The 71,172-nt window shown below is 38.6% G+C and overlaps 5 protein-coding genes across 13 annotated transcripts; 4 read left to right on the forward strand and 1 right to left on the reverse strand.

The window, feature by feature from the left end:
* The first annotated feature begins 639 nt into the window (after positions 1–639).
* fads6 (fatty acid desaturase 6) lies at positions 640–6,965 on the forward strand. The gene is made up of 6 exons (XM_041067416.1): positions 640–1,103; positions 2,665–2,831; positions 3,486–3,666; positions 3,866–4,053; positions 4,861–5,040; positions 5,184–6,965. The coding sequence occupies exons 1-6, from the start codon at positions 842–844 to the stop codon at positions 5,331–5,333; spliced, it is 1,128 nt and encodes a 375-aa protein (XP_040923350.1). The 5' UTR covers positions 640–841; the 3' UTR covers positions 5,334–6,965.
* Positions 6,966–7,413: 448 nt separating this feature from the next.
* On the forward strand, positions 7,414–13,800 carry trim16 (tripartite motif containing 16). 3 transcript variants are annotated; one of them, XM_041067207.1, is made up of 8 exons: positions 7,414–7,743; positions 8,036–8,737; positions 8,819–8,855; positions 11,035–11,130; positions 11,519–11,752; positions 11,917–12,088; positions 12,456–12,551; positions 12,655–13,800. In XM_041067207.1, exons 1-8 carry the CDS (start codon positions 7,643–7,645, stop codon positions 13,251–13,253), a joined length of 2,037 nt encoding a protein of 678 aa, XP_040923141.1. In that variant the 5' UTR covers positions 7,414–7,642; the 3' UTR covers positions 13,254–13,800. The 3 variants fall into 3 exon arrangements, with proteins under 3 accessions (XP_040923141.1, XP_040923140.1, XP_040923142.1); XM_041067206.1 differs by having other exon boundaries at positions 7,416–7,743; positions 8,036–8,855; positions 12,655–13,799; XM_041067208.1 differs by having other exon boundaries at positions 7,419–7,760; positions 8,036–8,855; positions 12,655–13,797.
* A 277-nt stretch (positions 13,801–14,077) lies between these two features.
* On the forward strand, positions 14,078–17,769 carry tvp23b (trans-golgi network vesicle protein 23 homolog B (S. cerevisiae)). Its single transcript, XM_041067209.1, has 7 exons — positions 14,078–14,158; positions 15,346–15,422; positions 15,638–15,782; positions 16,084–16,173; positions 16,368–16,493; positions 16,997–17,125; positions 17,215–17,769. Exons 1-7 carry the CDS (start codon positions 14,147–14,149, stop codon positions 17,239–17,241), a joined length of 606 nt encoding a protein of 201 aa, XP_040923143.1. The 5' UTR covers positions 14,078–14,146; the 3' UTR covers positions 17,242–17,769.
* A 1,439-nt stretch (positions 17,770–19,208) lies between these two features.
* Positions 19,209–29,524, forward strand: exoc7 (exocyst complex component 7). 7 transcript variants are annotated; one of them, XM_041067188.1, is made up of 21 exons: positions 19,209–19,402; positions 19,574–19,639; positions 19,900–20,084; positions 20,203–20,308; positions 20,697–20,919; positions 21,085–21,252; positions 21,606–21,617; positions 23,388–23,480; positions 24,338–24,406; positions 24,677–24,822; positions 25,462–25,614; positions 25,737–25,835; positions 25,924–25,986; positions 26,208–26,274; positions 27,525–27,590; positions 27,694–27,814; positions 28,016–28,111; positions 28,194–28,257; positions 28,701–28,742; positions 28,841–28,974; positions 29,207–29,524. In XM_041067188.1, the coding sequence occupies exons 1-21, from the start codon at positions 19,325–19,327 to the stop codon at positions 29,307–29,309; spliced, it is 2,154 nt and encodes a 717-aa protein (XP_040923122.1). In that variant the 5' UTR covers positions 19,209–19,324; the 3' UTR covers positions 29,310–29,524. The 7 variants fall into 7 exon arrangements, with proteins under 7 accessions (XP_040923122.1, XP_040923117.1, XP_040923119.1 ...); XM_041067183.1 differs by lacking the exon at positions 24,338–24,406; XM_041067185.1 differs by lacking the exon at positions 23,388–23,480.
* Positions 29,525–52,642: 23,118 nt separating this feature from the next.
* Positions 52,643–55,801, reverse strand: LOC121200974 (galanin receptor 2a). The gene is made up of 2 exons (XM_041066498.1): positions 55,107–55,801; positions 52,643–54,270 (listed from the first exon to the last, which is right to left on the reverse strand). Exons 1-2 carry the CDS (start codon positions 55,466–55,468, stop codon positions 53,631–53,633), a joined length of 1,002 nt encoding a protein of 333 aa, XP_040922432.1. The 5' UTR covers positions 55,469–55,801; the 3' UTR covers positions 52,643–53,630.
* Positions 55,802–71,172: the final 15,371 nt, after the last annotated feature.

The raw sequence follows: 71,172 nt of genomic DNA on the forward strand, positions 1-71,172 counted from the left end.
TAAGCGGAGCTGTCAGACAGCCTGCTCGTCTTATGTTCCCTTCTCTGTGCTATCTGCTGTCGTTTGGAGTGAAAAATACACACACTGTATATTTTAAAGAGCACGCTGCAGTCAGCATGGCCTCAGGCCCAGAACACTGGCCTCTCCCCAGAAAAAAAAGCAGCACTGACACCAGATATATGCACACAACTCATGTGTGCACTCACCTACACCAACACATGAACATACCCCATCTATCAGGGCACGTTCCTGCACACCAGCATCTTTTTTCATTCCAAACCGTTCCCCAGTGCAGAAACAACTGAACAGCCACTGTTAATCCACTCCTCAGCCCTCCTTTCTCCCTCTCCTTTCCCAGGACATTTGCCAAGGTTACAGAGATGGGAGGGGGAGAGGAGCTGACACAAAGAAACACGGGGGTGGGGGGGGTGGGGGTGAACGACATGCAGAATGTATGAGACACTGAGCTGAGCAGCTGCAGTTTTCTGTGGCTGCCTGTGTGAGGATTTTGGATCCATCACATCGCAGGGCAACCTTACATCTTCGGGCCGTGGGACATTAAATTCCTCTGCTGCCGGACTGCATCAGGAGTCAGCTGATGGGGGGTGGGGGGGATGAAGAGGAGGGAGGAGAGGGAGGAGGGTCCACGAGGCTCTTGAAGTAACAGGAAGGGGGCTGGGCTTCTCTGACAATGCTTCAAGCCAATAAAGACTTTCGCAATGCTAACTTTGACCTGCAGACTTTACACTCTGAGTGCAGGGTTTAGCACCGGCTGCTTGCAAGAGGACACAAAGCACATGGTGACTTTATTCTGAGCCGGTTCATCAGCAGAGGAACTGACATGAAGAATGTACCGGAGGAGTGGAGGGAAAGACGGGAGGAGAAGATGGGGGAGATGTTAGTCCAGAGGAGAGGTGACTCAGAGTGCAGCGGTGAAGAGATGAAGGGAGAGAAGAGGATGAATGCAGGGCCGGGTGGTGAAGAGACGCTGATGATGGAGCTGACGAGGCTGGTGCAGAAGATGGTGAGAGAGAGCAGCTGGTGGGAGAGGAGGGGGATCGATTGCAGCATCCTGGCAGCAGCATTCCTCTGCCTGCCTCCCGGTAATACTCTGCTCACTGCAAACTCCACACAGCTGCTGGGATCAGGGTTACTGCTCTTTATAGAAGAAAATTCCCACATCTTGAATGAAGTTAAAATGTAAAAGTATACGTATTGTTTCTGTTTATCTTTAACAACTGTTTTCATTATTAATTAATATACTGAATATTTTCTCTACAAATGTTGATTATAATGACATCTTTACAGTGCCTGGATTTATTATTTTTCTTTAATATTTAATGATTATCAAACTCGTGGAGCTGCAGCTCTTTCTCACCGTCACCCGTCCGTCCAACACTGCTGTCACAACTGGTTTCCACATTCACCGTATCCCATGGTTCCCATGTATCTGGGTCACTGGTGGTCAGCGACCGACCTCAATTAGGACTGGTGTCCATTGTGCCTCATGTCACTCGATCATTGGAACTGACAGCTTTTAGCAGCACCACAGGGCACCTGCTTCAAGCCTGAGTTGTAGTCTAGACTTGTAGATGTGTCTGCACTTAATACTGCTTACTACTGCATTCTTAATGCCGGGGCAGCAGCAGCAGCTCTTTGATAATTGCTTGCCTGTGAGTTTTCCTCAGATGAATCTGTTCCTGGTGAAGAGATGTCCACTTCTGAGTTGAATTTAGTTGCAGAGTGAGGCTGTGGTGGCATCTGTCACTGTGTATCACCGAGCTTGTGACTTATCACCTTGAAATAGAAGGTGCAGTTTATTAGCACCATTTTATTTGGTTTGGAAGAGAACATGTCACCTAAAACCTGCTGTGAAAGCCAGCCAGAGGCGTCACTGCAAGCCGGCGCTGCAGAGTTATTTAAGTTAAAAAGCCAGTAACGGGGAAACCTTCCTGAACAACAGATACGTGTAAATAATAATAATAAATAAAACTGTAAATATAACAGTGCACAGTGATGCAATCACACGAGGATCCCCATATCTGCTGAAATGGTGTCAGACACAAAGCAGCACAGTCACCTCCAGAGGAGGATAAAGTTTCCTTCTTTCACCTGATCTTCCTGCACGTCATGGCTGAAGTCACGCTGCTGCTGCTGCACACAGCACCGTGTGTTTATAGCCACACAGCAGCGTTACTGTGGGGACGGCAAAGTCGGTCAGTCGGTCTGTTAGGTCCAACACTTTGGCCCAGATTCAGATCCATTTCTCAGCAACTGCTGGGCCCATGTGCTCAGAGAAGCCAGGGGACCCGTGGGCCAGAGCATCAAAGACAAAGATGACCAAAAACAGACGGAGACGTCCAGTCCTGTCGGCCTCGGCTGTACACTGTACGCTGACTGCCTGGAATGAGATACTGTCACGCTAGATATTCACTTTAACATGCACGCATACGTTTGCAAAAGAAAACTGAGGAAGTGAAAAGAAAATGTGAAAATACAAGTGATGCAAACATAAGCAACAAAAGACTGATTATTATGTGTATGAATATTCTTTATCAGTGATAATGCACTGAGTCCTTTGCCGAGGTCAAGGCACCAGTGGCTCATATTTTAGGATGTAGATGCAGGCCAGGCGCTGTTGTTAACTCGAACCCTGTCCTGCAGCCTTCCTGCTGCTGTCCTCCTCTCAGATCCTGTGGTTTTCAGCGGGTCTGCTGCTGATGGGCGTAGCTCACGCTGTCATCACCGTCAAAGGGACACATCTGGCCAGCCACGGGGCGCTGAGCGAGTCGCAGGCCTGGGGCAAGTTCTGGGCCATCTTCTTCATCGAGGTGAGATGTTCAGAAATAAACTGAAGATTAACATTAAACACCTCAGGAAAGGCTTATTTTTGAGCTGGTAGACGTGAGAGTGGCATCAATCTTCCCATCGAACTTTCAGCAAGAAGACAAGATAAGTGTAAACTATTCCTTTAACTTCAAGCCGTCAGTGGAGCCGCTCAGGGTGAGGCAGGGTGAGGCAGGGTGAGGCCTGGAGCTCAGTGAACCTACCCTGAGTAAATAAAGATGAAAACTAAATAAAATAACGTTATCATTTACTGCTAACCCATGTATGACTGTGGAAAGAGCAATATTTACAAGAGTGAGTTCTCATCCTGTAAATCAGGATATTAAACCTGTGTTTAATAACCTTTCACAACGTCAGGACCAGAATAATCAATTGAGTCAACTTTTGAACCCGTGATGGCTGAAGATGTGGATGTTTACTGAACGTTCAGTGGCTCCTCAGGTAAACAACAAGTCATTAGCTTCGCTGTTCTTTGCCTCCGGCCTGTTATTAGCTGTTTACCAAAGCAAATGGAAAAAACAGAAAACTGTGATGAAGTCAGTCAATACCAATGTTGACTTTTCTGCTTGATTTTTTTATTGATTGTTGCATCAGTGATGGTTTTCATAAACGTGTGTGTGTGTGTCTCATCCCCTCAGATCTGCGGCTCGTTCTCAGCGCGAGCCGGCGTGCAGGGTCACATCAAGATGCATCATGCTCACACTAATGTCATTGGCCTTGGTGACTCCAGCGTGTGGAAGGTCCCCTGCCTGCCTCGTACCATCTACCTGTTCCTCGCTCCCCTGGCTGTGCCGATCATCACTCCACTTGTTGCACTCGGTAAGAGTGGACCAAACGCAGGCACATGGTTCAGGTGTTTACTCAGATATTTCAGCATCAGATGTGATTATCAGAGTAAAGTTGAGACAGACCTTTTACCTTCTGATCCCGCTCACGTTCCCGTGTTATCTCGCCTCTGTCACTCAGGCGTGGGTTTATTCTCACACGTGTGTTGGTTTCTGATTCTCTGGTTTTGCAGCTCAGCTCAAAGGACACTCTTTGGTCCACATCCTCAGGACCATGCTGATGGTTACACTGGGCCTGTATTCACAGTACTGGCTGCTGATCCACGTCTCCGGCTTCACGTCGCCTCTCAGCGCTTTGCTCTGTATGCTCGTCTGCAGAGCAATGTTCTCTGTGCCATATATCCACGTCAACATTTTCCAGGTGAGAATACCTGCTGTACTGCACATGCTCAGTACGTGTTCTTTAAACAAGACAAGAATCTGCAGCCATGCAAGCAGCTCTGTGGGGCTGAGCTGAGGCATTTGCTTTAGGAAGGTTGTTTGTTGGGAAAAAATAAAATAAATTCACAGAAAATTCACTCAGCTATAACCAAGCACACACGTTCACCTCTCAGTTTCAGTAAAGACCCCTGTCAGTGTCCTTTCATGAGGGAGCCTCTTGTTCGGAGCCTTTTGAGAAAGTCTTGTTGAATGCAGCTTTGTGTTCTCATAGATCAGACCAGTCAGTGAACTAAAGGGATAAAAAGGAACAATTCATGCATGATTTTCCCAGATGGAGCCTGAGTCCTGCAGGTCATTGTGCATTGTTCTGATCAAAGTGTGTGAAGGTGGATTAGAAAACCCAGGTTCTTGATGTGGAGTCGAGGATCTAACAGGGGGAAATGTTTGTTCACTGTGGGGGGGTCAGGCTGAGAACCTGCTCTCTCCTGTCTCCTGGTGCTGTTGTTGGCTTCTGTCCTGTCTTTTTTCCCCCTGAACTTTCTGTTCCCCTGTGCTTTCTAACCGAGGATAACCTTTGGTTTGGCTGACTCTGGCGTCTCATTTGAAAGCAGTTTGTGCTAAAACTCTTCATAAAGCATACAGTATTTTTTTTTATTTTGTATTTATGCAAGCAGTAGCCTAAAACCTCATCATCTGCTGAGGAAGGTTGTGTGATATGATCAAAAGCTTCTCTCCAGTGTTCAGCTTACCGGGACTGTGTGTAACTGTATGCTGCTGTAATTCGCAGCACATCGGCCTCCCCATGTTCTCTCCGACCCGTCGTCCAAAGAGGATCTACCAGATGACCCACGGAGTCCTGAACCTGCCCCGTAACCCTCTGCTGGACTGGACCTTTGGACACTCGCTTATCAACTGTCACGTGGAGCACCATCTCTTCCCCTTCCTGTCTGATAACATGTGTCTGAAGGTAGGAAAACAAAAAGCAGGGTTAAAGAGTTCAGATGTTCACACGTGTTCATGTTGGTGGGACAGAGAGGAAGCTGCTTCACTGTCCAGTACAGATTTCTTTTTCACTAAACTCTCTGTGTCTCTCCTCTCACGACTGTCCAGGTGAAGCCTGTTGTGTCCAAGTATCTGACTGAAAAACAGCTTCCATACCAGGAGGACAGCTACCTCTCTCGCCTGGACCTCTTCTTCCACAAGTACCAGGAACTGATGGTATTTGCCCCCCCGATCACAGAGCTGGTTGGGGTGCAGTGACGAGGATGAGCCGTTCAGACTAATAACTGCTGCTGTTCACAAGCACAAGCTTCAGTGTTTAGGTGCATTTCTGTGCTGACATGCTACGACCTCCACAGTCCAGGTTTGATCAGCCTCTATCATACATGTCAGACTTTGAATCAATACACTGACACACTAAAGATTCCTGTAGTTTGCTTTGACAGTAGGAGTTAAATTAACTTCATGATTAATTTTATTATATCAACCAAACAGATAAGCACAAAGATAAACAATCGATCGCAGCTCTAATTACAGCTCTTTAAACTGACCTGAGGTCTGTCTCATGAAGCGTGTTCAACTTTAACCTCTGTCTGTGGTTCCTGGCAGTTACAAACTGGCTCCTGTAACTCTGTGTTTAACAGTAACACACAACATCAACAGATTCAGAGGATCAGATTCAGTGAGATACAGAGAAAGAGCTGGTTCCCACTCAGGACAGTTTCTGGACGTCTTGGAGCCTCAGACTGAGACGGATCTTTTCATTCTAACATGTTTTAACCATGACAATAATTTTATAGTGTTTTGTTTAAACTAAGCTTTGTTCAGCTTTGTCTCAGTCTATCAACTGAAGTATCTCTGCATGAACACCGGCCTCAGCTGTGACTTATCCTGGTTTTTGATCACATTCAGATACAGATGGAGCATAAATAACATCAGGTTTCAGCTCATCTGTCCGGCCTGTCAGGCTCTCACAGTCTACGGCATCGTTTACGGCTCCTGACCACATGTGATCCAAAATTCATTTTAGTTCTATTACTGATTATTTCTGTGCCACATGGTACAACGTGCAGTCCTCTCTGTGTGGATGTTATACGTCCGTACAGAGAGGATGTCAGTGTGGATCTGCTGCACGAAGGATTCATACAGACACTCATTAACCTGGTTCACCTGCTGAACTGTCTCTGCTGTTAAATGAAACTACTGATCAATTTAACTACTCACTGATGTTCATTTATGATATTTACTTTGTGGCTCTGCTGTCACTTGTTCACAGCGCTGTGCCTTCGGTCTGTAACAGTATCTGGGGAAAACCTGCTCTCTGCGGGTCTGGCCTGCAGCAGTAGTTGCCTTGGTAACCGGTAACTAACGCTGCGGCTGGTTAATCCACACAACCTGCTTTGTGAGACGGGCCCCTGTTTTCCTGTAGTGACAGATGGACACAGTGTTGAATCTGACGTGTCCTCACTCAAAAGCACGTCCTTGGCTGCACTGTAGTCACAGTTCATCAGGGCAAAGGTTTTTTAATGATAATAATTGTAACATTCATTTTCATCAGCATTGTTTTATTGCCTTTATGGACACACTGTCTCATATAACCCAGTCTCCAAACATCTGTCCACAGTCAGCTGGCCTTTGAGTGACATTGTGATTGAATAAATTGTGTAGTTATACACATTAATTTAAACTATCTGTAATTTAATTGAAACCTGTCGATGGTTATGATTGAAACTGACTTAATCACACAAAGTAAAATTTACAAACTCCTGCTCACATATTTAAGAATTAAAACAATTTATCATATTTGTTTTTTTGACATAAAAACATGTACAAATGTTCTATAAATATAAAAGCTGTAATGGTGCTACATTATTTTTAGCCACTTGGGGGCAGCAGCACAAGCTATGAACTCTGCATTGAAATGGTGAAGGTGTCAGCAAACAGTCTTTACTCCTCCAGAAGAGCAACAGCATTATTCTCATTTAGAGTCTGTTTCTTGACACACAACCAATATTAGTTGTTCACTTTCCTTTTAATCTGGTTTGATTTCCAAGAAAGCAGAATGTCAAGTGAATTCAGTTTATTTACAGACAACATTTTTTAAAAAAGCTGATCTAAATGTTTTACAGAGAGTTGGGATTAGGAGATTATTTGGTTGATGATTACAATCAAATTGATAAATGATAAATAGAATCACAGCCAAAATCAGGAAAACTGAATAGGAAGGATAATTTAAAAAAAACAAAAACAAAAACAGAACAACAGTGGGACGGTGGACATCAAATCCATGCCTCTGATTGGCTGAGCAAACATGTGATTACTCACATGACCACATGAGAGCTGCTCTGAATGTTACTGCCACATGTAGCTGTGAGTAAATGTTCCTCATTCTTCACTTCAGTAAAGAACCTTCTGGATGTGCATGAGAGCAGCGTCCTTCAGAGTGATTCTCCGGCTCTGGTCACTTGGTGGCAGCGTCTGCCCTCAGAGTCTGGCCTCTCTGATTCATTCAATCTGCCATCTGCTCTGGGTTTTCCACTTTAACTCTGGAGCAGCAGAAATGCTCACACATGGAAGAGGAAGTGCGTGAACAGACAAAAGGCTGCAGCGATGATTTCCTGAGGTTTATCAGTCAGGCTGCAGCAGATACAACCGAGCAACAGTGCAATCAGTGAGTTCATCAATGCAGTGAGTAAAACATAATCTGTAGATAATCCAACTTGTAAGTGCAAACAGTGTATGTGGGGAAATGCAACTCTACACCTCTCTGTTCTCAGCTCCACCCTGTGGACAGGGGCGGGCAGTGATTGTGTGTGTGTGTGTGTGTGAGTGTGGGGGTGTGTATCACTGTTTGCTGGCCTGGCTGTCTGATTGCATGTGAGTGCTGAGGGGGCGGATAACATTTAGACTGAAACTATGAGGCCTGGGACTGACGTTCACATCATCTAGGTGTGGCTTCGCAGGCTCCTCTGTTTGATCCAGGAACTGCCGGCTGACTTAAGTGGCCGAGCCAGTTTTTTCAGAGAGTATAAGAGAGTGGAAGTGAAGCCCGGGAGAAGGACTGGAGACATGGCCGATACTGCAGCTGTAGAAGAAGCTCCCATCTCCGAACAGCAGCTGTGTGGCATCTGCTCAGGTGTGCCGAGCGGGGACAAGCCGGCGGACTGTGGTCACTCTGTGTGTGGCTCCTGCCTCGGGGACAAAAGTAAAGGATGTCCCGAGTGTCTTCAAAGTCCCGACAAGCCTGAACCTGCTGATGGTCTCAAACAGAACGGAACAGAGGCTGAATCTCCGGTGATTAACAGCAAAGAGGAGCAAAATCAGGACTCTAAGACAACAGAGGAGGCCAAGATCCAAGACGATCTGAAGGAGTCTGAGGACCCCGAAAAGCCGGAGGAGGAGAAGAAAGAACCAGAACCTCAGACGGACGAAGAGGTGAAAAATGGAGCAGAAGAGGAGGTGAAGGAGGAACCTTTGGGGCCCGATGATGTGGTGTGTGACTCGTGTATCGAGACTCCCTGCAGGGCCCTCAAATCCTGCCTCACCTGCCTGGTATCGTACTGCGAGGCCCACCTCCGGCCTCACCTGGAGAACCCAAAGTTTCAGAACCACCGGCTGGTGGAGCCGCTCAGGGACATCGAGAGGAGGACCTGCGAGAGCCACAAATGGCCCCTGGAGATTTTCTGCTGCGCCGATGCCTGCTGCATCTGTCAGGACTGTGTGATGGAGGACCACAGGGGCCACAACACCATACCTGTGGTGGAGGCTCGCAAGCAGATAGAGGCAAGTGTTCTCAGATACTGTTCTCTAATATTCTCTGTTATTTTCCTTTAATTAGAGCAAAACTAACATTTCCTTCTCAGAACACAGGCCCAGGGAAAAAAATCATCTGGAATGGAAATAGCTGCTTAGCTGCTTTTTTTATCTGACATTCAGCTTTGCTGAGTGTTTGTCTTTTTTATTTATTTTTCGATATGTGGCAAAGGTGGAGTCCACCACAGTCTGAGCAGACACGTGAGGACATCAGCAGAACAAAGTCATGAGCAGTTTGATCTCACATTTAATCCTTCAAATCACATTCACACTGGTGCTTTCACGTATCGGAGAAGAGATATTTATAGCAGTGTCTCACTGAGCGACTTTGATGGATGTAACCTTCAGCACCAGTGGAGAGGGGATGATCTGCGTCTCCAAAATGCATCACAGTTGTTCTCACACGTCATACATCACAGCTCTGAATACTTAACTTAATTAAAACAGTAATTTTGGACTTTGATATCCACTGTACAGGTCAAATAATGTGCTCGACCTGTTTGATTAACAGCATTGTTTGGTTGTGCAGCAGTCTGGAAACTCAATACTCGGATCTATTTAGCCGCTCTGACGCAGAGAAAGCTCAAAGTGTCATTTGTCTTCCTTTCAGACAGTTCGTGACCGTCAGGTTCAGGAATTCCAGGCCACATTCCCACAGAGATCTGCAGCTTTTAGCCTACACCTGTTATTTGCAAAGTGTGTTGTAGAAAAACCTCCAACTGCTTCATTAGAGCTGTAAAGCAAACACTGCTGATAGGCTCAAAGTGTCAGTGAAGCTGTTTGGAAATGAAGGTGAAAATATCACAGCTGCTACTTTAACATTGAATGCTGAGAGTATAAATAGAAAACAAGGGGGAAAATAAGAATAATGAAGTTTAAATGAAACCAATGCTGCTGAAGAAGAAGAAGTGAACTTTCAAACCTTTTCCTCTAACACTTCCCTTTCAAAGATATTTATTTCCATAGGACAGACACCAACACCAAGAAAAACATAGAAGACAATAGAGTGAACTAACGTCCTGTTCAGAGCTCACGTTCCTCCTCTGCTTTTGGAGAACTCTTCACATAACTCACAGATCAGTTTTGTTTCATGCTACTGTCCATTAAAGGGGTTTAAATTTAATTAAATCCAATACATAAGCCAATAAACTGCTATTAGCATTACATTTGAGTCACACAGGTGACGATCTGTTTCTCTAAAAGATAAATACCAGTGATGTTTGAAAAACCCAGAGGTTCATTTAACAGTTTTAAATTTTGGTTTACATTTTTCAAACTGAGCAAAGAAAAAACTACTTCCTGAAACACCTTCACATCAGAGATAAGAGGTTAAACGACCTTCTGGGTTTTTGTCACTGAGTTTTCATCTGTTTCCTGTGTGCCTTCAGATCACAGGCAGGAGGCTGCCACAAACCATGGGTACTTCATGTCTGTGGCAGCTCTCTGACGCTGATGCCGTTACGTTATAAACAGTGACAGATATTTGTCACTGTGCCAAACAGAGGAGTTTGATGTACCTGCTCAGCTCTGTGGTGTTTCTGGTGACGTCAGCTGTCGGCAGCCTCAGCTTTGGCTTCAGTTACAGTTTGGTTTTCTTTAAAATGTTATAAAAGCTGATGCATACAGGAGCTGGGAGAGAGGGCATCCTGGGCCCCTTTTCAAAATCACTTCTACGGACAGTATATTATTAGTACATATTTTAGCTGTGGGGTATTTGTATAGTGCTTTTACAAACTTTAGGTTGATTCATTTTAAGGTGGACTTGATGGCCCGTCACACTGTATGAGGCAAAGGAAACACAGCGTTCCCCTCAGGGTCTAAACTTCACAGAAAGGTATTCTCCGTGAGCACCAGGTTCAACTCCAGAGTCGCCTGGACCTGCCCGAGGAATTCAGATGTGAATCTAGAAACAAGTCAATGCTTTGAAAACGGCAAATATCAGAGTGCAGAGCAGAATGTGTAACTTTTGCGTAAAGCGGGGGAAAATAGGAAACAACAAAGGTTTTGTGAAGAAAGAGAACAGAAGTTTACATTTGCAAAGACGTGTTCTTTCCTTCTGTTAAGATCTGGCATATTTTCAGTATTACAGCATGGTTTGTGGTTTCTGCGGGGAGACGTGCTGAAGTCTGCTCTCTCCTTATTCTCACAGAGGGAACTGAGGGAGAAACAGACTGAGATGGTGAAGACGGTGACAGCAGCCGAGAACGCCATCAACAAACTTCAGCTAAACACAGTCTCCATAGAGGTAAACACGCTGTATGACTAATCTCAAACCCCACCTCACTGTGTGTGTGTCACAGGAATGTCACAATAGTTAAAAAAAAATGAGTTGGCGGTTTCTATTTTTGTCTGGAGAACCCTCTGCCATGTAAGCCCCAGTGATGCCACCCAAACCTGACAGGTTTCCCTGAGGTGTGGAAGGAAATTCCTGTTTTCATGTTGTTCTGGGTGGTGATGAGGCAACAAAGCATCGCATCAGTGAAGCTGCAGTCACATAACATCATCATGTGATCTGATGCATTGCCAAGCTGTTATATGTCACATGACTTCCTCTCTCAGGATGTAAGGAGACCTCAGTCCATACCATGTGATGTGAAATGATGAACTAAAACTGAAACGAAAATATTCCGCAGCAATCGGTGACCGAGGTACGAGCAGTGATCGAGAGCCAGTTTGAGGAGCTGCAGGCGGTGGTGGAGAGGGCCAAGAGGGAGGTCACGGAGATCTTGGAGGGTGAGGAGAAGCAGGCGCTGAGGCAGGCCGAGGGCATCCGGGTTCACCTGGAGCAGAGGTGCACTGAGCTGAAGAAGACTCAGGCTCAGGTGGAGAAGCTCTCCAGAAACAAAAATGACGTGGATTTCTTACAGGTAACCACCAGGAAATCCTCATGATTTCTCATGATCATCTAGGAAGCTGTGAGGGAAATGTGATAGAAATGTAAATAAGTTAACAAGTGTTAAATTTAAGTTTTTGTGGTACAAAAAAATCTTAGATTTTATCTTTATTTTTTAAATCCTGGTTTGTTTTCTAGGAGTATTCAGAGTGGAAGAAAGAAGCCACTGATATTTCTCTGCCTGGGGTCTACATCGGCCTGATGGATCGTCTGAATTCCTTCAGCCGTGTGATCTCTGAGTCCACGCAGGAGCTCTGTGCCTCCGTTGTGTCTTCATACATAGAAAAAGTTAAAGAGACATGCAAGAATGGTAAGAACAAACAGCACAGATGATGCTGCCAGGGGCAGCCGTGCTCCAGCAGTAAATTACAGATGTACAGACAGAACAACTGGGCGTGTGAACACATGTTAGGAATTTTCTGCCTGTGTGTCATTGTTGTGGAGCTGACCTGATATAACATGTGTCCAAATGTTGCCTCACTGCTTGGATAAGAACATGTGTGCTTCATGAGTCACCTCTTTTTTGTGTAATGCCAATCATGTCACCTACAGGAGCAGAAAAACAGCAAATACTTGTTTCCCTCGATGCATTTTGTACCAACTGAAGGGAAATGGTTCATGAATAAATCTAAATCGTGTTGTTATCAGACACTGAAATGTATTTTCTTCCCTTACAGACAAAATGGGAATAAAGACAACAGTTCATGCCATCGTTGCAGCGAAACAGAACATGATGATACCAGATCCACAGACGCGTGCTGACTTCCTCAAGTGTAAGTAAAAAAAAAAAAAAGAAAAATGCTGGTTATGATCATGGTGACCTCGGTAATGATAACATTCCTGTAGTAAACTAATATTTAGAAATTCCTCGCCCAGATGCCGCTCCCATGAGTTTCGATGCGGACACGGCTCACAAGTTCCTGCGTCTGACGGAAGAGAACAGGAAGGTGACTAACACCACACCTTGGCAGCATCCTTACCCCGATATACCTGAGCGATTTGACAACTGGCGCCAAGTTCTGGCCGCCGAAAGCTTCTACCTGGGCCGGCACTACTTTGAGGCAGACATCGGCGGTGAGGGCACTCACATCGGCCTGACCTACAAGAGCATCGATCGCAAAGGCGGAGAGAGCAACAGCTGCATCACCGGAAACAACTTCTCCTGGTGTCTTCAGTGGAACGGACGCACCTTCTCCGCCTGGCACAGCGGCGTGGAAACGCCTCTCAGTGTGGAGAAGTTCACTCGTGTCGGGGTGTACGTGGACTACACGCGAGGCCTCCTGGCTTTCTACGGCGTGGAAGACACCATGACGCTCATCCACGAGTACAAGGCAGAGTTCCTGGAGCCCCTTTACCCGGCGTTCTGGCTGTCCAAGAAGGAGAATGTCGTCGCCTTGGTGGCACCTGGTGAACCATTACGGCTGAAAAGCCCCTCACCTCCGACCTCACCTGCAAACGGAGCTGTTCTTTCATAAACAGCAGCACAGACACATCTAGACGTCTGTTTGTCCTCAATGATCCGAGGGTCATTTCAACAGTTTGAGAGTACTGTTGCATAAATTGTTAACAATAGACTTATTATGAATTTGTTTACAGTCCATCATTTTGTTGCCATACTGACATAGTAAGCTGTTTATCTCGAGCACATTTCGGCTCAACTCATGTTTACACTCCGGTGTATGTTTGGGACTCTGTTACTGTACTTCTCATCGCACTGTGAATTCAGAAATGTTAAATTTTTTCCGTATGCAAATAAAACTTTGTGTCTTCATTTGCAAAAGAAAAAAGTTCCCCGCACTTGTAGCCTAAATAGTTTCACAGGGAACATTTGGCTTTTGCACGGCACTGACAACATCAGAGGTAGTCAACGTTGTCCTGAGCATAGTTTATCATTGACAAGCTACCACTGATATCCAAGATGGCGCATTCACGGCTTAGCAGGGCCTCAGACATGTACGATTCATTTATCATGATCTTATTTATCAAGAGCTGTGCAAAAGTCTGAGGCACTTCAGATGTTTAGATTCCCCACAGAGCCGTGATCCAGGCACCTGAATCTGCACATCTGAAGGTGGCATTGTAATATACCATACAGTCTATGTACGATAATACACTGTACACAGGTGCAAAGCGGGAGGATAGTTTAATGTCAGTGTAAAATGATATAACAGTATGACTGCACCGTCGTTGTGTTTAATAATAATATGATAAAAACACTCCAATCAAAAATATTATTCGACTATTAAATTAAAAACCTGACGTTGCGATGACGTAGCGATATACGTGGCACGCCGTGGTCACGTGATTTTCAGTGTACAGTGACGCGGAGCTGAGCATGTAACCAGGAAGAGCCTGCTCGAAATTCAACATGATAACAGAAGTAAGTGACGCCGTTTTTAAGGCTTTTACCTGTTAATGTGTCAAACAGCCAACGCAGCGTCATGTAACAGGCTGGAAACTGGCAGTGAAACGAGTTCAGCAGCACAAATTACTTAGCATCTGAGGTGAACGTCCGTCGTGCTAGTGTTGCTAAGTAGTTAGCATGCTAGGTTTAGTAGCTATTTACACCCCTGCGCCGTTAACTTAGCTTCACCTTAACGCCCACAAAGCCACACAGTAGTGCCGTTTTTCTTCTGATAAAAACCCACAAGAGTGTGAGTGTTTGTTTTCGGCTCGTAGACGTGCGACCAGACTCTGCCACCGAGGCAGCTAACGCTAGTTAACGCTAGCTGACGCTAGCGTTAACTAGCGCTAGCTAGCGTTAGCTAACGTTAGCTCCGTTATTTCTGTGCCTCATCGATACAATCATCAGACAAAACTATAAACTCGCCAGTTAAACCAGAGACAACGATGCTGCTGCTGAGAAACCTGACACCGACTCGTTGTGTATTAGTCACATTTAATGAAAGTTAGCAAATGTTTTTAAGTGGTTAACGCATTTAGCATAACGATATTATAGCTGTAAGCAGATCTGTTTTAGTGCTTATTAACTTGTTTGTTAACGTGTAACTCCTTCTCCTATAAGAGGAGGCTGCTGCATGAACAGTATTGAAATGACTACACAGTAAAACACTGTTGTAATAATATAAAGTATGTTTTCATAGCAGAAGCTATACGTGTGGATAAATACTGAACATTAACGAAAACTTCAAATGTTCTTACATCTGCTTACAAACACGTTATTGTCTGTTCTCTATTAAATGTTGTTGTGTTTATGTAAGTAGAAAGTAAGGAAAGTAATACTTTATCCCCCCGTACAGGCAGTGTACAGACATTTAATGAATGGTTTATAATAAACAGTAATGTAGTTGCACATACTTTAGTATTTGCCAGCATATAGTGTTGCTCAATACAGAAAATCAGAGTTTCTGAGCACAGTGTTGGTAGTAAAGTGGTGCGGTAATTTTAATTAGTACATTGCAGATTCTTGATTTAAACATGCTGTTATTGCTTAAGCTCATGTGATCCATGACCAGTCCATATGTAAACAGACGAGACTTTAGTTGAGATGTTTTTGTGGACATGTGTGTCTCCAAGGGTTAAGTATCTTCCTTATTGATCCCTCAGGATACCAATGATGAAGACGTGTCTCTGTTTGATGCAGAGGAGGATGCAGGGAAAAGGTCAAAGAGGACAAATATTAAGTAAGTTTACAGAAGACTCAAAACTTTTTCTCCGTTTCTCTCAGTACTTGTTGTGTAGTTAAACAAATCATGTAGATAAGAAAATAATCGGCAGATGAATCGATGAGCAAAATGATTATTAGTTGTAACCCTATAGTTCAGTATTAACTGTATTTCTACCACGTAGGTAAAACATGCTGCACGCTGCATTAAATGTGTTAAAAATCTGTCTCCAGGCATCCGGTGGCGTCCTTCTTCCACCTCTTCTTCAGAGTTAGTGCCGTCCTCGTCTACCTGCTCTGTGAGATTTTCAGTAGAAGTTTCATCGCTTGCATGGTTACAATCATCCTTCTGCTGTCATGTGACTTCTGGACAGTAAAGGTTTGTCTTTTACTACTTTTACAAGATAAATTTTCTCCGTTGTAAGACGAGGGATTGTTTTCACTGTAACCAGTTCTTCACTGCATAGTAAACTGAATATCTTTGGGTTTTGAACGGTTCATCACACAAAGCATTTGAAGACAGAAAATTATAAAGGACTTTTTCTCTGTTTTCTGAGTTTTTATAGGCAAAATTTTGAATTGTTTGAGAAAATAATGAGCAGCTTGATTGATAATGGGAATAATTGTTTTTTTTTCCTCAGTTCCTCTTTAAATATTGTAATGAACATCCATGTTTACAGAACATCACTGGGAGGTTGATGGTTGGTCTCAGGTGGTGGAACCAAGTGGATGATGATGGTCGAAGCCACTGGGTGTTTGAGTCGAGGAAGGTAAGATGCTCCTTTGCGTGTTCCATGTTGCTTTTTGTGCTTTGGTGTTACAGTAATTGTAGTTCTGAGTCTTTAACCTTACACAATACTGACCTTTTATACTGTATGGGGGTGATTAATGCACTTGTTTACTGTCAGCTGGCCTTATGGTATTTGCAGATGTCCTAACTGTGAGAATATCCTGTTTTCTTCAGGGTACTGGGAAGCAACCAGCCTCAGATTCAGAGTCCCGAATCTTCTGGCTTGGGCTGATTGTTTGTCCGGTCATCTGGGTCATCTTTGCCTTCAGCACCCTCTTTTCTTTCAGGATTAAATGGCTGGTAAGTCCTCAGATGTAAAGGATAAAACTAGCATCATTTTGTCATTTTTATATTTCAACAAATCTCATAATAAGAGCAAAATTAACGTGTTAACAACAGGATACTCAGTGTTCTCTGACTTCCCTAACCTGCCTGTGGCCCTCAAATCTACTGCCTTTAAAAAGTCTCAGTAATTTCCTACAGCTAATGTATAATTACGGTAACATGTCAGAAAGGATTGTGTTACCTTTACTTTATCTTTTTAAATTGGTCTGAATAAAGTCAGCCCGAGTCATTGAACCAAACTAACTCATCAGAACGCTTTATGAATCAATACTTTCTACTTATATGTTTCTTAGAACTTTTCCCTGCATAGATCTTACAAACAGATGTATTTATATCCCGTCACTCTCTGATGCAACACATAATGAATCACACAAACTGATGACACTGAAGAGAAACATAGAATAATGTCAGACTTGCCATTGTTGTCAAATTATAAATGTCTCTATTCTTCCAATCAGCCTGTAGTGATCATGGGTGTGGTGCTGCAAGGGGCCAACCTTTATGGATATGTGCGGTGTAGAGTGGGAGGCAAGACCAGTTTAAAGAACATGGCAACAAATTACTTTGGACGACAGTTTCTCAAACAGGTGACTTCAGTTTTGAGTAAAACACTGAATGGTTGTGTTATATGTTGGTTTTCCACAAAGTCCTGATGTATGTTGTTTTTCTTTTGCAGGCGCTTTCTAAAGAAGAAGAATCGTAGAGTTCAGCTCTGCGATTTTAATGTTTGCATTATTCTTAATGCTACAATATATATTCTTTTAGCAAGTGGACACATAGAAAAAAATGTTTTTTTTCACCACACAAACTGAAAATAACAGACATTGATTTTTTTTTCTTTTTAACATAATGTTTGATTCAGTCCCAATAGAGAGAGTTTCCACAGAGAGGTCAGAGGTCAGATGTCAGAGGTGGTGACTGTTTTCCATAACTGAAGCTCAGCAATAAACCCTCACCGACTTTAACTGATCCTTCAGCGTAAGTGCATGAGTGAAGAAAAGGGTGCAAGTGTCTCAAGTAGTCTCACAGCTCCCTCAGATATCTTATTTAGTTTTTTTCTTTGCCTTTTAACTCCAAACTTTATAAAATGGATAAAAAGGAATATATGGTTTCTGAGAGACAAACTTCTTTGTTTGTATGATAGACAGTAACAGTGTAAAGTATTCCAGGAGATTTGTAAATATGTAAAGAAACTGTGCAACATCATCTTTAAATACATTTGTAACATTTTTCTGAACAGTGTGTTAGTTTTTATTTATTCAAATACTTTAACAACTTACAAACAAAAAACAATAAATAAATAAAAACTGACTGAATAATACCATAAACTGAGATTGTTGTTGCAGGTTGCTTTTATTTCATTGCAGCAGTTTTTATTTCAAACTTTCCAGTGACAAACTGAGTAGTTGATCCACAGAGAAATAAAAGGCAACTATTTTTTATCATCAATAAAATTATTACAGATGTTTTCCAAGAAAAATAAGTGAGAAATGCTAAATGCTCTCTGATTCCAGTATTTTTTAGTTTTTGTGTTTTGCTATTTTTTGACATTTCATAGGCTAAACTAACTTATTTGGAAAAATTATCAGCAGGTGAACTGATTATGAAAATAATTGTCTGTTGCAGCCTTTAAAAATCTTCATTAGTGATTTTATTTCACAGCATTATTTTTCCAGTGGTGTAAGAAATATTTCTTTTAGAGCAGCAAAATGTACCTAAAATATCAAAACTAAAAGTACTTGTGCAGCATGAGCTGAGTTTAAATATTTTATTAGATAATTTCACATTTTACATTTTCCAGTATGTACTCATTTAGGGGGCAGCCGTGGCGCAGCAAGTTAAGAGTGCAGCTTTGGACTTTGGACCGGCCTGAGATCGGAGGGGCGTGGGTTCGATCTCTCGTCCAACCGCAAAAAACGGAAACGGTGGTGCTAAAAGAGACGGAAGGAGACGCGCCTCCACTGGCTCTGCGACCATGGCTGTGATGTCCCTGCTCCCCGGGCGCCTCACCGGGTAGCCCCCCTGCCCCAGCGTCTCTAGTGCATGTGCATGCTTGTGTGTGTGTTTCGTTCACTTGGTGTGGGTAAAATGCAGAGAGTAGGGAGGGATCAATAAAGTAATTAGAATGAAGTTAAAATATATAATTATTCACTCAATTTTAGTGACCCCCAGCGGTGTGTTTGGGTCATTGCAGACGTCAACTGTAGGAGCGCCCTTACACTTGTTAGTATGTGACATACGGGTTTGCTGTTAGCGTCAACATGAGCACGCGAAATTATTTCTATGAATAATTCATATAAAAACAGAATAATTTTATTTGCCACAACAAACATGGCGTCAAGTTCGTACCAAACAGATCACCAGACGGATGCGGAAAAGACGCCACGCCATTTTGAGTCCGTCAAGTTGACATACATACCGGACGTTAGGCGTATTTGCCTTCAAAATAAAGGCACAACATATTGTGAATGTGGTGACAATCTCAAAATACCGAGGCACGTGTGAGGTCTGTTCACTAAACATCTAAAAAAATCTGACCATGTTCGGAAGTAACAAGTATGATTTATCAATTATATGTTGTATGTTTTGAGGACACTGAATCCAAGAGATAAATTTCGCTTTTTTTTTACTTTGAAATTTTAACCGGAACACTGTATCTTGTGACGGCCAAACTACCTCACTTGCCTGTAGCTAGTCACAACAGAGGGTTTTGGGCGTCGTTGTCTCACTTTTATGCTCTAAACCAGTAAAATAATCGGCTTGAATTCACCGGTGGCCGTCCTTTGATGGGAATTACCTCCAAGATGATTCCTACCGAGGATGCGTCCGCCAGGAAGCGGGAGATAGAGGAGAAACTGAAGCAGGTCAGACATGGCTGCAGAGGAAGGAAGCATCTGTACCAGCTGTGTTTTTGTTCATATTCATCAGCTGCGTTAACTTACGCGTCTAAAATGTTATTTATAGGTAAATAAAATGTCACTTCCTTCTGTCAGCGAGAGAGAAGTGAGTCATTGTTTTTCTGTGCGATGTTACAGGAGCAGGAGACGCTGTCATTCATCAGAGAGAATCTGGAGAAAAGCGATCAGCTGACCAAGGGCATGGTAGTGAAACAACACACACACACACACAATCTGCTTAATTTTACATTTACACAAAATTACACCAATTTCATTAAGTCACAGATGAAGAAAATTCCTGTTAGTGAGTCCCCGTGTTAATTTAGTCCAATATTTTTTGTTAATTTAGTTTTGATCTTAATTTTCATTCAGTCTCCAGGCAGGAAATAGTTATGAGATGCCAGGGAGTTTTTATTCTCTTCTTCTTTTGTCTTTATCCTTTTGTCTTTCTGTCATCGTGAAAGGTCTCCATCCTGTCCTCGTTCGAGAGCCGCCTGATGCAGCTGGAGAACTCCATCATCCCAGTCCACAAACAAACAGAGAACCTGCAGCGGCTGCAGGAGAACGTGGACAAAACTCTGTCCTGTATGGATCACGTCATCAGTTACTACCACGTGGCCAAAGACACTGACAGGATCATCAGAGAGGGGTGAGACTGGCGCTCTGTCTGTTATACTGACGACAGCCTCCTCTTTTAGAAATGGTTGGTGGATTTTAAGTGGTTGTAGAAGCAACGGATATATCATAATTCACATTTCCTGTTCCAGGCCCACAGGCAGACTGGATGAATACCTTGCCTGTATTGCAAAGATTCAGAAAGCTGTGGAATATTTTCAAGACAACAACCCTGACAGCCCTGAACTCAACACTGTGGTACAGTATTTTAACTTTCATACAGTATCTATGTGCGTGTCCTAATGTTGAGCTGAAAGCTGTTTTCTTTCACCCTCTTAAAAAACCTCTGTGCTTCACATATCTACAGTTAAGTTTCTTTTCACTCAGGCTCCTTATTATGTAAAAGGCGATGAGTTACCTTTATGTAAAGGTCACATTCGTAATCTAACAAGGTCAGACCTGCTGCTGTCAGATTGACATCAAGGCCACAGCACGATGAGGTTAAATAAACAGAGATTCAATTCTTTTCAAACCTCAAAAACTTGGAGAAGAATTCAAACATCCAATAATGTTTTTATTTGAGTTGTATAAGAAACTAAAAAGTAAATTTCCTGAAAATAGTGAGATGTTGTTGTTTGTCCTGCAGAAAGCTCGTTTTGAGAAGGGTAAAGAGCTGCTGGAGGCCGAGTTTCGCAGCCTGCTGACCCGCTACAGTAAACCTGTTCCCCCTATCCTCATCCTGGACGCCATCACTGTGGACGACGAGTTGGAGGTCCAGGAGGAGGTGGTGCTGGAGCACCTGCCTGAAGCCGTGCTCCAAGACATCATCTGCATTGCCGGCTGGCTGGTGGAATACGGACGCAACCAGGGTACGACTTTCTCCGTCAGCTGGTGTGGTGCTGTTATTTTTTTCACCTCTTGTCCACCGCTGATGTGCTCTCTCTGCTGCTGCAGTTTCCTCTGTTAGTTTTTCTCTATGCCAGGTGCCAGGATCCAAATGTGGATTAATGTGGATCCTTCTCTCTCCCCTGCAGATTTCATGAACGTCTACTTCCAGATCAGGTCCAACCAGCTGGATCGATCCATTAAAGGCCTGAAGGATCACTTCCGCAAGAACAGCGCCTCCTCCGGGATCCTCTACTCGCCAGCCATCCAAACCAAACGCAAGGACACACCCACCAAAAAGGCTCCTAAGAGACCAGGTCAGCAACAAACACACCTTCTCAAGTAAAATCCATTATCAGTCTGTAATCACACTCTGGTGTACGAGCCCTCTTTTATAGATTGATCTAACAAACACGCACGATTCTGCGTTTTTCTGAACGTTTATTAAATTGAAAGCACTGGTCCAGCACACAAAGCTCCACATCTTCACTACGTTCACAGTCTGTTGATTAGATTTCCATCCAGCCACATTATTCTGTATCCTCCACGATCTCTGTGATAATGATCCTCTTCACTACCAGCCCACACTGTGTATCCCTGTGATTTTACAGTCAGCTCTAACTAATCCTTCATCCTTTCCTCTCTCATAATCCCTGTGTTGTGATGACAGTCTACATCCCAGGTAAACACAAAGCCTTAGTGTGTGCCTCATGCTTGCTACTGTCTGTCAGATGCCACATTTCACGGCACATGAGAGACAGCATGAGTTTTTTTTTTCTTTTTTTTTTTTAGCAGTGAGAATTAGGAGTGTGAAAACACAGATGGCAGAAGTTTATTGGTTTATTTTTCTCTGGAGAGATGCAGTAGGTTATTTTCAGTATCCATGTAGGCCTCTAGTCTCATGGTGTTGTGTACTGGTAGAAACTGCAGCTATGGCTGCGAGTAAGAGACTGAAAAGGTGGATTTAATTAGAAATAAAGAGCTGTGTGGGTTGTCCCTGTACCAGCCAAATCATCCGCTTCATCTCAGTTTACCAGAACTTCATTTAAGCTTTGTGAAATCTCAGCTTTTAAAACCTGAAAACCTCTGGCTGCTGTGCTGCCACCAGTTCACCACCATGTGACCAAAGGCTGTAGACTTTCAGTGTTTGTGTAAAATAGTTCCTCAGAGTTGATGTGTGTGTGTGCACAGGTGACAGGTTCGTAACACAGGTGTGTGCAGTGTTGATCAGAGGAGTTTGTGGCTCATAAACAGCTGATAACTAATCACTAATCTGTTTGCTCTGTTTAAATGATGATTTTTTTGTTGACAGCGCTGCTTGAATTTGAATTAACCCCATCACCATGCACTCACGGCTTTGTCTTTTAATTGCTTGAGCTGAAATAAGAACATAAGAACACATGATGATTTTATTTCAGATTGTAAGAAAACAGCTGAGCGAAGTGTTGCGGCAGCTCAGAGTGAGGGCAGATGTCGACTGCAGTGGCTGCAGGAGAGCCGGCTTTTATAGATGAGAGATTTTTCTGATTTTGTTAAAGCTCCTCTAATCAGCATATTTCTGTATTAGCAGTGAATCAGATGTGTGATGTAAAAGAGGTTGTTTATTTAGATTATTTTGATTTTATGGCACATGTTTATTTTCAGCAGCAGGCAGCTGTTCAGAGTGAAAAAGCTCTGAAAGAGATGCTAAAAACAGCGGAGCTTTCAGCAGCTAAAGAACCAGATATTGCCTCAGCATTGTGCCTGTTACATGTGTAGAAAACAAACTTACACAAACATGATGCTAATGTTGCTCTGTGTTTGCTGCATGTGTGAAGAGGCACCTGTTTGCTAACATGCTAACAGCCTGAATAACTTCACAAAGCGATAGTAAGTCAGAGGTTTGTGTTTCTCAGCTTGCTGCAGATTTATTGCGTCAATCCAAGAAACAATGGATAAAAGCAGCTTTAAGTGTGCGACATGTTCACTAACTCACTAACCAGCTGAAATATGATGTTTTAATCCTGAGAATATTAATGTTTAAACCATGTAACAAGCTGTTATGTTAATATTAGTGATATTAATTGTGGATATGAGTGTTAACTGTATGAACTGTGATGGCTGTTTTATGTTTATAACTGACCTAACCTGTTTATTCTGCTCTTACGTTACCCTGGGCGCTGTGTGTTTCAGCACACGTGCCCCGGTTTAGCTGTAGTCTGCTCTGTCTCTCACCTGGTCTCCCTGTTGTGTAGCGGTGGTGCTAGGCTGTGGCCTCCCCTCCTCCATGAATATAAACCTCTGCTGGCTGTCTCAGTGGTGGAGGGATGTGGCGTCTGTGTTTCATCACTCACTTCCTAGCTCTCTCTTTTCTTCTTCTTCTTCCTCTTTCTTCTTCTGTTTCTTGGCTGTCTGGACCTCGCTGCCCCCTCCCCTCCTCTTCTGGACTCTGTCTCTGTGTTTATGGGACCAGGGACCATTCGCAAGGCTCAGAACCTTCTGAAACAGTACTCACAGCATGGGCTGGATGGGAAAAAGGGGGGCTCTAACCTCACTCCTTTGGAAGGTAACGCACCTCGGTCTTCTCTTCGGTGTCTGTTTCTCGCTCCTCACTGACAGTGTACCGGTGTTTCTCATGCTGTGCTTCGCTGTTGCTTATTTAGAGCAACAGGAACATTGAACTCTCCCCACAACAGCTTTTAGACACTGCAAGTTCAGATCTCTCTCTGCATCTTGTATTAAAAATACAAGACATATAGTCTCTCTGTGGACATAGTCATGTAAGACATACAGGATACAGAGAGACACATCCCTCCAAAATCAAAGAAGAGGCAGATATTTAAAATATTTTTCTTGAGTAGACCATAATGAGCTGAGAACATCTAGTGCTGTTTCTCTGCAGCTACGTGTAAAAGAAAACGCATTTTATTATTTTACAATAAATCATTTTTATTATCTGCTAATCTCAGAATTGTATTTTGATATAAAACCAGCAGATCTTCACCTTTCAGAATCTGGAAGTAGAATGTTTGAATGTTTTTATTGGTAAATGACCTAAATTTAAACGGACCGCTGTTACAGCTTCTGTAGTGTGTGAGGATGAGCTTCACAGGGAAGAACTGCAGTGAATCGAAAGCTGTTGTGACATTTTGTTAAAGCTGGTTTCTCTCTGGCTGTTTTTAACACACTGACTAACTTTAGACATGAGTCACACGCACAACACAAACCTCTCTGGGCGCTTCAGCCCCTCCCCACCTGATTTCAGTGGGTCTGCCCTGCTTCCCCCCCTCCTCCCCCCTCTGGTGCTTGGTGGTGGTCGGTACAGCTGTTCCAGGTTCAGGTTTGTCCCCCTCCCACTGGTCTAGTCACGACCCCGGTGGTTTGACTAGTCCTATCTCCCTGCTGCCCCACCTCGCCCACCAGGTTACGATCATGACCTGCGGGTCAAACACCACTCTGACGCCCTGACCGAGAAGCACGGGGCCGCCACAGGTGAGTGACGGGAACATGTGGGAAAGACAAGGAACTTTAGCAGAAACAGGGCTGATAAGACAGGTGTATTTTTATATAAAAGTCTCACCTGCTGCAGCTTAAACACATGTCAGCATGAACACATAGTCTGGAGATTAATATCCTCATCTGAACATACACTCTGACTGAGTAACTGCTTATTAGCTTCCTGCCACAGCACCAGACCCAGTGTTTTAAATCCAAATCTTTCAGTTTACTGGCTCACTCGATGTCTCCTCATGTACCTCTCAGGAAAGGATGATGTCCTGGACATCGAGATCGACTCTTACATCCACTGTATCAGTGCCTTTGTGAAGCTGGCTCAGAGCGAGTACACCCTCCTGACAGAAATCATCCCCGAGCACCACCAGAAGAAGACGTTTGACTCCCTCATTCAGGTCAGAGACAGACATTACAGGACTTTCAAACCAGAGCTGTTTGAAAATGTCCAATGTGAATAATTGAAATCAGGATTTATGGTTGACGGATGCAGAGTTTAGGTTTGTGGGGGATAAAAGCATTTTATTAGAATTCTGAAGGTGTTAAATATGAGCACACTTTATAGACAGCTTTATAATAATAAAGACAATAAATAAAACAAGTGAAAATTTATCAATAACAAGCTTTTACTCAAAGTAACTTATATTGAGGTTTTACCCATGTTAAATAGTTTGAATCCAGACTTTTCAAATGACAGTGTCAGGTGTGTGTAGCCAAAAACATCAGTCACATAGAAAAATTACCTGCACACTGACAAAAGAAGCAGGAGAGACTCTTAAGATACAGAAAGAATCAGTTTATTTCCTGACACAGTGAGAACAAAGGTGACAGTTAACATTTCAGTCAAAGGACGATGGACAGACCACGTCTCTGTACAGAAATCAAACCACGTCTCTAAGCTTTTTTACCTCAAAAGGGTCAAGGATCAACATCAGAAATGCTAACAGCCAAACCTTGATGTCACAATAACAACATGTAACACGGGCTCACAGTCAAGGGTGGTAGCACATTCATTTCATTGTGTCCTCTGTCCACAGGAGGCGCTGGACAACCTGATGCTGGAGGGAGACAACATTGTGTCTGCAGCTCGCAGGGCCATAATGCGTCACGACTACTCGGCCGTCCTCACCATTTTCCCCATCCTGAGACACCTGAAAATGAACAAGTCCGAGTTTGACACAACTCTGCAGGTTTCAATCCGTCCCATTATTTGCACAGCGTTGTCTTATGTAGGAGTAAAAGAACATGATGCACATTAACAATAATCTTTTGTTTAAACCTTGGAGTTAAATGTATTGGTCTTTGTGTGCAGGGAACAGCAGCCAGCACCAAGAACAAGCTGCCGACACTCATCACATCCATGGAGACGATCGGAGCCAAAGCTCTGGAGGAGTTTGCAGACAGCATCAAGGCAAGAAGCCTGAATTTAAAGCTCTGTCACTAATCACTCAGTAATCATTACAACATTATTGACTGAATTCTGTCCTGTCCAACCACAGAATGACCCTGATAAAGAGTACAACATGCCCAAAGACGGAACAGTCCACGAACTGACCAGCAATGTAAGCTCATACTCACTCAGCTCTCTGTTGTGTAACACCGGTGGATTTATGTGCTCTGTCTGCACTTCAAACTCAACACCTGCCTGTCCACGAGGACTTCGCTGTTTGTCCGTCTCTGGGGATCTAGGTGGTCTCCATGGGAACGGCTGACAGCTCTGAGAGGAGTGCGTCTGTTTAATGAATAAGCCGAGGCGATGCTTACCTTGACCTCTCCCCCTCAGGCCATCCTGTTCCTGCAGCAGCTGCTGGACTTCCACGAGACGGCTGGAGCCATGCTGGCCTCACAAGGTACAGTCACACCGGCACCGACCGTTAGCTCTGGTTAGCTTACACCTCCTGCTGCCCCGCTACGCTGGTAAAGTGCTGTTTCCTGTGGTGCTAATAGCAGCAGTGGTATCCGTCAGATGTCCGTGATCTAACCGAGGAAAAAAGACAACACAGACCAGAACATTTAGTGTAGGTTTTCCATTAACCTTCACATAACTTACTGTTCTGTCAGAGTATTTGGACAGTGGGATGTTTTTCATTTTTTGGTGCTGACACATTCAATTTGAAATGAGACTGTGAGGTTAAAGAGCCGACGTTTGGCTTTAATCTGAGGGTGTTCACATCCACAGTGGGTGAACAGTCTTTTTTATACACAGCCCACACAGTTTAGCACAAAGCAGCAGGACAGTGATTCTAGACACAAGCAAAAGAACCAAGCCATACTGTCCCAGTAGCACCAGTCCACTACTGCCAGGTTTCCTCACTCATTCTGTATCTGTGACTTCATCTGAGGTGTTTTCGCCTTCGCCCCGCTCTGCTTCTCCTTCTTCATGCCCCTTGCAGCCTCAGATTGCTTTTCTCTTCTTTCAGAGGGAGCTGTGCATCAGTCCCAGTAAAACCTTATTCCTTCGTTTACAATGCATCAGATTTGTTATGAGTTTTAATCTGGTCGCCTCATGTTTGGGGTTTGTGAATTAGCATTTGAGGTCTCCAGCTCCCTCCTGTTCCCTGTTGACTGCTGCTTTCCTTTCTTTTCATGATCCGGCTCTTTTCAAACCCTCGCTGCCTGGCTGATGACTGTTTGCTTACTCTGCACTAACAAATCTTTTCTAACCTTTTTGCACTTGTGCCTCTTTCTCTTCTCTTCTGCCTTGCCTTGGCCCTTTTAGTACTGGGGGACACTTACAATATACCTTTAGACCCCCGAGGTAAGCAAAGACCGTGTGTAGGCCCCTGACGAGTCCGTTCTGAATGCTTCATTGGTTGTAAAGTTCTGTTTTCGTGCTCATTCTGGAAACTGTAATTGCAGCTAATTAATGCAGAGTAACAGGACACTGACACACTCAGCTGTGATGTGCATGTGCTGAAGTGCAGGTTGAAAGAAATTACTTCCACTGTAATTAATATTAAACCTCTAGAGAAGAGTGTCAATCTAAACACTCTTCTCTTAATCTAAACAGGAAATAAAAGATTAAATTAGGCAGTAAAACTCAGAATTGTGGGTAAATTGAAATTACTGATTGTGCAAACACCTTCTGTATTTTTTCCAGAGCCAAGTTTATCAGCAAATAGCTACACCTCTGATTTCAACAAAAGGCTCCTCAGCAGTTATATATGTAAGTATACACATAATCCAGGGCAGCATCTGATATGTGTCGCACCTCCTTATCGCCAAAGTGCCCATGGTTGTTGAACTGATGGATGACTTTGATCCTACAGGTAAGGTGCTGGGAAACTTGCAGCTAAACTTGCTCAGTAAATCCAAAGTGTATGAGGATTCAGCTCTGAGCGCCATTTTCCTGCACAACAACTACAACTACATCCTCAAGTCTCTGGAGAAGTGAGTAGGATTTTCTCTGTCCGCCAGACAGAGTCTGATTTATCTGTTTGTTAACTGTCATCACTGGCAATTCAACACTAAACTTGATAATCAGAATCTCTAAGGTTGCAGCCTTAGTCCTGTAACAGATTAGATAAATCTGTCCTACACATAAACATCTCACTGTTTGGTTTTCTGAATCTCACCTGTTAATGTCTTCAGGTCTGAGCTGATCCAGCTGGTAACAGTGACCCAGAAGACAGCAGAGAGTTCATACAAAGAGCTGATAGAGCAGCAGATCCAGATGTACCAGCGCAGGTAAACCTAGACGACAAAGACGTGTCTGAGTTCATTTTTAACATGCCTGTGTTTTTACCTGATACGTTTTTTTCTGTTGTAGCTGGCTGAAAGTCACAGAGCACCTGACAGACAGGAACATGCCCGTCTTCCAACCTGGCACCAAGGTCAGAACTTTATTATCTTTCATTCTTTGAGAACAGCAAACACGTCACCAGCTTTGGTACCGAAGTGTCAGCTTCAACACACCTGTATGATTTTTGGCACCGAGGAAAAGCTGGTGCTGTGCCAGGTCAGCAGAGGCCCAGAGAGGCCCAGAGAGGCCCAGAGAGGCCTGTGTGCCTCCTGCAGGTCGACCCCAAGACAGACAGCCACTGATGAAAGACACAGTGTTCCATGTATTCACAAATTACAGCTTGAGTGGTTTGAACTGACCTGACTGATACTGTCCAGCCAAATTTATGTCTATGTGACAAATATAGATGTAGAATTTCTACTAAGCTTCTACATACAAACATATATGAATATTGTGTTTGGGAATCTCTTTACCTTTTGTCATGAATGTTTGTGTGACCTTTGTAATTGAAGGTTTTTCTTCCTTTTCCTCCAGCTGAAAGATAAAGAACGACAAGTGATTAAAGACAAATTCAAGGTGAGATCAGAATCATGTTTGGCTCCACATAGTCAAATATGTCTCCACACAGCAGAGTTTCAGCAGCAGGTCTAACCTCTCTCTGTCTCCTGGCTCAGGGTTTCAATGACGGATTGGAAGAGTTGTGTAAGATCCAGAAGGGCTGGGCCATCCCAGACAAAGAGCAGCGAGACTTCATCCGTCAGGCTCAGAAGAAGGTGGTGTCGGATGCTTACAGAGCGTTCCTGCAGAGGTGAGAGAAACGTCATGGAGACAAGAAACCCAATGGTTTTACGCATGTCAGGAGTCAAGTTTTTACATCTAATCAGAATCTCAGCAGAGATGATAGATCTCTCTTTACTGCCAACTGTCCAGTGAGCTTCTGAGTTGCTATCAGGGAGCAGAGGTGTCCTGATTTTAATAGATGTCTGTCGGCCAATCAGAACCATCTGTGGTCTGATTTCTTCCTTTTGTATTTCCTCTAGATGTGCAAACATCTCTTTCACCAAGAACCCTGAGAAGTATCACAAGTATCGACCGGAGGAGGTGGAGGAGATGATTGAGAAGCTGTTCGACACGTCCGCCTGAGCTGCTCTTTGATCAGCCTCATGTTCCTCACACTCTGCAAACAGCAACACACACATGCTCCTTTAAAAGCAGACGCACTCTGCCTCTCCTCACACTACTGTCACCCTTGTTGAGTCTGATGAATGTTTTGTACAAAGATATGAACATGATGTATTTATGTAATTTAGCCGTTCCAGCTTAGCGTTTCAAACAAATAAAGGGAGAGCTGAACATTAGAGCATCTCCTGTCATTTGTTATTCAATTCTGAATTTCTTATTTTTTCTGTGTGGAATTACATATTTTGACGCCTTACTTTGACGTTTTTTATGAAAAAAAAGTCAAAAAAAAAAAATTGACTTTTTTTGTCCTATTTTGACGCCTTACTATACTATGATGTTTTTTATGACATTTTGAGGTCAAAAAATTTTTTGACTTTTTTTTGTCCGATTTTGACGCCTTACTATACTATGACGTTTTTTATGACATTTTGAGGTGAAAAATTTTTTGACTTTTTTTTGTCCGATTTTGACGCCTTACTATACTATGACGTTTTTTATGACATTTTGAGGTGAAAATTTTTTTTGACTTTTTTTGTCCGATTTTGACGCCTTACTATACTATGATGTTTTTTATGACATTTTGAGGTCAAAAAATTTTTTGACTTTTTTTTGTCCGATTTTGACGCCTTACTATACTATGACGTTTTTTATGACATTTTGAGGTGAAAAATTTTTTTGACTTTTTTTGTCCGATTTTGACGCCTTACTATACTATGACGTTTTTTATGACATTTTGAGGTGAAAATTTTTTTTGACTTTTTTTGTCCGATTTTGACGCCTTACTATACTATGACGTTTTTTATGACATTTTGAGGTGAAAAAATTTTTTGACTTTTTTTGTCCGAAAAAAACGCCATACTATACTATGACGTTTTTTATGACATTTTGAGGTGAAAAATTTTTTTGACTTTTTTTGTCCGAAAAAAACGCCATACTATACTATGACGTTTTTTAATGACATTTTGAGGTGAAAAAAATGTTTGACTTTTTTTGTCCGAAAAAAACGCCATACTATACTATGACGTTTTTTATGACATTTTGAGGTGAAAAAATTTTTTGACTTTTTTTGTCCGAAAAAAACGCCATACTATACTATGACGTTTTTTATGACATTTTGAGGTCAAAAAAAATTTTGACTCTTTTTGTCCGATAAAAAACGCCATACTATACTATGACGTTTTTTATGACATTTTGAGGTGAAAAATTTTTTTGCCTTTTTTTGTCCGAAAAAAACGCCATACTATACTATGACGTTTTTTATGACATTTTGAGGTGAAATTTTTTTTTGACTTTTTTTGTCCGATTTTGACGCCTTACTATACTATGACGTTTTTTATGACATTTTGAGGTGAAAAAAAATTTTGACTTTTTTTGTCCGAAAAAAACGCCATACTATACTATGACGTTTTTTATGACATTTTGAGGTGAAAAAAATTTTTGACTTTTTTTGTCCGAAAAAAACGCCATACTATACTATGACGTTTTTTATGACATTTTGAGGTGAAATTTTTTTTTGACTTTTTTTGTCCGATTTTGACGCCTTACTATACTATGACGTTTTTTATGACATTTTGAGGTCAAAAAAATTTTTGACTTTTTTTGCCCGAAAAAAACGCCATACTATACTATGACGTTTTTTATGACATTTTGAGGTGAAAAAATTTTTTGACTTTTTTTGTCCGAATAAAACGCCATACTATACTATGACGTTTTTTATGACATTTTGAGGTGAAAAAATTTTTTGACTTTTTTTGTCCGAAAAAAACGCCATACTATACTATGACGTTTTTTATAACATTTTGAGGTGAAAAAAATTTTTGACTTTTTTTGTCCGATTTTGACGCCTTACTATACTATGACGTTTTTTATGACATTTTGAGGTGAAAAAAAATTTTGACTTTTTTTGTCCGAAAAAAACGCCATACTATACTATGACGTTTTTTATGACATTTTGAGGTGAAAAAATTTTTTGACTTTTTTTGTCCGAAAAAAACGCCATACTATACTATGACGTTTTTTATGACATTTTGAGGTGAAATTTTTTTTTGACTTTTTTTGTCCGATTTTGACGCCTTACTATACTATGACGTTTTTTATGACATTTTGAGGTCAAAAATTTTTTTGACTTTTTTTGTCCGAAAAAAACGCCATACTATACTATGACGTTTTTTATGACATTTTGAGGTCAAAAAAATTTTTGACTTTTTTTGTCCAAAAAAAACGTCATACTATACTATGACGTTTTTTATGACATTTTGAGGTGAAAAAAATTTTTGACTTTTTTTGTCCGATTTTGACGCCTTACTATACTATGACGTTTTTAATGACATTTTGAGGTGAAAAATTTTTTTGACTTTTTTTGTCCGAAAAAAACGCCATACTATACTATGACGTTTTTTATGACATTTTGAGGTGAAAAAATTTTTGACTTTTTTTGTCCGATTTTGACGCCTTACTATACTATGACGTTTTTTATGACATTTTGAGGTCAAAAAAAATTTTGACTTTTTTTGTCCGAAAAAAACGCCATACTATACTATGACGTTTTTTATGACATTTTGAGGTGAAAAATTTTTTTGACTTTTTTTGTCCGAAAAAAACGCCATACTATACTATGACGTTTTTTATGACATTTTGAGGTCAAAAAAAATTTTGACTCTTTTTGTCCGATAAAAAACGCCATACTATACTATGACGTTTTTTATGACATTTTGAGGTGAAAAATTTTTTTGCCTTTTTTTGTCCGAAAAAAACGCCATACTATACTATGACGTTTTTTATGACATTTTGAGGTGAAATTTTTTTTTGACTTTTTTTGTCCGATTTTGACGCCTTACTATACTATGACGTTTTTTATGACATTTTGAGGTGAAAATTTTTTTTTACTTTTTTTGTCCGATTTTGACGCCTTACTATACTATGACGTTTTTTATGACATTTTGAGGTGAAAAAATTTTTTGACTTTTTTTGTCCGAAAAAAACGCCATACTATACTATGACGTTTTTTATGACATTTTGAGGTGAAAAAAATTTTTGACTTTTTTTGTCCGAAAAAAACGCCATACTATACTATGACGTTTTTTATGACATTTTGAGGTGAAAAATTTTTTTGACTTTTTTTGTCCGAAAAAAACGCCATACTATACTATGACGTTTTTTTTATGACATTTTGAGGTGAAAAATTTTTTTGACTTTTTTTGTCCGAAAAAAACGCCATACTATACTATGACGTTTTTTATGACATTTTGAGGTGAAAAAATTTTTGACTTTTTTTGTCCGATTTTGACGCCTTACTATACTATGACGTTTTTTATGACATTTTGAGGTGAAAAAAAATTTTGACTTTTTTTGTCCGAAAAAAACGCCATACTATACTATGACGTTTTTTATGACATTTTGAGGTGAAAATTTTTTTTGACTTTTTTTGTCCGATTTTGACGCCTTACTATACTATGACGTTTTTTATGACATTTTGAGGTGAAAAATTTTTTGACTTTTTTTGTCCGATTTTGACGCCTTACTATACTATGACGTTTTTTATGACATTTTGAGGTGAAAAATTTTTTGACTTTTTTTGTCCGATTTTGACGCCTTACTATACTATGACGTTTTTTATGACATTTTGAGGTGAAAAAAATTTTTGACTTTTTTTGTCCGAAAAAAACGCCATACTATACTATGACGTTTTTTATGACATTTTGAGGTGAAAAAATGTTTTGACTTTTTTTGTCCGGAAAAAACGGCATACTATACGATGACGTTTTTTATGACATTTTGAGGTGAAAAATTTTTTTGACTTTTTTTGTCCGGAAAAAACGGCATACTATACTATGACGTTTTTTATGACATTTTGAGGTGAAAAAATTTTTTGACTTTTTTTGTCCGAATAAAACGCCATACTATACTATGACGTTTTTTATGACATTTTGAGGTGAAAAAAATTTTTGACTTTTTTTGTCCGAAAAAAACGCCATACTATACTATGACGTTTTTTATGACATTTTGAGGTCAAAAAAAATTTTGACTTTTTTTGTCCGATTTTGACGCCTTACTATACTATGACGTTTTTTATGACATTTTGAGGTGAAAATTTTTTTTGACTTTTTTTGTCCGATTTTGACGCCTTACTATACTATGACGTTTTTTATGACATTTTGAGGTGAAAAATTTTTTTGACTTTTTTTGTCCGAAAAAAACGCCATACTATACTATGACGTTTTTTATGACATTTTGAGGTGAAAAAAAATTTTGACTTTTCTTGTCCGAAAAAAACGCCATACTATACTATGACGTTTTTTATGACATTTTGAGGTGAAAAAATTTTTTGACTTTTTTTGTCCGAAAAAAACGCCATACTATACTATGACGTTTTTTATGACATTTTGAGGTCAAAAAAAATTTTGACTTTTTTTGTCCGAAAAAAACGCCATACTATACTATGACGTTTTTTATGACATTTTGAGGTGAAATTTTTTTTTGACTTTTTTTGTCCGATTTTGACGCCTTACTATACTATGACGTTTTTTATGACATTTTGAGGTGAAAATTTTTTTTTACTTTTTTTGTCCGATTTTGACGCCTTACTATACTATGACGTTTTTTATGACATTTTGAGGTGAAAAAATTTTTTGACTTTTTTTGTCCGAAAAAAACGCCATACTATACTATGACGTTTTTTATGACATTTTGAGGTGAAAAAAATTTTTGACTTTTTTTGTCCGAAAAAAACGCCATACTATACTATGACGTTTTTTATGACATTTTGAGGTGAAAAATTTTTTTGACTTTTTTTGTCCGAAAAAAACGCCATACTATACTATGACGTTTTTTTTATGACATTTTGAGGTGAAAAAAAATTTTGACTTTTTTGTCCGAAAAAAACGGCATACTATACTATGACGTTTTTTATGACATTTTGAGGTGAAAAATTTTTTTGACTTTTTTTGTCCGAAAAAAACGCCATACTATACTATGACGTTTTTTATGACATTTTGAGGTGAAAAAAATTTTTGACTTTTTTTGTCCGATTTTGACGCCTTACTATACTATGACGTTTTTTATGACATTTTGAGGTGAAAAAAAATTTTGACTTTTTTTGTCCGAAAAAAACGCCATACTATACTATGACGTTTTTTATGACATTTTGAGGTGAAAAAATTTTTTGACTTTTTTTGTCCGAAAAAAACGCCATACTATACTATGACGTTTTTTATGACATTTTGAGGTGAAAAAAAATTTTGACTTTTTTTGTCCGATTTTGACGCCTTACTATACTATGACGTTTTTTATGACATTTTGAGGTGAAAAAAAATTTTGACTTTTTTTGTCTGAAAAAAACGCCATACTATACTATGACGTTTTTTATGACATTTTGAGGTGAAAAAATTTTTTGACTTTTTTTGTCCGAAAAAAACGCCATACTATACTATGACGTTTTTATAACATTTTGAGGTCAAAAAAAATTTTGACTTTTTTTGTCCGATTTTGACGCCTTACTATACTATGACGTTTTTTATGACATTTTGAGGTGAAAAAAAATTTTGACTTTTTTTGTCCGAAAAAAACGCCATACTATACTATGACGTTTTTTATGACATTTTGAGGTGAAAAAAATTTTTGACTTTTTTTGTCCGAAAAAAACGCCATACTATACTATGACGTTTTTTATGACATTTTGAGGTGAAATTTTTTTTTGACTTTTTTTGTCCGATTTTGACGCCTTACTATACTATGACGTTTTTTATGACATTTTGAGGTGAAAAATTTTTTTGACTTTTTTTGTCCGAAAAAAACGCCATACTATACTATGACGTTTTTTATGACATTTTGAGGTGAAAAAAAATTTTGACTTTTCTTGTCCGAAAAAAACGCCATACTATACTATGACGTTTTTTATGACATTTTGAGGTGAAAAATTTTTTTGACTTTTTTTGTCCGAAAAAAACGCCATACTATACTATGACGTTTTTTATGACATTTTGAGGTCAAAAAAAATTTTGACTTTTTTTGTCCGAAAAAAACGCCATACTATACTATGACGTTTTTTATGACATTTTGAGGTGAAATTTTTTTTTGACTTTTTTTGTCCGATTTTGACGCCTTACTATACTATGACGTTTTTTATGACATTTTGAGGTGAAAAAATTTTTTGACTTTTTTTGTCAGAAAAAAACGCCATACTATACTGACGTTTTTTATGACATTTTGAGGTGAAAAAATTTTTTGAGTTTTTTTGTCCGATTTTGACGCCTTACTATACTATGACGTTTTTTATGACATTTTGAGGTGAAAAAATTTTTTGACTTTTTTTCTCCGAAAAAAACGCCATACTATACTATGACGTTTTTTATGACATTTTGAGGTGAAAAAAATTTTTGACTTTTTTTGTCCGAAAAAAACGCCATACTATACTATGACGTTTTTTATGACATTTTGAGGTGAAAAAAATTTTTGACTTTTTTTGTCCGATTTTGACGCCATACTATACTATGACGTTTTTTATGACATTTTGAGGTGAACATTTTTTTTGACTTTTTTCGTCCGAAAAAAACGCCATACTATACTATGACGTTTTTTTATGACATTTTGAGGTGAAAAAATTTTTTGACTTTTTTTGTCCGAAAAAAACGCCATACTATACTATGACGTTTTTTATGACATTTTGAGGTGAAAAAAATTTTTGACTTTTTTTGTCCAAAAAAAACGTCATACTATACTATGACGTTTTTTATGACATTTTGAGGTGAAATTTTTTTTTGACTTTTTTTGTCCGATTTTGACGCCTTACTATACTATGACGTTTTTTATGACATTTTGAGGTGAAATTTTTTTTTGACTTTTTTTGTCCGATTTTGACGCCTTACTATACTATGACGTTTTTTATGACATTTTGAGGTGAAAAAAAATGTTGACTTTTTTTGTCCGAAAAAAACGCCATACTATACTATGACGTTTTTTATAACATTTTGAGGTCAAAAAAAATTTTGACTTTTTTTGTCCGATTTTGACACCTTATTATACTATGACGTTTTTTATGACATTTTGAGGTCAAAAAAAATTTTGACTTTTTTTGTCCGAAAAAAACGGCATACTATACTATGACGTTTTTTATGACATTTTGAGGTGAAAAAAAATTTTGACTTTTTTTGTCCGAAAAAAAACGCCATACTATACTATGACGTTTTTTATGACATTTTGAGGTGAAAAAATTTTTTGACTTTTTTTGTCCGAAAAAAACGCCATACTATACTATGACCTTTTTTATGACATTTTGAGGTGAAAAAATTTTTTGACTTTTTTTGTCCGATTTTGACGCCATACTATACTATGACGTTTTTTATGACATTTTGAGGTGAAAAATTTTTTTGACTTTTTTTGTCCGAAAAAAACGCCATACTATACTATGACGGTTTTTATGACATTTTGAGGTGAAAAAAATTTTTGACTTTTTTTGTCCGAAAAAAACGCCATACTATACTATGACGTTTTTTATGACATTTTGAGGTGAAATTTTTTTTTGACTTTTTTTGTCCGATTTTGACGCCTTACTATACTATGACGTTTTTCATGACATTTTGAGGTGAAAAAATTTTTTGACTTTTTTTGTCCGAAAAAAACGCCATACTATACTATGACGTTTTTTATGACATTTTGAGGTGAAAAAATTTTTGACTTTTTTTGTCCGAAAAAAACGCCATACTATACTATGACGTTTTTTATGACATTTTGAGGTGAAATTTTTTTTTGACTTTTTTTGTCCGATTTTGACGCCTTACTATACTATGACGTTTTTTATGACATTTTGAGGTGAAATTTTTTTTTGACTTTTTTTGTCCGATTTTGACACCATACTATACTATGACGTTTTTTATGACATTTTGAGGTGAACATTTTTTTTGACTTTTTTTGTCCGAAAAAAACGCCATACTATACTATGACGTTTTTTTATGACATTTTGAGGTGAAAAAATTTTTTTGACTTTTTTTGTCCGAAAAAAACGCCATACTATACTATGACGTTTTTTATGACATTTTGAGGTCAAAAAAAATTTTGACTTTTTTTGTCCGATTTTGACGCCTTATTATACTATGACGTTTTTTATGACATTTTGAGGTGAAAAAAAATTTTGACTTTTTTTGTCCGAAAAAAACGCCATACTATAGTATGACGTTTTTTATGACATTTTGAGGTGAAAAAAATTTTTGACTTTTTTTGTCCGAAAAAAACGCCATACTATACTATGACGTTTTTTTATGACATTTTGAGGTGAAAAAATTTTTTGACTTTTTTTGTTCGAAAAAAACGCTATACTATACTATGACGTTTTTTATGACATTTTGAGGTGAAAAAAAATTTTGACTTTTTTTGTCCGAAAAAAACGCCATACTATACTATGACGTTTTTTATGACATTTTGAGGTGAAAATTTTTTTTGACTTTTTTCGTCCGAAAAAAACGCCATACTATACTATGACGTTTTTTATGACATTTTGAGGTGAAAATTTTTTTTGACTTTTTTTGTCCGATTTTGACGCCTTACTATACTATGACGTTTTTTTATGACATTTTGAGGTGAAAAAAAATTTTGACTTTTTTTGTCCGAAAAAAACGCCATACTATACTATGACGTTTTTTATAACATTTTGAGGTCAAAAAAAATTTTGACTTTTTTTGTCCAATTTTGACGCCTTACTATACTATGACGTTTTTTATGACATTTTGAGGTGAAAAAAAATTTTGACTTTTTTTGTCCGAAAAAAACGCCATACTATACTATGACGTTTTTTATGACATTTTGAGGTGAAAAAATTTTTTGACTTTTTTTGTCCGAAAAAAACGCCATACTATACTATGACGTTTTTTATGACATTTTGAGGTGAAAAAATTTTTTGACTTTTTTTGTCCGAAAAAAACGCCATACTATACTATGACGTTTTTTATGACATTTTGAGGTCAAAAAAAATTTTGACTTTTTTTGTCCGAAAAAAACGCCATACTATACTATGACGTTTTTTATGACATTTTGAGGTGAAAAATTTTTTTGCCTTTTTTTGTCCGAAAAAAACGCCATACTATACTATGACGTTTTTTATGACATTTTGAGGTGAAATTTTTTTTTGACTTTTTTTGTCCGATTTTGACGCCTTACTATACTATGACGTTTTTTATGACATTTTGAGGTGAAAAAAATTTTTGACTTTTTTTGTCCGAAAAAAACGCCATACTATACTATGACGGTTTTTATGACATTTTGAGGTGAAAAAATTTTTTGACTTTTTTTGTCCGAAAAAAACGCCATACTATACTATGACGTTTTTTATGACATTTTGAGGTGAAATTTTTTTTTGACTTTTTTTGTCCGATTTTGACGCCTTACTATACTATGACGTTTTTTATGACATTTTGAGGTGAAAATTTTTTTTTACTTTTTTTGTCCGATTTTGACGCCTTACTATACTATGACGTTTTTTATGACATTTTGAGGTGAAAATTTTTTTTGACTTTTTTTGTCCGAAAAAAACGCCATACTATACTATGACGTTTTTTATGACATTTTGAGGTGAAAAAAATTTTTGACTTTTTTTGTCCGAAAAAAACGCCATACTATACTATGACGTTTTTTATGACATTTTGAGGTGAAAAATTTTTTTGACTTTTTTTGTCCGAAAAAAACGCCATACTATACTATGACGTTTTTTTATGACATTTTGAGGTGAAAAAAAATTTTGACTTTTTTTGTCCGAAAAAAACGCCATACTATACTATGACGTTTTTTATGACATTTTGAGGTGAAAAAATTTTTTGACTTTTTTTGTCCGAAAAAAACGCCATACTATACTATGACGTTTTTTATGACATTTTGAGGTGAAAAATTTTTTTGACTTTTTTTGTCCGAAAAAAACGCCATACTATACTATGACGTTTTTTTATGACATTTTGAGGTGAAAAAAATGTTTGACTTTTTTTGTCCGAAAAAAACGCCATACTATACTATGACGTTTTTTATGACATTTTGAGGTGAAAAATTTTTTTGACTTTTTTTGTCCGAAAAAAACGCCATACTATACTATGACCTTTTTTATGACATTTTGAGGTGAAAAAAATTTTTGACTTTTTTTGTCCGAAAAAAACGCCATACTATACTATGACGTTTTTTATGACATTTTGAGGTCAAAAAATTTTTTTGACTTTTTTTGTCCAAAAAAAACGTCATACTATACTATGATGTTTTTTATGACATTTTGAGGTCAAAAAAAATTTTGACTTTTTTTGTCCGATTTTGACGCCTTACTATACTATGACGTTTTTTATGACATTTTGAGGTGAAAAATTTTTTTGATTTTTTTTGTCCGAAAAAAACGCCATACTATACTATGACATTTTTTATGACATTTTGAGGTCAAAAAAATTTTTGACTTTTTTTGTCCGATTTTGACGCCATACTATACTATGACGTTTTTTATGACATTTTGAGGTGAAATTTTTTTTTGACTTTTTTTGTCCGAAAAAAACGCCATACTATACTATGACATTTTTTATGACATTTTGAGGTCAAAAAAATTTTTGACTTTTTTTGTCCGATTTTGACGCCATACTATACTATGACGTTTTTTATGACATTTTGAGGTGAAATTTTTTTTTGACTTTTTTTGTCCGATTTTGACGCCTTACTATACTATGACGTTTTTCATGACATTTTGAGGTGAAAAAATTTTTTGACTTTTTTTGTCCGAAAAAAACGCCATACTATACTATGACGTTTTTTATGACATTTTGAGGTGAAAAAATTTTTTGACTTTTTTTGTCCGAAAAAAACGCCATACTATACTATGACGTTTTTTATGACATTTTGAGGTCAAAAAAAATTTTGACTTTTTTTGTCCGATTTTGACGCCTTACTATACTATGACGTTTTTTATGACATTTTGAGGTGAAAACATTTTTTGACTTTTTTTGTCCGATTTTGACGCCTTACTATACTATGACGTTTTTTATGACATTTTGAGGTGAAATTTTTTTTTGACTTTTTTTGTCCGATTTTGACGCCTTACTATACTATGACGTTTTTATGACATTTTGAGGTCAAAAATTTTTTTGACTTTTTTTGTCCGAAAAAAACGCCATACTATACTATGACGTTTTTTATGACATTTTGAGGTCAAAAAAATTTTGACTTTTTTTTGTCCGATTTTGACGCCTTACTATACTATGACGTTTTTTATGACATTTTGAGGTGAAAAATTTTTTTGACTTTTTTTGTCAGAAAAAAACGCCATACTATACTATGACGTTTTTTATGACATTTTGAGGTCAAAAAAAATTTTGACTTTTTTTGTCCGAAAAAAACGCCATACTATACTATGACGTTTTTTATGACATTTTGAGGTCAAAAAAAATTTTGACTTTTTTTGTCCGATTTTGACGCCTTATTATACTATGACGTTTTTTATGACATTTTGAGGTGAAAAAAAATTGTGACTTTTTTTGTCCGAAAAAAACGCCATACTATACTATGACGTTTTTTATGACATTTTGAGGTGAAAATTTTTTTTGACTTTTTTCGTCCGAAAAAAACGCCATACTATACTATGACGTTTTTTATGACATTTTGAGGTGAAAATTTTTTTTGACTTTTTTTGTCCGATTTTGACGCCTTACTATACTATGACGTTTTTTATGACATTTTGAGGTGAAAATTTTTTTTGACTTTTTTTGTCCGAAAAAAACGCCATACTATACTATGACGTTTTTTATGACATTTTGAGGTGAAAAAATTTTTTGACTTTTTTTGTCAGAAAAAAACGCCATACTATACTATGACGTTTTTTATGACATTTTGAGGTGAAAAAAAATTTTGACTTTTTTTGTCCGAAAAAAACGCCATACTATACTATGACGTTTTTTATGACATTTTGAGGTGAAAAATTTTTTTGACTTTTTTCGTCCGAAAAAAACGCCATACTATACTATGACGTTTTTTATGACATTTTGAGGTGAAATTTTTTTTTGACTTTTTTTGTCCGATTTTGACGCCTTACTATACTATGACGTTTTTTATGACATTTTGAGGTCAAAAAAATTTTTGACTTTTTTTGTCCGAAAAAAACGCCATACTATACTATGACGTCTTTTATGACATTTTGAGGTCAAAAAAATTTTTGACTTTTTTTGTCCAAAAAAAACGTCATACTATACTATGACGTTTTTTATGACATTTTGAGGTGAAAAAAAATTTTGACTTTTTTTGTCCGATTTTGACGCCTTATTATACTATGACGTTTTTTATGACATTTTGAGGTGAAAAATTTTTTTGACTTTTTTTGTCCGAAAAAAACGCCATACTATACTATGACGTTTTTTATGACATTTTGAGGTGAAAAAATTTTTGACTTTTTTTGTCCGATTTTGACGCCTTACTATACTATGACGTTTTTTATGACATTTTGAGGTGAAAAAAAATTTTGACTTTTTTTGTCCGAAAAAAACGCCATACTATACTATGACGTTTTTTATGACATTTTGAGGTGAAAATTTTTTTTGACTTTTTTTGTCCGATTTTGACGCCTTACTATACTATGACGTTTTTTATGACATTTTGAGGTGAAAAATTTTTTGACTTTTTTTGTCCGATTTTGACGCCTTACTATACTATGACGTTTTTTATGACATTTTGAGGTGAAAAATTTTTTGACTTTTTTTGTCCGATTTTGACGCCTTACTATACTATGACGTTTTTTATGACATTTTGAGGTGAAAAAAATTTTTGACTTTTTTTGTCCGAAAAAAACGCCATACTATACTATGACGTTTTTTATGACATTTTGAGGTGAAAAAATGTTTTGACTTTTTTTGTCCGGAAAAAACGGCATACTATACGATGACGTTTTTTATGACATTTTGAGGTGAAAAATTTTTTTGACTTTTTTTGTCCGGAAAAAACGGCATACTATACTATGACGTTTTTTATGACATTTTGAGGTGAAAAAATTTTTTGACTTTTTTTGTCCGAATAAAACGCCATACTATACTATGACGTTTTTTATGACATTTTGAGGTGAAAAAATTTTTTGACTTTTTTTGTCCGAAAAAAACGCCATACTATACTATGACGTTTTTTATGACATTTTGAGGTCAAAAAAAATTTTGACTTTTTTTGTCCGATTTTGACGCCTTACTATACTATGACGTTTTTTATGACATTTTGAGGTGAAAATTTTTTTTGACTTTTTTTGTCCGATTTTGACGCCTTACTATACTATGACGTTTTTTATGACATTTTGAGGTGAAAAATTTTTTTGACTTTTTTTGTCCGAAAAAAACGCCATACTATACTATGACGTTTTTTATGACATTTTGAGGTGAAAAAAAATTTTGACTTTTCTTGTCCGAAAAAAACGCCATACTATACTATGACGTTTTTTATGACATTTTGAGGTGAAAAAATTTTTTGACTTTTTTTGTCCGAAAAAAACGCCATACTATACTATGACGTTTTTTATGACATTTTGAGGTCAAAAAAAATTTTGACTTTTTTTGTCCGAAAAAAACGCCATACTATACTATGACGTTTTTTATGACATTTTGAGGTGAAAAAATTTTTTGCCTTTTTTTGTCCGAAAAAAACGCCATACTATACTATGACGTTTTTTATGACATTTTGAGGTGAAATTTTTTTTTGACTTTTTTTGTCCGATTTTGACGCCTTACTATACTATGACGTTTTTTATGACATTTTGAGGTGAAAAAAAATTTTGACTTTTTTTGTCCGAAAAAAACGCCATACTATACTATGACGTTTTTTATGACATTTTGAGGTGAAAAAATTTTTTGACTTTTTTTGTCCGAAAAAAACGCCATACTATACTATGACGTTTTTTATGACATTTTGAGGTGAAATTTTTTTTTGACTTTTTTTGTCCGATTTTGACGCCTTACTATACTATGACGTTTTTTATGACATTTTGAGGTGAAAATTTTTTTTTACTTTTTTTGTCCGATTTTGACGCCTTACTATACTATGACGTTTTTTATGACATTTTGAGGTGAAAAAATTTTTTGACTTTTTTTGTCCGAAAAAAACGCCATACTATACTATGACGTTTTTTATGACATTTTGAGGTGAAAAAAATTTTTGACTTTTTTTGTCCGAAAAAAACGCCATACTATACTATGACGTTTTTTATGACATTTTGAGGTGAAAAATTTTTTTGACTTTTTTTGTCCGAAAAAAACGCCATACTATACTATGACGTTTTTTTTATGACATTTTGAGGTGAAAAAAAATTTTGACTTTTTTGTCCGAAAAAAACGGCATACTATACTATGACGTTTTTTATGACATTTTGAGGTGAAAAATTTTTTTGACTTTTTTTGTCCGAAAAAAACGCCATACTATACTATGACGTTTTTTATGACATTTTGAGGTGAAAAAAAATTTTGACTTTTTTTGTCCGATTTTGACGCCTTACTATACTATGACGTTTTTTATGACATTTTGAGGTGAAAAAATTTTTTGACTTTTTTTGTCCGAAAAAAACGCCATACTATACTATGACGTTTTTTATGACATTTTGAGGTGAAAAAAAATTTTGACTTTTTTTGTCCGAAAAAAACGCCATACTATACTATGACGTTTTTTATGACATTTTGAGGTGAAAAAATTTTTTGACTTTTTTTGTCCGAAAAAAACGCCATACTATACTATGACGTTTTTTATGACATTTTGAGGTGAAAAAAAATTTTGACTTTTTTTGTCCGATTTTGACGCCTTACTATACTATGACGTTTTTTATGACATTTTGAGGTGAAAAAAAATTTTGACTTTTTTTGTCTGAAAAAAACGCCATACTATACTATGACGTTTTTTATGACATTTTGAGGTGAAAAAATTTTTTGACTTTTTTTGTCCGAAAAAAACGCCATACTATACTATGACGTTTTTATAACATTTTGAGGTCAAAAAAAATTTTGACTTTTTTTGTCCGATTTTGACGCCTTACTATACTATGACGTTTTTTATGACATTTTGAGGTGAAAAAAAATTTTGACTTTTTTTGTCCGAAAAAAACGCCATACTATACTATGACGTTTTTTATGACATTTTGAGGTGAAAAAAATTTTTGACTTTTTTTGTCCGAAAAAAACGCCATACTATACTATGACGTTTTTTATGACATTTTGAGGTGAAATTTTTTTTTGACTTTTTTTGTCCGATTTTGACGCCTTACTATACTATGACGTTTTTTATGACATTTTGAGGTGAAAAATTTTTTTGACTTTTTTTGTCCGAAAAAAACGCCATACTATACTATGACGTTTTTTATGACATTTTGAGGTGAAATTTTTTTTTGACTTTTTTTGTCCGATTTTGACGCCTTACTATACTATGACGTTTTTTATGACATTTTGAGGTGAAAAAATTTTTTGACTTTTTTTGTCAGAAAAAAACGCCATACTATACTGACGTTTTTTATGACATTTTGAGGTGAAAAATTTTTTTGAGTTTTTTTGTCCGATTTTGACGCCTTACTATACTATGACGTTTTTTATGACATTTTGAGGTGAAAAAAAATTTTGACTTTTCTTGTCCGAAAAAAACGCCATACTATACTATGACGTTTTTTATGACATTTTGAGGTGAAAAAAATTTTTGACTTTTTTTGTCCGAAAAAAACGCCATACTATACTATGACGTTTTTTATGACATTTTGAGGTGAAAAAAATTTTTGACTTTTTTTGTCCGATTTTGACGCCATACTATACTATGACGTTTTTTATGACATTTTGAGGTGAAAATTTTTTTTGACTTTTTTCGTCCGAAAAAAACGCCATACTATACTATGACGTTTTTTTATGACATTTTGAGGTGAAAAAATTTTTTGACTTTTTTTGTCCGAAAAAAACGCCATACTATACTATGACGTTTTTTATGACATTTTGAGGTGAAAAAAATTTTTGACTTTTTTTGTCCAAAAAAAACGTCATACTATACTATGACGTTTTTTATGACATTTTGAGGTGAAATTTTTTTTTGACTTTTTTTGTCCGATTTTGACGCCTTACTATACTATGACGTTTTTTATGACATTTTGAGGTGAAATTTTTTTTTGACTTTTTTTGTCCGATTTTGACGCCTTACTATACTATGACGTTTTTTATGACATTTTGAGGTGAAAAAATTTTTTGACTTTTTTTGTCCGAAAAAAACGCCATACTATACTATGACGTTTTTTATGACATTTTGAGGTCAAAAATTTTTTTGACTTTTTTTGTCCGAAAAAAACGCCATACTATACTATGACCTTTTTTATGACATTTTGAGGTCAAAAAATTTTTTGACTTTTTTTGTCCGATTTTGACGCCATACTATACTATGACGTTTTTTATGACATTTTGAGGTGAAAATTTTTTTTGACTTTTTTTGTCCGATTTTGACGCCTTACTATACTATGACGTTTTTCATGACATTTTGAGGTGAAAAAATTTTTTGACTTTTTTTGTCCGAAAAAAACGCCATACTACACTATGACGTTTTTTATGACATTTTGAGGTGAAAAATTTTTTTGACTTTTTTTGTCCGAAAAAAACGCCATACTATACTATGACGTTTTTTATGACATTTTGAGGTGAAAATTTTTTTTGACTTTTTTTGTCCGAAAAAAACGCCTTACTATACTATGACGTTTTTTATGACATTTTGAGGTGAAAAAAAATGTTGACTTTTTTTGTCCGAAAAAAACGCCATACTATACTATGACGTTTTTTATAACATTTTGAGGTCAAAAAAAATTTTGACTTTTTTTGTCCGATTTTGACACCTTATTATACTATGACGTTTTTTATGACATTTTGAGGTCAAAAAAAATTTTGACTTTTTTTGTCCGAAAAAAACGGCATACTATACTATGACGTTTTTTATGACATTTTGAGGTGAAAAAAAATTTTGACTTTTTTTGTCCGAAAAAAAACGCCATACTATACTATGACGTTTTTTATGACATTTTGAGGTGAAAAAATTTTTTGACTTTTTTTGTCCGAAAAAAACGCCATACTATACTATGACGTTTTTTATGACATTTTGAGGTGAAAAAATTTTTTGACTTTTTTTGTCCGATTTTGACGCCATACTATACTATGACGTTTTTTATGACATTTTGAGGTGAAAAATTTTTTTGACTTTTTTTGTCCGAAAAAAACGCCATACTATACTATGACGTTTTTTATGACATTTTGAGGTGAAAAAATTTTTTGACTTTTTTTGTCCGAAAAAAACGCCATACTATACTATGACGTTTTTTATGACATTTTGAGGTGAAAAATTTTTTTGACTTTTTTTGTCCGAAAAAAACGCCATACTATACTATGACGTTTTTTTATGACATTTTGAGGTGAAAAAAAATTTTGACTTTTTTTGTCCGAAAAAAACGCCATACTATACTATGACGTTTTTTATGACATTTTGAGGTGAAAAAATTTTTTGACTTTTTTTGTCCGAAAAAAACGCCATACTATACTATGACGTTTTTTATGACATTTTGAGGTGAAAATTTTTTTTGACTTTTTTTGTCCGATTTTGACGCCTTACTATACTATGACGTTTTTTATGACATTTTGAGGTGAAAAATTTTTTTGACTTTTTTTGTCCGAAAAAAACGCCATACTATACTATGACGTTTTTTATGACATTTTGAGGTGAAAAATTTTTTTGACTTTTTTTGTCCGAAAAAAACGCCATACTATACTATGACGTTTTTTATGACATTTTGAGGTGAAAAAAATTTTTGACTTTTTTTGTCCGAAAAAAACGCCATACTATACTATGACGTTTTTTATGACATTTTGAGGTGAAAATTTTTTTTGACTTTTTTTGTCCGATTTTGACGCCTTACTATACTATGACGTTTTTTTATGACATTTTGAGGTGAAAAAAATTTTTGACTTTTTTTGTCCGAAAAAAACGCCATACTATACTATGACGTTTTTTATGACATTTTGAGGTGAAATTTTTTTTTGACTTTTTTTGTCCGATTTTGACGCCTTACTATACTATGACGTTTTTTTATGACATTTTGAGGTGAAAAAAATTTTTGACTTTTTTTGTCCAAAAAAAACGTCATACTATACTATGACGTTTTTTATGACATTTTGAGGTGAAATTTTTTTTTGACTTTTTTTGTCCGATTTTGACGCCTTACTATACTATGACGTTTTTTATGACATTTTGAGGTGAAAAAATTTTTTGAGTTTTTTTGTCCGAAAAAAACGCCATACTATACTATGACCTTTTTTATGACATTTTGAGGTGAAAACATTTTTTGAGTTTTTTTGTCCGATTTTGACGCCTTACTATACTATGACGTTTTTTATGACATTTTGAGGTGAAAATTTTTTTTGATTTTTTTTGTCCGAAAAAAACGCCATACTATACTATGACCTTTTTTATGACATTTTGAGGTCAAAAAAATTTTTGACTTTTTTTGTCCGATTTTGACGCCATACTATACTATGACGTTTTTTATGACATTTTGAGGTGAAAATTTTTTTTGACTTTTTTTGTCCGATTTTGACGCCTTACTATACTATGACGTTTTTCATGACATTTTGAGGTGAAAAAATTTTTTGACTTTTTTTGTCCGAAAAAAACGGCATACTACACTATGACGTTTTTTATGACATTTTGAGGTGAAAAATTTTTTTGACTTTTTTTGTCCGAAAAAAACGCCATACTATACTATGACGTTTTTTATGACATTTTGAGGTGAAAATTTTTTTTGACTTTTTTTGTCCGAAAAAAACGCCTTACTATACTATGACGTTTTTTATGACATTTTGAGGTGAAAAAAAATGTTGACTTTTTTTGTCCGAAAAAAACGCCATACTATACTATGACGTTTTTTATAACATTTTGAGGTCAAAAAAAATTTTGACTTTTTTTGTCCGATTTTGACACCTTATTATACTATGACGTTTTTTATGACATTTTGAGGTGAAAAAAATTTTTGACTTTTTTTGTCCGAAAAAAACGGCATACTATACTATGACGTTTTTTATGACATTTTGAGGTGAAAAAAAATTTTGACTTTTTTTGTCCGAAAAAAAACGCCATACTATACTATGACGTTTTTTATGACATTTTGAGGTGAAAAAATTTTTTGACTTTTTTTGTCAGAAAAAAACGCCATACTACACTATGACGTTTTTTATGACATTTTGAGGTGAAAAAAATTTTGACTTTTTTTTGTCCGATTTTGACGCCTTACTATACTATGACGTTTTTTATGACATTTTGAGGTGAAAAATTTTTTTGACTTTTTTTGTCCGAAAAAAACGCCATACTATACTATGACGTTTTTTATGACATTTTGAGGTGAAAAAATTTTTTGAGTTTTTTTGTCCGATTTTGACGCCTTACTATACTATGACGTTTTTTATGACATTTTGAGGTGAAAAAATTTTTTGACTTTTTTTGTCCGAAAAAAACGCCATACTATACTATGACGTTTTTTATGACATTTTGAGGTGAAAAAAATTTTTGACTTTTTTTGTCCGAAAAAAACGCCATACTATACTATGACGTTTTTTATGACATTTTGAGGTCAAAAAAAATTTTGACTTTTTTTGTCCGATTTTGACGCCTTACTATACTATGACGTTTTTTATGACATTTTGAGGTGAAAAATTTTTTTGACTTTTTTTGTCAGAAAAAAACGCCATACTATACTATGACGTTTTTTATGACATTTTGAGGTGAAAAATTTTTTGACTTTTTTTGTCCGATTTTGACGCCTTACTATACTATGACGTTTTTTATGACATTTTGAGGTCAAAAAAATTTTTGACTTTTTTTCCCGAAAAAAACGCCATACTATACTATGACGTTTTTTATGACATTTTGAGGTGAAAAAAAATTTTGACTTTTTTTGTCAGAAAAAAACGGCATACTATACTATGACGTTTTTTATGACATTTTGAGGTCAAAAAAAATTTTGACTTTTTTTGTCCGAAAAAAAACGCCATACTATACTATGACGTTTTTTATGACATTTTGAGGTGAAAAAATTTTTTGACTTTTTTTGTCAGAAAAAAACGCCATACTACACTATGACGTTTTTTATGACATTTTGAGGTGAAAAAAATTTGGACTTTTTTTTGTCCGATTTTGACGCCTTACTATACTATGACGTTTTTTATGACATTTTGAGGTGAAAAAATTTTTTGACTTTTTTTGTCCGAAAAAAACGCCATACTATACTATGACGTTTTTTATGACATTTTGAGGTGAAAAAATTTTTTGAGTTTTTTTGTCCGATTTTGACGCCTTACTATACTATGACGTTTTTTATGACATTTTGAGGTGAAAAAATTTTTTGACTTTTTTTGTCCGAAAAAAACGCCATACTATACTATGACGTTTTTTATGACATTTTGAGGTGAAAAATTTTTTTGACTTTTTTTGTCCGATTTTGACGCCTTACTATACTATGACGTTTTTTATGACATTTTGAGGTCAAAAAATTTTTTGACTTTTTTTCCCGAAAAAAACGCCATACTATACTATGACGTTTTTTATGACATTTTGAGGTGAAAATTTTTTATGACTTTTTTTGTCCGATTTTGACGCCTTACTATACTATGACGTTTTTTTATGACATTTTGAGGTGAAAAAATTTTTTGACTTTTTTTGTCCGGAAAAAACGGCATACTATACTATGACGTTTTTTATGACATTTTGAGGTGAAAAAATTTTTTTTGACTTTTTTTGTCCGAAAAAAACGCCATACGACGTTTTTTATGACATTTTGAGGTGAAAAAATTTTTTGACTTTTTTTGTCCGATTTTGACGCCTTACTATACTATGACGTTTTTTATGACATTTTTAGGTAAAAAAAATTTTTGACTTTTTTTGTCCGAAAAAAACGCCATACTATACTATGACGTTTTTTATGACATTTTGAGGTGAAAAAATTTTTTGACTTTTTTTGTCCGAAAAAAACACCATACTATACTATGACGTTTTTTATGACATTTTGAGGTCAAAAAAATTTTTGACTTTTTTTGTCCGATTTTGACGCCTTACTATACTATGACGTTTTTTATGACATTTTGAGGTGAAAAAATTTTTTGAGTTTTTTTGTCCGATTTTGACGCCTTACTATACTATGACGTTTTTTATGACATTTTGAGGTCAAAAATTTTTTTGACTTTTTTGGTCCGATTTTGACACCTTACTATACTATGTTTTTTATGACATTTTGAGGTCAAAAAAATTTTTGACTTTTTTTGTCCGATTTTGACGCCTTACAGCCGTATGACATTTCGAGGTTATTCTAAAATACAACTATAAATGAGGATCATTTTTGTTACCTTGCGTTTGGCACTCCGAGACTCGCACATGTCCTTCACGGGATCCACGCTGGTCCACAGGTATTCGATGGTGCAAGCATAGGTGAGGCCGAGCACCAGGACGGGAATGAGGTAGCCAAACACAAAGGTGCACACATCCATTATGATGCGTGGTTTGGATTCCCAGGCAGGAATACACACCACAGTGCCGACCAGGTCCATCTGTGTGTGTATCTGAGATACGGTCCAGAGAAAACCAAGGCCAATTCCCAAACCAGGCAGATGGAGGTGAGGGCGTTCTTTGGTGTTCTCATCTCTCTGGAGCGGAGTGGGTAACAAATGGCTAAATACCTGCAAGAACAGAGAGAAGACACGTGATCCAGGTGTTCATTACTGACATGTATGAATTATTAAAGGTGTTGGTTATGGTGCCACAAATTTGAAAGTTTTATTCACATTTTAAAATACCTGTTATAAAATATAATAAATTTAAGGTTCGGCTACTTGTGTTTGAAAGTATAAGTTCTTTATTTTGAAGCCTTACAATACTATGACACTATATTATACTATACTTTGACTTTTTTCCCATATTTTTAAGCCTTACTATACTATGACGCTTTTCTTGACATTTCGAAGCCTTATCATACTATGACTTTTTTCCATATTTTGGTAGGTTTTTTTATCACATAAGAGCTTTTGTTTGAATAAATAACTGACAAAAGGAAAAGGTATTCTTTTCTATTACTCCCTAGAGCTCTGAGCTTCCACATTGTTTGCATCCTAATGAGCAATGAAGTGTTTTCTATGGGAAACACACTTGAAAGCTCCTCGGGAAGATTTCTTCACCAACTGCAGCAGAGTGTATTACTGAGCGTTGCGGTTTCATTTCCAGTACTTGGTGACAGTGTGATGTTACACAGTCAGATCAGATCTCCATGAAAAACATCGGAGTTTGTTCAGTCAGTTAAAACTGCTCTTTATATAAACAGTGGATCACATGACTCCTGTATGTGAAAGGTTCTCACCCACAGATGATGTGCTATTCTTAAAATAAGCCCTTAGGTACAATAAATAGATAGCCCTCAAGTTAAATACATTCAGTTAGTAAAAGCAGGATACACTGATATTTATGTTAATTAGAATCAACGTAATCACATTGTTTGAAAGGAAGTGGGTCATGAATTACACTGCTGACCCTCAGCAGCTTGATTAGCTATGCCTGTTTGTCCTCGGAACTGAACAGTATTTCAATCATTTACAACATTAAGAATAAGGTTAGGAAGCGGGTTTAGTAAGATGATGTTGTGTTTGGAGTGAATGACTTGGTGTTGCTAAGCAGACAGGGAGGACAGTTAGGTAACAACTGGATCTCTTTATTATTTCAACTCTCACAATGTTCTGTACACCATGTTAATACTGTCTGCATGCATACAAAACACAAAGAGAAGTGAACTTGTATGTCTCACATTACGACGACACATCAAATTTGTTATCATATAGTCAACATGTAACGCAGGTTTCCAATGAGAGCAAATGATCATGCAGCATATTTTCTAAAAGTTAAAATCACTGGAGATAACAAAGGCTTGGTGTCAGTACAAGTTACTGAATTAGAAACACACCGATGTATATTCAGAAATGATTAAAAATCTGTCTGGCAAATGCTGGTTTCATAACGTTCTGACCGTTTCTTTTTTCAGTCCAACACCACCCACAGCTCCTCAGAGTCCTCAGGCAGTTTCCAACCAAATTCTGAGCCACCAACCCTCTTAATGTGAAACTTTACTTTAGTTTTTACATCCAAAACTGTTGTGAGTCATTTTGTCTAAAAACTCTTATTGTGTTAAACCTTAGGTGATGCTGATGACTCAGGCTTGATCTTCCTATCAATCTTTAAAAACACTTTTTTTTTTTGAAGCTGTGATTTTGTTGCAGTATTTGATTTAATTTTTATTTCACTTCACTCTGATCTATATATTTTTCAGGCTTTGTGCCTTTTAGAAAAGCAATTTGCAATTTTTTTTTTTTAATTTACAAAATAAAATAAAATAATTACAAACTGGGTACAAACATTGTCAACAGGATAATGGGTAAGCTTATTTTACCCAAAGTAAATTACTGCTTACTACAAATTCTTTGAAATGATCTTCATAACAAAACACATGAGCAGGGCTCCCTCGACTTGGGTCGTTCCCTTGTAAGACAGTGTTTGTGCAATTTCCAGGAAAAATACTTCAGAATCTGGCCAACCATAAGTGCTACATGCTGGCCACATGTGCCTGTTAGCTTTCAGCACAAAAAACCCAGATTAGACTCAAATCAAGGTACCTGAGGACGTCCTCACTCTCTCATTAAAGCATATAACTGTGTGTATAGTTTCCTTTATTATCACTTTTCCTTGATCTTGATGAACAAGAGTTTACAGCCATGCTGCTTTTGCCGGTTTCACCACTGAAAGTTACATCAAAATAAAAAACAATATTAACATTAACACAATCAATTCAGCACTTGGTAACAAAAACACAACAAAAGAGACTAATTTATACAGTTTATGTTGTGACTGCAGGGTTAGCACCAAGGCTAACCACCTTAGAATAATACGTGAACACTCCCAAGCAGAGGGTGTTTTTTCATTCAGTAGTTGTTGAGAAATAGAGACTCTGTCCTACAACTGGTGGTGAGTGATTCAGAGGAAGCAGCCTTTTCTCTAATGATCCCTCATTCCTCACCTTCCACTGTTGTCTCATCACACAGACAGGTGTCCTCACAGACAGGTGTCCTTATAGACAGGTGTACTCCACGCTCAAGATGGTTCTTACTCTCTTGAAATTAATACTGTTGGGACATTTTGTTATTAAACAGTTTCTGGATATGTTCATAGTTCATAATGTTCAGATGGCTCATCCCCTTCGTCATCTGGTCTGACTCAAAGCTGGTGTCTCTAGTTGGACATCTCCACACTGCTGACAGTGTTCACCGCCTGGACGACGTGCACCTTGTTGACCTCCTTCGTCCTCAGCGTGCAGCTGAAAACCTTCCTGAAGCCTTTGCGGAAGTGCTTTGAGACGAGGGCGTAGACGATGGGGTTAAGGCAGGAGTTGGTGTAAGCCACCAGGTGGGAGAGGATCCGCAGGACGTAGGTGGTGTGGTTGAGGGGGAAACGTCCAAACCACATGCAGAGGATGACCAGGTGATGGGGAAGCCAGCAAACGCAGAACAGAGCAGTGACGATGAGGATCATCTTTGTGACCTTGCGTTTGGCCCACCGAGACTCGGACATGTCCTTCACGGGATCCACGCTGGTCCACAGGTATCGGATGGTGCAAGCATAGGTGAGGCCGAGCACCAGGACGGGAATGAGGTAGCCAAACACAAAGGTGCACACATCCATTATGATGCGTGGTTTGGATTCCCAGGCAGGAATACACACCACAGTGCCGACCAGGTCCATCTGTGTGTAGTAGCTGAGATACGGTCCAGAGAAAACCAAGGCCAATGCCCAAACCAGGCAGATGGAGGTGAGGGCGTTCTTTGGTGTTCTCATCTCTCTGGAGCGGAGTGGGTAACAAATGGCTAAATACCTGTAAGAGCAGAGAGAAGACACGTGATCCAGGTGTTCATTACTGACATGTATGAATTATTAAAGGTGTTGGTTATGGTGCCACAAATTTTAAAGTTTTATTCACATTTTAAAATACCTGTTATAAAATATAATAAATTTAAGGTTCGGCTACCTGTGTTTGAAATTAAAATATTTTATCGCAGATCGACTTAAATGTTTGGGGAAAAAAATCCAGTGTTTATATTAAAATGTCTATTTGAGAAAAAACTGAGATATTTGTTTTTCTGACCCGTCCTCTGATGTCCTCACCTCTGTCTTTCACAGCCACCTAAAACTGGGCTCTTCTGCTGACTATAATCTGTAAAATTAAATGGAAACTGCAGACTGGACTTTAAACAAATACCTCAAATTAACGTGGTCTTCTTTCATGGGAACGATGTTATAACAGGAAACAATCATGTATAACAGGAAGCAGGAAATGAACAACTCAAATCACACTGATCTGTCCATGAAATCTGGCCTTGGGTGTGTTAATGTTCATTCCAGGACACAAAGTGAGCGTAAGTGTGGTTATGATCTGAGCAGAGCAGAAGAAATGGCTTTAATGTTCTGAATTAAGGAAGGAATCAATTTTATTTTACAGCAAAAACAACGATGAGCACAAACTGCACTCTCACATTAAAGCTTTTAAAGTGGAGAGAGGACGTGTTAATCTATTTTCTTTTTATTTGAATCTATTTAGTCACTGCGCATTATTCAGTTTTGCAATGCAACAACTTTGTGTATTGTTCCTGTTGAGTGCGGAGCCTGCAGGTGAACTGTAAAGTTCTGCATGTAAAGAGAGAGCGGACTCACCTGTCCAGGGAGACAGCTGTCAGGGTGAAGATGCTGGCGTACATGGTGAGAAAAATGATGAAGTGCACGACTTTGCACAGCACAGGTCCGAACACCCATTCATCCAGCGTGTAGATGGTGGCTTGAAAGGGCACACAGAAAACTATGAAGCACAGATCTGCGATGCCGAGGTTGAGGATGAACAGGTTGGTGGTTTTGGTGTTCATCTGTCCGTTACGAAACAGAACCGCGAGGACCAGAGAGTTTCCCACGGTGCCGACCAGGAAAATGACCGAAAAGCTCAAAGAAATGGCCACGGACTCCGGTTTCCAAGAGGATGAGTTCACCGAAGAGAGATTCATCTTTATGTCATATTCACACATAATTCACACGGTCTGATTTCTGTCCAACAACATTAAGGCACAGCTCGTGGAGACACGCGCCGCGTTTGCGCGCAACGTTTCCATATTCAGACACAGCAACAGGCCAAAGAGCCGGAACATGGATGTGATCTAAAGCTGATTCAGGCAGCTGAAGCATCCTCTGTCCTCCAATCTCACCGAGACACTCCTCACAACTTCTACAAGACAAGAACTTCAAATGAGAACGTCTTTCCTCAGGGTCACTGAAGAATGGCTCTAACACTGAAGATAATACGAACTTAATTTACTTTGACAAGAAAGATGTTCACGCAGCTGAAGGAAGAAACATATTCAGGCACGTTTGCAAGTGAAAATGAGGCAAAAGACATAAGAAAAATAAAATAAGGAGCCATTAAACAGAGAAACACGCATTTATCCAGACTTACATTAAAACAATGAACCGCGCTTTGATTGTTATTATTAAGACATCATCATAATGAGAGCAGCCTGCCCCCCCGTGTCCACACTGAACCACTGCAGCAGCGTGAGTGGGAATGATTTGCTGCCTCCACGCGGTGGCAGCTCGGAGTCTAATCTTTTGGGCAGGGCTGAACTTTTTATTGCAGTATGGAAACATTTACATGTGCAGTCAGTTTCCTTTTTAATGTAAGAACCTTTTTATTGTCATTGCAGAATACAGGTTGTACAGTGCAACGAGAATCTCAAATATAAAGATGATCAATATCTGCTGGATGATCAGTGACTGACTTACTCTTATCGTTAATTATAACTTTATAGCTACTGAACAGCTTGAATGTTGTGATGAATCATGTCAACATGGAGCAGAACCTCAAAGGAAGGGAGGGACGACCCAGTGTTACTGTGGCGTTCCTAATAAGGTGCTCGCTGAGTGTTTGTAGTTAGCAATGAATGTTTCAATCAAATTTCATTCCTCAGTATTTCCCTTCTCTCCCCCCGACATCCCCCACCTCCCACCCCCCACTATGTCCTGTTTGGCCTGTCCACCGTCTGAGTCCCCTCATCCTCATTTTCTGACTCACATTCTCCCAACACCACGCACACACACTCACAGAGCAGCAAACACACACACGTGCCGACAGACAAGGACACATTAGGCTCCTCCAGCAGCTGTACAAATGCAAACACCCTCACTTGACTAAATTTAACAGGTTGCTTTTTTTATCCAGGAGTATCCAGGAGGAAGTGGCTGTTTGTTTCCTCCTCTGGGAGTCTGAATTACTCCACCATCAAACATCCTGGAAGTCTAAGGAAGTTCGACAACAACCAAAGAGTACACATGATCTTATTATTGATTAAAGCTGCTGGTAAACATGACGCTCATGATAACCTTTGCAGTGCTGAACTGTTATTTAATGTGATGTTGTGATCATTTTCCTAGTTTCAACTTTGCTTACTTTCCCCCCTCGTCATAATTTTTTTAATACTACTTATGCTTTATTTCTGATTGAAATGTGGTTTGTTTGGCATGCTGATATTTTTAGCCAGATTTGTTAATATTAGACTTCGCACCATACCACGTGTTTTACTAGGGTTCTAACCCTGTGTGTACAGCGTTTTATTTTGTAAGTCACGCTGTAGCGTGCATTAATAAAGATGATTTATTAAATGCATATACACAACTTAGAACTACTTATAAACTGCTTTAACTGCTTATAAATGCTAAGTACAGGAAGTTAAAGTAAAGTGTTTGTTAGTTCTCAAGTCTGTTTAACAAAAGGAATAATTAGCATGAGGAATGTTCCTCCTGTTCACCAGCAGATGGCAGCAAAAGCACAGTGAAGAACATCTGGACTGTATTCAGTCTGAGTTCCTGCTGTGGCTCATTACACACACACAGATTTCATCAGTGGATGTTGCCTCAGAAGAGCTACAGATGGTGCTTGGTGTTTACTCCTGTCTCAGCATCCACCAATCACGTCTGCACAGAGCAGGGCACTTTAAGCCTCTGCGATGCATTAAGTCACTGGGTTTTCCATGTGTCAGTCCTGCCAGGTCGTGATAAGAAGAAGTTACAACTGACAAATGGCGACCTTGTCTTCGCTTGACGCTCCTCTGAGAGTGTTTAATTAAAGCTGATGAAGCGTAAGAAACAAGACTGAAGCCGTGGGCGGCTTGCAGCTGTCGAAGCATCGCGTGCATCAACCATCATTTTCATCAGTGTCTAACTTTAGGCTCTGGGAAACACTGAACAGTCAGTTGGAGAGTTTTCCTCTGACCGTCCTGACTGCTTTGCTATCACTGCAGGAGGTAACACTCAGAGGTATCAGATCAAGACCGGTCACAGACTGGTAGTGGCCACACATGGGAATATTTGAACTTTAATCAGAAGAAATCATTAGAGTCTGTGTGAACCAGGCAGGTGGAGGCAATGGACTCTGACCAGGAATGAACAACACGAGTGGTTTGAATGCATCATTACCTGAAGCAGGACTGCTGCAGCGGATGAATAATTATAGAAACTCCGCCTGAGTGTCTTAAAATATCTGATGGAAGCGGAAATGGCACAAAACAAAAGGAAGCTGGACTGATTTGACACCGGGAACTCTGGGTTTCTGCTGTGTTCACCAAATTAAGTTAATTTAAGTTAAATGAAGTTTTCACTACTGCACAGAACACAGGTCAATACCAGCCGGAGAGTAACAGGAAACAAGCTGCCCACAATTATTTATTCACATTTAAGTCACACTGTTGTCAGGACTTCTCAGCTGTAAATAAAAATAATTCCTATTAATTTACTCAGTCAGTTGATGTGGCCTGGACCTTTGTATGGATTACTGAACATGCCTGTGGGAGACAGGCCCAGGGGCCAAGGGGGCAGGGGGCCTCTGGGGAGGAGTCTCTGTATGGAGTCACTGTTAACATTTCTTGTTTGAAAGTCACAGAGTTCAGTTTAGAGACTACAACGACAGACAAAACTACTCCAAAGAGACACAAAACTACTCCAAAGAGACACAAAACTACTCCAAAGAGACACAAAACTACTCCAAAGAGACACAAAACGACCGTAAAGAGACCAAAAACAGCTGGAGTTCTATGTAGGAGGGTGGAGGGTGAAGTTTTAGTCTAACACTTGTCCATTTTGAGTTGATGAGCTTCCCAGTCACCGTCTCTCAACAGCCAAAAGTTATAACTGTGGTCTACAGCAGGTGAGAAAAAATATTTAATTGTAAACTTTTTAATATCTTTTAGGGCCTTTTTTATTTTCAGGGAAATGAATTCAGAGGTTTTTAAGCTCTGCAGATAACCTGGGACTGTAGGGTGCTGTTAGAACTAATCATCAGTGATTAAGGATATGAACGACTCATTCTGTGTTTCCTATGGGCTACAACCCACACATCATGATTCCCTCATTAAGTACGACTCCAACCCACAAGTGTCAACACTTGCAGGGAGGCAGGTCGAGAAGCAGTGACCTCAAAACATCTGCTCTCTACAACAACACAGCTCCACTCATCCGCTCAAACGGCCAAAACCCTCATGACAAAACTCCACAGTGTAACTGAGGCAGATAAACCTCCTGGTAACGGTCATTTAGGAGCACTTACACACACACAGACACACACACAGACACACACACACATCCTCTCAACTCCCTGCCGCCTTGCCTCGCTGATAGTCCCACACTTTATAAATAGCATGCGCTTTTAATATGCGCGTGTGTCCAGTGGATAACGTCAGCGCTTTGGGAGAGAGGCTCAAGGAGTGTTTCATTATAAACCTGTACCATTAAAACTTGCTGGCTGGGTCTGGATTTTGGCTCTCACGTCCCCTCTCAAACTTTTATGAGGCCAGTTATGATCCTAAATCGATGCAGGGAACTGAAATGGAGGAGTTGGGCAAGGTAAGCAGTGCCATGACCTCCGAATAAAAGGTAGCGTTGGAGATTGTGTGGCTATTCGCATCACATTGTATTGCTTTACTCATCAGTACCGTACATACCTTTATCTACAGTGCAGTTATGAAGCATTAGGACAGTGACATGTTTTGCGTTGGCTCCAGCAACTTGACCTGTATTCAGACCTTTAGTAATATCACAGTGTAACAACTGTCCAATACAAGACCAGAGTCCTGCATGGAAAATATTACTTTAGTAAAAGTAAATCAAAATGAACTTTAAATATTAAGAGTAAAGTTTCACATACTGTTGCAACATATAACTTATGTAAAATCTGCAAATTAACTAGTGGGTATATAATAAATGTAGTAAAGAAGTACCACACACCAAAAATACAAGGACCTTAAATTTGTACTTAAATGTGGCCTGTTACATTCAACCACTGAAACCGACCGTGTGGTTGAAGTGCTGACTTTCAGCCTCAATTTGAGGTTGTTTTCAACCATATCAGATCAACAGTGTTGCCATTTTTGTGAAGATCCCCCAGTTTCAGTGGGCAGAAAGAAGCAGCAGAGTTTGAAATCTTATTTGCAAAGATTTTCCAGATAAGTCCCACAACACAGAGCAAAGACACGTCATCATGTCCTCATGTCAGTTCCAGCTAACTCAATAACGAGTGAACGGCAAGTGAGCTAATCCACTAACAAGCATGCTAACCAGTTAGCAGGTGAACTATTAACAGCTTTCCAGCAGCTGTGTGTGGTTCATGACATGTGTAAACCGCAGCAGGTTGGCCTTCACCACGGCTCCACTCACAGAAAGCAGGTCACAGCCACGCCGCACAGAGGAGGCATTCGCTCTCCATGTGCAACCTAATAAACTACATTCGCTTCCCGCCATTTTATTTTCCCCAGTGGTCTCTCGTGGTAATGCAACAAAAAAAATTCCCTTCATTTCTGTGCTGTTGATTTTCACTGTTGCATTGCACAAAGAAAACAGAGGAAATACTCGTGACTACAAAACAGTGAAGTAAATAAGCTGCCAGCAGGAAAAACAATTAGAGAAAAAAAACTTCAATTTATGAAGTTTAATTAACTCTGAAGTCACAGTTCAACTGATGCTCGATGTCACGCATCATTTCCTGTTTGTACAGACCTAAAATCATGTTGATTTCTTGTTTACTGTTTTTATAAATTACAGCAGTTCACCATAAGGATTATATGTCCAAACACTGACAGACCACACCACACCGATCTACAAGATGAGAGGACATAACGTCAGAACTGGAGCCTCTGCAGCAGAGTTCAAAGGTCACAAAGGTCACGTGATCAGACATGCAGGTGCTTCAGAGAGCTGCAGGAGGAAGCAGAAGGGGAAAAGCAGAGAGGCCTGTGAGAGAACCACAATCACGCAAGCTGCGTGTGGTTTCCAGCTTCTTGCCAAGACCTCTCACTCTCTGCATCCCAGACTTTCTCCCTGAGTTATCCAATCCCCCTGCCATCTCCACTGGCTGCCCTCGCCACTCCCACTCTCCACCGCACACAAATGGTTTGAATAAGAGGTCTGCATGACTGGGCTGCGGCTACAGATGAAATCCTGAAGAGTGATAGTTTACTTAGCCTAAATACCCCCGATTAGACAAATTGAAACATTGTTGTTATGCGGTGGAAACTCAAGGACCTATTGGCCGAGTTCGTTCACCCCATTCCGGAAAAGGCTGTGCTTGCGGACTTTCATCATGCGAAAACCACAAGATCTGACACAAGTGGAAAAAAACAAAACAAAACAAAACAAAGCAAAACAAAAAGCTGCAACAAAGTCAACTAAAATCCTCCACCAAAACAAAACTTGTAAAACAGAAAATGAACGTTGTCACATCGAGATGATTCACAAAGGAGGTAGGCACACGCGACTCCGGCTTCTGTAACTACTGACTAACATGTCCGACCTCATTTTGAACCTCTCCAGGATCACAACCAGGGTCCGCATCGACGTGCTGCTCTGAACTGATCAGAAACTGCTCCTCTAGAAAATATAGAAATAAACCACTTAATGAAGAAATAATTCAAATCCGATTTTAATGACTTAACTTCCGATTCCTTCAGTGTTCAGAGTCAGCCAACTGTCAAACCTCCTTCATCCCATTAAGACTTGAAATTTGTAAGGCCGTGGAGACCTTTTTCTTTTAGCTACTTAAATATTACAACACACACATGCACTGCACATGCACACACTCGGTAATAATACACCAAAATTATTTTACCAGACTGGAGCTAAACAGCAGTGGAGACTCATAAAAAGGAGCAGTAGCTGCTTCATTGGCCAGCGGACTCCATCTGGCCGGGCAGTCTGGTGTCAGTGCTCAGTGGCTGGATTCAGATCTGGGAAAAAGGAATTTGTATTACCAGCTCCGTGCCAGTTTCGTCTGGTGATGAAATAATTAAGTCAGCAATCCACTAATCCATCAACTGCCCAAAAAAATGTGATAATGGACGAATCATCACAGACATTTATCATGCAGGAATGCCTGACTCCGGTTTCACCTTCACAAATATGAGAATTTACTAGTAACATGGCTCCATGAGTGGCAACGTCGGTCTGTCCGTCGGTCCACCACGCTGGTTATTAAAACCTGTTAAACATCAGCATGTTAGCATGCTGACGTTAGCATTTAGCTGTTCCCAAGTACAGCCTCACAGAGCTGCTAGCATGGCTGTGGACTCTCAGTGCTGTTTGCAGATTAGATTCAAACTCAAACCATTACTGAGCAAAGAAGCAAATAGAAGGGGCTTTGTGAATGTTTCTCCTGGGTTCCCTGGCAGGCATCATCAGAATGATACAGTGTGAGAACGCTGCTTATATCAACAATGCTGTGGGCCCCTCTTCATTCTGCACACTGCCACTCGGCACCAGTTTCCCCTTCAGAACGAAGGAAAGAGACGAACATCCGCTCACATTACGTCACTCCTTTATTCACCTCCTGCTACATCCGCAGACCTCTGGGTGATACTCGGGCGGTCTGGAATTACGCTGCCTTGATTTTGGTGCAATTACAGCGTCAGCGTGCCCTCGGAGGCTCACGTAAGTCTGTGCTGTATGTGTGGCAACTGGAGGAAGTAAAAAGACTGGAGAACACCGGGTAATGAACTGAAAGTGGCCTATCCTGAGAGTGAGTCTTTCCAGGTCTTGATGACACCAGTGCAGGTTTGCGCTCACATCACACAGATGAGATGAGATGGTGTGTGGCTTCATCAGGTGGTGGCGGGTTTGGCCAGGTTGATGTAAGAAATGTGATGAGGCCGAGGTCCTCAGGCTGTGGCATCCTGAGTTCAAAGGACAGATTTTGGAAAATTGAGGCCTAATGACCTTGGCTGGGGAGAAAACGGCCTCTTGTCCACAGTGCGTGCAGCTGTGGCAGATGAGATGGGGACCTCTCAGGACAACTGTTGGTCCCAGCTGCCATGTCACCTTGGGAAAGTGAGCACAGTGAGCAGAGTTCTGCTGAGGTCAAAAGACTTCAGGCTTAAATCTGGACTCAAAATGCTTTAAAAGAACTTTTTTACACTCTGAACCTTGATTCAACAGCTTTCCTCAAGATATGTGTCAAAGTCATTTGCAGCTTTTCTTGTTGTTGATTCATTTTAAGGTGAATATTTGTGGGTTAGAGACTGTTGGACTGGACAAAACAACAGAGTGATTACATAGAAAAAGCATAACAAACAATCAGCAATTATCGATCTAAGCAGATTGATTGATAATTGATACATAAAGAAAAAGGCAGAGCAGTTTTAGCATAGCCTTCTGGTGCTACTTGGGCACATCGTCAGTGATGAACCTCGGGATCAGTCGACAGCTATCATATCTCGCACAAGTACCATGGATCTTTTTAGGTAACAAAACTCTTCCCATGGCTGTGGGATCAGGTCTGAGAAAGTTCAGCACAGCTACACAGAGGACAGCCAGAACCGGAGGGAGCAGGAGCAGAGTTTCTCACAGGGGTTTTCGTGTGGACTCTGCACCGTCCCTTTCAAGTACCGAAACCACAGGACCTGTAGTGAAGCAGCTCTGTTTTCTCTTGACGTCAGAGTAGCACGCAATGAACCTTATATCACCGGGGCGGATCGATCAGTGTCTCCTCATCTCATTATTACCGTCTCATGTCCAAGGGTTTATGATACACTTGAGCTTGATGATGTGCTATCAAGTGTTTGCTTGTATGCATTTATTATTGTGTCCATATGGCTCCAGATTGGTGTTTCGGGGAATAGACTGACCTGAGTCAAACATTTCCGCTGCTTGGACCATAAAAATATTTCCAGCCTATGAATACCTTTTGGTTTCAAAGTGACAGAGAACATTATGTTTTAAGAGAACTCACACACGCTGAAGTTATTTGGACCTCCTCCCTTCAAGTGTGTACCTCTGATTTTACTACAGATTTTATGTTTTATACTGATAAAGGAGAACAACAAAGGAATCCATTGTGTATTTGCCAGTACAGGATTTGCTTCATCGTTTATGCACAATCTGATCTTATTTATCGTGACTATACTGCAAACTATACATGAGCAAAAAGAGTACGACTTTAAGTCCGTTATAATTTGTGAAATACAAAGAAAGAAAAGTGCTAAGAGGGTATATGAATCACATTCACTACTGAATCGCAGCACAGAGCAACGTAGACTCACAGAATCCTGATAGTACAATATAATACCGATAGTTTCAGTGGCGTGACACAAACCTCTGCGCTCCACTCTCAGCTTTGACTCATCACTTCCTTTGGTTCTGTGGGCACCGAGGGAGGTGAACCACCCCGACACATTTTCACTAACGTTTCCTTTTGCACCAGCACATTGCTTAATGTCTGAGCCCTAATGGGACACACTGCCATGATTAACCCAAATGATGGCCAGGTTGACCAGCATGCCATTCCTGTTACATACGCAGCCTAAACATAACTCAAACCTTTTGCCCTGCAGAAGTACGACTTTTCCTCTTCTGACCTTGAGTACACAACCGATGATCGACTGCAGTAAGTTTAGTCCTGGCTGTGAAGCAAATATGCAAGAAATTGAGCATCTTTGACTAATTTCCAAGCAAATACTGGAGTTTTTCTGAGCACAGCAGGCTCTCATTTTGGAAAAGCACAGGAAAAGACAACAGGTGACACTGTAAGGGGTCTGACTCGGTTAGGTTTGTGGAAAGATCAAGGTTCGGGTTAAAATACACACCTGGTTAAAGTTGGGTCAAAATGTCCAGGTCTTTGTTGCTATGCATACAATAAAAAACACTTACGGTAGCCATTATAAAGGTTTAAGGTTAGGGAATGATCAAAGTCATGGGTAAAGCAACAGCTCTGTAAAAGTCAAAGCTTGACCATGCAACAGCATTATTTGATCAGCAGAAGTCTGCAAACACTAAGCAGGTGAATTAACACTCCACTGCCTCTAATGCTGACTATAAGGCCTCCATTATCCTCCCCACATGCCTGCCACACAAGAACTGCCACCCAGTATGTCGCCCCTCAGAGGCTGTGAGAACTAAAGGTGCTCTCCGTTCCACGCGAGGCAGGCAGATTTTCCACTGGTTTAATGAGAATCACAGACAGAAGAGGGGGAATGTGCAGGATATTTATAGAAAAACGAGAGGAATGCAAGGCCCCCTAACTGTGCTTAGTCTATTGTTCTCCTGCAAAACACTGCTCCCCCACATTTTCTACATGGACTCAAAGCGTGTGCAGCGAAACAGACACATGCAACGATAAAGGACAGCGCAAGTGTCCTTCAAAAACAGTTTCCACACCATGCATTTGTATGTAAGAGACACTTTTCTGATTTTCAGTTACTCTTCCTTCATGCAAAATGGGTTTGGGTGCTAAAGTGACTGTTTCACTCGTTTTAAAGGACAAATTGTACATACAGATGTACTTTCTTTGCTCCTACTGCTCTGTAGTGAGAAATAAACTGAGATTTTCAACTCTAATTAATCACAAGTAAAACAGAGCCTGAAGATACTAATGTTTAATTGGAATTAAAGACCAATTTGGGTTATTTTATCATTTATTTATTGTCTTGTTTATAATTCACAATGCACTCTTATTTTCTTCTTTACATTAATACAACTGATTCACCTAATTAAGAAACAAAAACATTCACTTGTTAACAAACCACTGCAAATATGTAACATGATAAAGTTTAATCTAAACTAATTTAGGTTGTTTATCTGGCGTGACTACACGGCTGACAATCAGCTGGATTACTGGAGACATTCATGGATCCAGAATCTGACGGACACTGTGATGAAGCTTGACCTCTGCACACTGAGTAGTGCAATGTTCCTTTAAACATACAGAAACAGGTTTTAACAGTAATTAAAATGTAAGACTTAAAGCTGCTGTAGTTTAAAGGAAACCCTTCACTCTCCTCCCCTGAACCTCCTCTTTGAAGTTGACCTTAATTAATCAGAGACCTTCTCTGAAATCAGTCAGTGATGGCATTCTGGCATTTTCTCACTAATGTAAGGTAATCGAATTGTTGCGTGGGGATTTCATTTGCTGAATACATATAAATGTCAACTCATAAAGCCAAGTTACAGCATCTAAATTTAATTAGAAACAAGCTTTCAACAGAAGACAACATCGTTCCAGTTGCATCCGCGGTTGATGGCAACTCAATCAAAAATGTCTAAGTTAAATCCAAACATGTTAATTCAGTGAATGACTTAATGACTTCATGAGAACATATATTTTTATTTCCATTGCAAGATTTTTCCATGTTTCCTTCTTCTCCTCGTTCTGTGTAATCATTTTGACGTGGAGGCCAGGTAAAACCTTTTCCAACACCACCCCCCACCCCCCATCCCAATCCTCATCCCACCCCAGGGGGGGAAAAAGCCTTTTTGGGCTGCTGTTTCACAAAAGCATTGTGTTGTACTTGTCTGAACAAAGCTCATCCTCATCCTCATGGAAGCTTCGAGGGTTATTCTCCAAGCAAACTCCCTGTGGAGATTAATTCAGCATCCTAACCCAAATCCACACACGACCCTTTTCTCTGACTTTAGGAAAATCTAAGAAATGCGATGAGCAAACAGCCTTAATGAAACGCACACTCTTTCCTAGGTGCAGTAAATCACTTGCAGCGCGACTGTGTGTTTATGTCATGTTTGTCTTTTGTTGTCACTAAAACACTGTCCCCTCCACCGGCGCTGTTCTGCAAGGTGCACTCAGGAAAGACGCTTTCCACTTCAAAGTGAATTCCTACCCAACAACAGACGCAAAGTGGAATCAGACTTATCTTAAGTCAGTGATTAAATACATTAAACAAGGCTTCATAATCAGTTGAATTAGGTGGATAATACATCACAGGGATGAGCAGCATGGAAAATAAGCGTAATCTACTTCAGTGAAAAACACTCCCAAACACTCGAGTGTAATGCAAGAGCATGTGCTGTCAACGTTATGTCATTTTGCATGCAACCAGGCGCTCAAAGCATACACATCTGTGAGTCTGAGATTGGTGGTGTAAAACACCCAAACATCGGGTACTTGACTGTTTGGATTTCACCGTAATGAGGTATGATGATAGACTGAGCTAGTGAGGACTACAGGATATTTCATATCGACCAATGGCAGCTAATTTTGGATTGTTAGTACAGTAGTCCTGCCCCCCCGGGCAAAAGTATTCTGTCATTTCTTTATTTATTCCGCAGGGCCACATGGTGGTATTTACCCTCAAACAGACAGCGGAACGGGAAGGCAGAGAGATTGGATCTCACTATTTACCAAACAGGGCAGTAGTACACCTGTTTTTGCCCCTAATCTCAGCCTGACCCCGTGTTGTCCTTTTGTCTTCCTGTTGTGTTGAATGCCATTCCTGATTCCCTTTCTTTCTTTTTTTTTTTCCAAAGTAAGGTTGGCAGCTTCCCCTCCTTAAAGATGCAATCATTAGAGTGAAAGGATACATACGTGAACAGAGAGATATGTGAAAGCACATGAAAGTAGAACGGACACAGCTCCAGCTCCAGCTGTAAGCATGTAGACTGTCAATGAATGATGCCTCTAACTGTTCCAGGGCATTGTGTCTCTGTTGCCTGACCTAAAAGCATTATGTCTGGTCCTGTTGTGTGTAGTGCCTGTTCGTTATAAAAGCCCAAAACAGAAGACAAAGGAAAAACTGACATAAGTAGCACACACACCTTAAGTTTCTCTGAAAAGATTAGTTTCATCACAGCTCAGCTTTGATGGTTTTCATGTTAGTTTGATCAGGATAATCAAACACAGAGCAATATTTCCAAGCACAAAGTGGCTGCAGAGAGATTTCTCATCATTTCTTTCAAAGGATTCGTTTTGTCAAGACAAGAAGCCAAGAGGTGAGGCAACGACAAAAGCTGAAAAAAAAAAAACCCCAATCGTATCTGAGCATTTAGGTCAGCCTGCGTCCACGCCCTGACTCTGTGCTCGGTGGGATACGAGCTCCAGTCAAAATCCTGTTCCACGAAACCCGACTAATAAGTTCTGTCATGAAGTAAAAGATCTCTTTCAAGAAGCACTGCAGGTGAATATCAGACATTGATAGATATCTTTCAGACTGGATGCATTTCTATCAAACATTAAAAAAAAAAAAAAAAAAAAAAAAAAACTCAACGGAAAAAGTGTTTTTTTTTGGCAAAACAACAAAGAAAACGCAGAGACATTGATATTACTGTGGTGCAGTTAGAATTAGCTCTCTGCCTTTCAGATCTGTCTTTTATTCTCTGGACGATCTGTTTGACTGGATCAGTTCAGGTCAACCATGATAAACTGTAATAAGAGTTTCCTTGCCCAAGGGTTACCTCAGCGGAGCTCACGCTGTTCTTTGAGGCAGCGAGCATCAAACCGTTCACAAAACAAAGTGAATAAGTCATAAACTTTATGTTATGATCTGACTATTGACCCTACTCTAATTGATCTTACTGAATTTCCAAATACTATTTGGGTGAAGTTGTTTTTATGGGTTACTTATACAACTGGTGCCGCCTACACAGTTCATTAAAATGTTCCATTATTCACCCCAAACCCCATTTTATGTCATTTTTGCTACTGTGGTATACCCCCGTGTCTAGTTTTGCTAAAAGTTCCAGAAACTCTGCGGTTTGGCCTGTTACATGAGAGCAATGTAGACTCACAGCAGTTTTGACAGTTTGGTTTCCTGTCCTTAAACTATTCATAACCTGTGCTGTGATGCAAAAAGTCCCCCAAGCAGCCGAATATACAGTAGATGCAAAAAAAAAAAAAAAAAGAACTGTTTGATGATATAACACAGATAAAAGGAGCCTGATATTTATCGAATAAGTCGGTGTTTTTTCCTGCACAACGTGATCAAAAGGTGCCTGAACCAACAAATCTGGCAAAGCGGGTTGCTGTACATGATCCAGAACGTCATTAAAAACCTAAATGAGGGTTATTGTTTGATTAAGAGTATTTTGTTTCTGAACCGCCCTTCATTGATGTGAAAGTTTAAATACTCCAACTCTTAATTCAGTTATAACCTTTGTCGGGTCAGTATAATCAGAAAATGCTGTTTGCATGAGTTTCTTATTCAGGGTGTTGTCTTAATCAAGTTAATACTGGAAATATTACAGTCCATGTAAATGTTATGTCTGTGTACAGCGGCCAAAAAGGTCTGATTTTTGGCCAGGTTCTTGTCATGTCCAAGACAGGCTATGGGAAGTCGTAAAATAAGCGTAGAATATGATGCATTACATGTAGAAAAGCTTTGAAAGGGCAAATGGAGTCTTGGTCTGATGATGAGACAATAAAAAAGTAAAATACTTAGAAGAAAAAAGTTTTGGATCTTAGTCAGAAAGAGAAAATCTGGCCTGCCATGTTACGTTATTCAACACATTTCCTCCTGATCTCACAGCTGTGTAGGTCATTAGCAAACAGTTGCACGGGAACCACAGACCCTGCCAAAACCTCTGCTGCAACTCCTGCTGTACATCCCGGGGTCACCGCAGGCCTCTGGGCCTGGATCCATCGGAGGTCTGAGACTTAAACGAGACTCTCTCCAACATAAGAGCTACTGGTGACGACAGATCCCCGAGGCTGGACAGGATCACGGCTGCTGATTCGTGACCTGAGGTCTGAACAGTAGGAAGTCAATAGCACACAGTGGCACTCTCAAACCAAGCTTAGCCAAGTGAAGCTGAAGGGTGTGAGGCAGTGCTGTAGACTGGAGACTTGGACTCAAGTTGCAAAAATGAGGACTTGACTTGAAGGGACCTAGTTACATAAACAAGACAAAGGTTCACCAGCCATGCTACCAGCTCTGTGACTTTCAGATGCTAATGAATGCCTGTGACTTGGACTCGATCTGAAAGACTCTGAAAAGCTCTGACAGGTCTGAGACTTTACTGAACAGGACCTGAATAGGCCTCGTGACTCATGACCCCGGTTTGGGCATGATCCACAAAATATTCAGGCAGTGTCCTGCAGAGTAGAACTGGCATTTCAGAATAAAATCCCTCAGCATTCAGTGAAACGTGACTTTGCCACTTGTCAAACAGCTGAAGGGATTAAACAAATGCAGGAGGGCCAGTCTCTCCATTTCCTGCACAGATAATTCCACTGTGCTTTTAAGACGCATTTCCACTCGTCGTTATGAGGGTTATCAAAATACATTTGCAAATACACTGCACGTTGGTCTGTGTGTTGCCATAACACACGGGGTGCCTGTCATGTCAGCCTAATGCTGTGTTTACCAGCAAAGACCAGCCAGTCATTTGTCACCATACATTTCTTTTGAACATACAGAGCTCCAACAGAAAGGCTTACAATGGAAACACCACCTCCCACTGACGCCGTGTACACTACAGACATCAGATACTTGAATGGGATTATAACAAAGGACCATGCTCAGAGAGCATGTTAGCCATGCTGGAGGAAACCACCCCACAGTTCAACAGACATCAGGCCATGTCTCTGATGACACTGGCTCAGACATCAAAACATTGCATACTTTCTTTCTTAGCCACTTCTTGACATTTTATTTTATCTGTGCTATTGCTCTGTTTGGCTAATTCTGTTGCACTGCATGTTGCATGTACTGAGCAGGTGATGTGCTAATGGAGTTGAATTCCACCTGTTTCTTTGCACCTTAGAGGGAAGTGCCACTGTAATTTCACTGGACATTGTTCAATGATAATCAAGGCTATTCTATTCTATTCTATGATTTGTGCACAGTGTGATGCATGCTGATTGTGTTACTTTGGTTCTCCATTCAGCATCTGGCTGTCCTGTGTTTCTTCTGCTGTCCCTTCATTGCTTGATGGGACCAGCCTCTCTCCAAAGAACTGCGGTTGAAAATTAGCCATCTGGCTAACACTGGCACATTAACTGAAATGTTGATTAATGTGTGTTGTTCTTATGAATAAACAAATGAAATGAAATGTTTTAATATTTTAGATTTTTGTGATGAAGACAGATTTTGTCCTTTTGCAGTGAACCATGGAGAGCATGTTTTTTTTTTTTTTTTTTTAACAACTCTGCCAGGTGAGTGGGCTTTCTGACAGAAATCAGCCCTGCGTTAAAACAGTGCAATGATATTTGTGGCATTGTGACACAGGGAAGTCGTCACACAGCAGTAAACAGCAGAAAAACAGCGTTAGAGTAACTCCTGTGCATGTGCCGTATGTTTTGAGTCACATTATATATGGTTTTCATTTTTATATACACTGTACATACACATATCGCTTTTATTCCTCACTATATCTCATATCATACTTTCTTTTATATATTCATATTCTGGAGTAGAAACTGTCTGTTGAGCAGATATCATCCACTTTCCTCTAATCTTTGTTTTATTAATAATTT

This window comes from Toxotes jaculatrix, chromosome 21 (assembly GCF_017976425.1).
Source record: "Toxotes jaculatrix isolate fToxJac2 chromosome 21, fToxJac2.pri, whole genome shotgun sequence".
NCBI classification, from domain to species: Eukaryota; Metazoa; Chordata; class Actinopteri; family Toxotidae; genus Toxotes; species Toxotes jaculatrix.

Coding starts and splice junctions, on each gene's coding strand:
- trim16 (XM_041067206.1), top strand. CDS start 7,643: ATGGAAGAGGAAGTGCGTGAACAGACAAAAGGCTGCAGCGATGATTTC. Junction 11,753..11,916: donor ATGACGTGGATTTCTTACAG/GTAACCACCAGG, acceptor TTTGTTTTCTAG/GAGTATTCAGAGTGGAAGAA. Junction 12,552..12,654: donor GCGTGCTGACTTCCTCAAGT/GTAAGTAAAAAA, acceptor TTCCTCGCCCAG/ATGCCGCTCCCATGAGTTTC.
- LOC121200974 (XM_041066498.1), bottom strand. CDS start 55,468: ATGTGTGAATATGACATAAAGATGAATCTCTCTTCGGTGAACTCATCC. Junction 54,271..55,106: donor ACAGCTGTCTCCCTGGACAG/GTGAGTCCGCTC, acceptor CTGCTCTTACAG/GTATTTAGCCATTTGTTACC.
- tvp23b (XM_041067209.1), top strand. Junction 15,423..15,637: donor TCAAAGAGGACAAATATTAA/GTAAGTTTACAG, acceptor ATCTGTCTCCAG/GCATCCGGTGGCGTCCTTCT. Junction 15,783..16,083: donor GTGACTTCTGGACAGTAAAG/GTTTGTCTTTTA, acceptor CCATGTTTACAG/AACATCACTGGGAGGTTGAT.
- fads6 (XM_041067416.1), top strand. CDS start 842: ATGAAGAATGTACCGGAGGAGTGGAGGGAAAGACGGGAGGAGAAGATG. Junction 3,667..3,865: donor CACTCCACTTGTTGCACTCG/GTAAGAGTGGAC, acceptor CTGGTTTTGCAG/CTCAGCTCAAAGGACACTCT. Junction 4,054..4,860: donor TCCACGTCAACATTTTCCAG/GTGAGAATACCT, acceptor TGTAATTCGCAG/CACATCGGCCTCCCCATGTT.
- exoc7 (XM_041067188.1), top strand. CDS start 19,325: ATGGGAATTACCTCCAAGATGATTCCTACCGAGGATGCGTCCGCCAGG. Junction 20,085..20,202: donor GACAGGATCATCAGAGAGGG/GTGAGACTGGCG, acceptor TTCCTGTTCCAG/GCCCACAGGCAGACTGGATG. Junction 20,920..21,084: donor GGAATACGGACGCAACCAGG/GTACGACTTTCT, acceptor TCTCCCCTGCAG/ATTTCATGAACGTCTACTTC.